The sequence below is a fragment of the Mytilus edulis genome, chromosome 9 (assembly GCF_963676685.1).
Source record: "Mytilus edulis chromosome 9, xbMytEdul2.2, whole genome shotgun sequence".
Taxonomy (NCBI): Eukaryota; Metazoa; Mollusca; class Bivalvia; order Mytilida; family Mytilidae; genus Mytilus; species Mytilus edulis.
This window is the reverse complement of record NC_092352.1, coordinates 73,724,415-73,786,451: the sequence shown is the minus strand read 5'-3', so window position 1 is coordinate 73,786,451 and position 62,037 is coordinate 73,724,415. Positions and strand designations below refer to the sequence as shown.

Sequence of the window (62,037 nt, the reverse complement as noted above, 5' to 3'; positions counted from 1 at the left end):
TGTTCATATTCACATTTATATATTTTAGTGAAAAATAGAATTTGCAATAAAAGATTAGAAAAACCAAGATTTTATCACCTAGTTTTAAATAAATTCCGACAGTTGTACAGTTGATGTATATACATGTAATAATAATTTATCCCATTTTCTGAACTAGCAAAATAGTACAGATAAAACACTATTTAATTTTTGTAAAAGTATAATTGAAAATGTTAATGTAAAAATTTGATACCTCTATCGCAGCATAAGGACATAACAAGCATATGTAACAAAGTACATCCAGCAATGGACAGACCAGACCCTTCCGGCAATGCAGCTATTTTAAAGCATATTAAATTATAAGAGTGTGTATAAATGTGTAGTTTGCCTTTTCATCTTGATGTTAACTTGGTTTATCTCCCATTGTCACAAATAGTGATTGAGAATTTTTATCATTTTTTTGTGAAATGAGTATATGTTTTATATAAATAATTATTAAAGATTATAAGAGATTCAATCTCAGGATTATTTATTTGTTGAAAAGACGTATATTATTTTTAATATTTTATTTTTACGCTATTTTAATTTGTAAATATTATGTATTTGGTATAACATAGTGTCTCGTTAGTCAGTTTTTGGCTGGATATTGGTTGTTTTATTATGTATGTATACTGTGTATGAATTATTTTTATTGCAATCAATATGTGACACTTTAACAAACAAATTATTTATTATGTTCTTAAAGTTTCGACTTCATAGACAATCTGTATCATCTTTTCCAGTAGAGTTAGTATGTTATATGTAACGACTTACATTCTGCCTCTCATAATTTGTCAACCAAATTTTGGACTTTATTTATAAATTAAACAATAATAAAGTTTCAAATAAACATTAATTACATTAAATGTAAATCGCATACTCAGATTGATTACTACTAATTAATTACATCAGTTGTATAGGCTAGCTATTTGCAAAGTAGCACATTATTTAACATACATTGTAGATAGATATTGGTAATGATATAATTATTTGGAAAAATCACAGTAAAATTTTAATCAATTTGACACTAACGATAACCGAAAATGAGCACTAGACGCCAGACTGTGCAGGGTATTCTTGTGATCCTCATAATAGCCATAATTATTTATAATGGTCCTGCATTTTCAAAGTCTTCATAAAACAATGATAACATTTTAAATCTATAGGCGAGGAACTTAATATTTGAAAATTTCAGTTAGCTATAGTTGGGCTATAGACAAATGGTAAAGATAAGTTTTAAAGGCCTGACGGTAATTTTACAAGCCTGGACTGCTGGGCTTGTGTACGTGGTTAAGCATGATAGATTGAAGATTTTTATAATGGTCTTGCATCTTAATAATAGGGCCAGGGTTTTTAATTTGTTGGTTTACGGATCCGCCGACCCTATTTTTCCAATTTGCAGAATAAAAATAAAATTCACATTTCATGCTTTTTTCTTACCGCCAACCCTAACAAATATATTATCCTTGAAAAAATAAATAAAATATTCTTTTTTATTAAATGAAATGCATTAAACACTAACAGAGATGATGAGAACACTTGAAATGTGTTTTGAAAAAATAAAACTTCATTAAAAAAAATCCGTATTCTGTACGTTTACGTATCTAAAAATAGACAAATCAATCATTTACTGACCTTGAAATGCCTATTGCGCAAATAATTTTGCGGAACGAAACCTGCATTTAAAACCCATTACACAATAAGTTCGTTTTCCGTAATTTGTCATCATTCCGTAAGATGCATTATCTCATTGAAAAATGAAAAATGTACTCGTCCAAAATGTATGAGACAACAGGTTAAAGTACTAAATCCGTAAACCAACAAATTAAAAAACCTTGGCCTAGCAAATGAACATGATGAATAGTAGTTGTTTAGATTCAAATCTTTTGCAGAAGTTGGGAAAATTGGTAGGAATAGAAATTTTATTATAAGTCAGGTTACATTAAATAAACATGATGCATGTTATATACATTCAAATGTATATAAGCTCTTAATTCATCTGAACCTTTTTCATATAAGCAGAGACTACAAGCATGATGAGTGGGACATGTACATGTACAAGTTAGTAGGCATACATTTAGCTAAGCTAAATGTCATAATATATTATTGCCAGCTGCTTGATACACAGGCCCTAGACGTTCTGTCTTTAGTAATAAAATTTGGACAATGGGAAGAAAATATTGTCCATGTACATAAAAAAAGAGCCACATGGACACTAGTTTCTTTCCATAATTGCCTATACTTTATTGACAGAATATGTATAGTCATGCTAGTGACATAGTGCCTGTGCTTAATATGAGAGTGGAGAGATTGGTGAAAAGTGGGGCGATGCCTTTCTCAGTTTCTTCTGTATGCCGTCTTCTTCTTCTGATATACAGTTTCAGCTTCATTTATAATGAAGATTATGAACTGTTGCATTCGCGGCGTATGTGATTAAAATTAGGTTGAACAAAAAATTATTTAAAATTTGTAGAATACTTGAATGGTGATATATATTTTTTACATCGAGACAACAATTATGTGATTACAAATATGAACATTGTTGTTTATAGTTTATTTATGTTGTTGAGACCTCTAAAGGTTTCAATTGTTCGACATGCTACCACAACTTGTGGTCACATGTTCCATTGGATTATTGTTTGTGGACCCCCCTTTTTTAATCCGGGTTGGGAACACACTCATCCCTTAATATTAAGGTACATATGAATTTTTTTTTCTGAGACTGGGACTATTATAGTATAATCTATAAAAGTCCCAGTCTGTGACAAGTGCCTGTGGATTTGGTACATGTTAAACCTATAATTTTGTCTCGTCAAAGCAGTTGCAGAAAGCAACACTTATATGTTTTTAGTGCTGAATCTTTGTATCAAAATGTATATATGTAACATTCCCAAACGCGTCCTTTCCCCAAACGTGTCCGTAATATACAAGTTTGCCAAAAACGTGTCTTATTTCATACATGTAACCCCCCCAAACGCGTCCGATAATTGTTATTCGCCGAAACGTGTCCACTGTTGAATGCCAAAACGTCTTTTAGCGCTATTACATGAATGTCCTAAATGACATCAATAACGTTTACGGCAATTCTAAGTGGTCATTTATTATCATTAGTTTGTTCAATGTCGGTTGTTAACGATAATCACAATGCAAGTTTATTCTGTAACATATTAATTAACTTTTGACTGAAATATGCTCATTGTCCAGTTGCAAGTATTTCATGCGAAGATATAAATAATTTTAGTACAGTTGAATTTATCGTTTACTTAAGTGAACTATTTTGTACTAATAAGCTCCAATGATGCCTTTTATAATAATCCGAATATTGCACAGCGGACTTTTAGCATAATTGATTTCCCTTTTTTTTAACAGTTCTTGTATCTAAAAGGTCTTCAAACCATAAACTGGTTATCATTTTCTTAAATAAATTTTAAGTTTCGTGCGTCACTAAATACACACGAACAAGAGACATTATGTCCAGTGCCAAATATTTCAGGTTCTATTATTATACCGGAAATTTTGGATTGGGCCTAAATTTTTACGGTTTTTCGGGATTACATGTGCACTAGATGGGATTTTCATCTAAACAATTTAAGAACGAGAAAGGACCAATTTTTTTATGACTTTAGTAAGAAACTACTTTAATCTCCGTTATGTAATAGAGGCCGTTTTAAATAAAAAAACAAATGTTGCCTTCCAAAATACAACTGATGGCACAATGAAAGAGTGAAATGCTCCACAGGTTTTTATGCGCAGAGAATAAGACAGCTGCACGAAAGAGGTATCTGATCTGATTTTTAAATACCTACAATCACAATTAAAATAAGCATAGCTGCTTACATTTACATCCAACATAGCCGAACGGACACTTTTACCAGGGTTATACTGCCTAAAGTAATTTATTTCTATTTTTTTTAATGCAATAGTAAAATGAGTATACGTTAACGAATAAACAATTACCAAATAACCGACGTATTTATAAAATGAACACGAATGATAGTTCGAGTAAAAGAAAAGAAAAGCTTGATATGGACACGTTTGGGGGATTGGACACGTTTGGGCGTTTATACAAATGACACCCTGTGGCGCCCTTTTACATTTAGACATGTTTTGCAGTTCCGTGACGTTATGTTGACACGTTTGGGGGGAAGGACACGTTTCTGAGTGTTACATATACATGTATACGAAGAAAAGTTTGACATTAAGTTTAGTATACATACACTGTATCTCAACTGGGACTATGTCAATGACAATATCATAGATATTGGTGTTTCTTGTTGATCCATTCGGAACATTCACCATTGTATGACGTGTATAGAAGTTATCCGAGATTTTCCGGATTTTGCAAGTTGAAATGCGTGGGAAATTCGAAATCATCGATGCACACTCGCATCCATGGAAGATCATGATCGCTTATACAAAGTTGGGACTATATATGTTAACCATAAAAATATAAAAGATTTATTTAGAGTCGGTTATTTATCGACAATAAAATGTATAAAATACTTGACAAAAACAACCTATCATGGGAATGTATAAACTGTGGTATGCCAAACTTTTCAACCTTTTTTTTTCAATAGCACCATACTTGAATTGTCAAATACATACTCAGAATTAGAAACAAGCATTGAATCTGACAATGAAGATATTGGTTCACCAATACATACATCATCACCAAACTAGAAAAATCAAACACAATCAAAAACAAAAAAGCAAGCTAAAAACAAAAAAATACATATCACACAGCTAAAAACTCAGAACCACTTAGAGTGCTTACAATACATTTTCAGTCAATAAAGAACAAAAAACCTGAAGTTGAACTCATCATTGACTCTTGTAAGCCCAGCATAATATTTGGTATTGAAACATACAAACAACTAAAACAAGATCAAGATATATTATATCTCGATGAACTTTGGAACACGTTCAAAACCAACATCCAAAATTCTATTACCAAGAATATTCCGACACAAAGCATTGGTAACAAATCGAAACTACCTTGGGTAAATAACCAACTTAAAAGGCTCACCAACAAGAAAAACAAACTATATGAAAAGAAAAAGAAAAATCCCAAGTATTAAAAACAATACCAAGAAATGAAAACCAAGCTCCAGAAAGAAATGAGAAACTCGTACTGGCAATATATAGAAAATATGATTTTCGTTATTGAAATAAAGGATCCAGATCAACCATGCTTCAATAATGCACTTAAAAAACTGTACACCTACATTAAAAGCCAGAAAAAAAAACGAAAACACCGGCATAGCTACTCTGCGAAGTGAAGGTACACTGCACTCAAGTCCATCTGAGAAAGCAAATATACTTAATAAACAATTTCAGTCTGCTATTACATCTGAAGCAGACACTAATTAATATACCATTCCAGACAAAGGTCCTAGTAAACACCATGTAATGGAGCCCATTAGAATATCTAGGGATGGTGTTAACAAACTTATCAAAAACATAAACCCGAATAAAGCAACTGGTCCTGACAACAACGCAGGCAAAGTACTAAAACAAAACATCGAAATATGTACAGATATCCTCACTTTAATATTTACAAGATCACTACAAACAGGCAAAGTAGCATCTGACTGGAACCATGCAAATGTGACACCTGTATTAAAAAAGGGGATAAACACAACCCAGGCAACTATAGTATAAAAGGAAGATGTAGTATGATTGCAAATGAGACAACTATCAACAAAAGACCAAAATGACACAGACATTAACAACTATAGGTCACCGTATGGCCTTCAACAATGAGCAAAGCCCATACCGCATAGTCAGCTATAAAAGGCCTATATCCTTAACATGCATAGCTTACAAATTACTCGAACATATATTTGCAAGCAGCATGATGAATCACTTAGAAACAAACAACACTTTGTATGAATTACAACATGGATTTAGGACAAAACGATTCTGTGAATTCCAAGTCATCTCACTGATACATGAATTATTCCAAAACAACGACAAGAACATACAAACAGATCTTATAATCATGGATTTTTCTAAAACTTTTGACAAGGTACCACACAAAAGATAACTATACAAAATGAAATACTTTGGCATATCAGATCAAATCATTAACTGTGTCGAATTCTTTCTTTCAAACAGAACGTAAACAGTACTTTTGGAAACACGTCATCTTCAAAAATACCTCATCAGGTGTCCCACAGGGTACAGTACTAGGACCGATACTATTCGTAATTTACATAAATTACCTCCCAGATTACATCCAACCTGACAACATCAGACTCTATGCAGATGACAGTATAATTAACCGACAAATTAAAACTCAAAACGACTGCCTCAAGCTTCAAGAAGACATAGAAGCTGCCATACAATGGGGAAAAGATTGGCTTATGTCTTTCCATCCAAACAAGTGTAACATCATGAATATAACAACAAAATGAAATCCCACCCACTTTTATTATAACATGTATGGACACATCGTCGAATCTGTAAAACATGCAAAATACTTGGGTATCACCATCTCAGCAGACCTAAAATGAAATACCCACATCCAACAAACCGCTGCAAAAGCAAATAACTTCTTAGGTTTCATCAGAAGAAACCTTAAAGTCCAATCGCAAAAAATTAAAGAAAGAGCGTACCAAACACTTTTTAAAAGACCAAAGTTAGAATACTGTTGTACTGTATGGGACCCATTTACAAACAAAAATATAAAATCACTAGAAAAGGTACAGAAACGGGCGGCAAGATACGGCTGCAATAGACACCACAACACCAGCTGTGTGTCTGAGATGCTAGACACCATGAAATGGCAAACCTTACAAGAACGCCGACTACGAACAAGGCTTATAATGTTCCACAAAATTGTAAATGAAAATATAGCCATTCAATCGCATAATGTATTACAACAGAGTCGGTCTACTACGAGATCCGCCAATAAAGAATCCTACAGACAAATTTAATGCAATAAAGACAGCTATAAATTTTCTTTTTTTCTGTCAAACCATTAAAGATTGGAACAAACTATCCTCTGAAATTTCCAAAAACACTACTACAGAAAACTTCAAGGGTGCACTCACGTGCGATGTGCTCCTTGATACTTACGCTCATCTGAAATAAACAGATACTCTTGTTTTTATCTTATACCAAAAAATAAAAATAAAAAATGTAATATTTAAAAACTAAATAAAAAATTGTAGAAATTAAAAACAAAGAAAAGATACTAAAAGGCGTAGAAGTAAATAGCTATATGTCTCACAACCTTCAACAATGATATGATTGCCTATGAGACTAATCTTCATCATGCAGACCAACTGACGTAGGACTAAGCAGCTATAGGTCACCGATCGTACGAACTTCGACAATGATATGATTGCCAATGAGACTAATATCCATCATGCAGAACTGACGTAGGACTGAGCAGCTATAGGTCACCGATCGTACGAACTTCGACAATGATATGATTGCCAATGAGACTAATATCCATCATGCAGACCAACTGACGTAGGACTGAGCAGCTATAGGTCACCGATCGTACGAACTTCGACAATGATATGATTGCCAATGAGACTAATATCCATCATGCAGAACTGACGTAGGACTGAGCCGCTATAGGTCACCGATCGTACGAACTTCGACAATGATATGATTGCCAATGAGACTAATATCCATCATGCAGAACTGACGTAGGACTGAGCAGCTATAGGTCACCGATCGTACGAACTTCGACAATGATATGATTGCCAATGAGACTAATATCCATCATGCAGAACTGACGTAGGACTGAGCAGCTATAGGTCACCGATCGTACGAACTTCGACAATGATATGATTGCCAATGAGACTAATCTCCATCATGCAGAACTGACGTAGGACTGAGCAGCTATAGGTCACCGATCGTACGAACCTCGACAGTGATTTGATTGCCAATGAGACTAATCTCCATCATGCAGACCAACTGACGTAGGACTGAGCAGCTATAGGTCACCGATCGTACGAACTTCGACAATGATATGATTGCCAATGAGACTAATATCCATCATGCAGAACTGACGTAGGACTGAGCCGCTATAGGTCACCGATCGTACGAACTTCGACAATGATATGATTGCCAATGAGACTAATATCCATCATGCAGAACTGACGTAGGACTGAGCAGCTATAGGTCACCGATCGTACGAACTTCGACAATGATATGATTGCCAATGAGACTAATATCCATCATGCAGAACTGACGTAGGACTGAGCAGCTATAGGTCACCGATCGTACGAACTTCGACAATGATATGATTGCCAATGAGACTAATCTCCATCATGCAGAACTGACGTAGGACTGGGCAGCTATAGGTCACCGATCGTACGAACCTCGACAATGATGTGATTGCCATCATGCAGACCAACTGACGTAGGACTGAGCAGCTATAGGTCACCGATCGTACGAACTTCGACAATGATATGATTGCCAATGAGACTAATATCCATCATGCAGAACTGACGTAGGACTGAGCAGCTATAGGTCACCGATCGTACGAACTTCGACAATGATATGATTGCCAATGAGACTAATCTCCATCATGCAGACCAACTGACGTAGGACTGAGCCGCTATAGGTCACCGATCGTACGAACTTCGACAATGATTTGATTGCCAATGAGACTAATATCCATCATGCAGACCAACTGACGTAGGACTGAGCAGCTATAGGTCACCGATCGTACGAACCTCGACAATGATATGATTGCCAATGAGACTAATATCCATCATGCAGACCAACTGACGTAGGACTGAGCAGCTATAGGTCACCGATCGTTCGAACCTCGACAATGATGTGATTGCCATCATGCAGACCAACTGACGTTGGACTAAGCAGCTATAGGTCACCGATCGTACGAACTTCGACAATGATATGATTGCCAATGAGACTAATATCCATCATGCAGAACTGACGTAGGACTGAGCCGCTATAGGTCACCGATCGTACGAACTTCGACAATGATATGATTGCCAATGAGACTAATCTCCATCATGCAGACCAACTGACGTAGGACTGAGCAGCTATAGGTCACCGATCGTACGAACTTCGACAATGATATGATTGCCAATGAGACTAATCTCCATCATGCAGACCAACTGACGTAGGACTGAGCAGCTATAGGTCACCGATCGTACGAACTTCGACAATGATATGATTGCCAATGAGACTAATATCCATCATGCAGACCAACTGACGTAGGACTGAGCAGCTATAGGTCACCGATCGTACGAACTTCGACAATGATATGATTGCCAATGAGACTAATCTCCATCATGCAGACCAACTGACGTAGGACTGAGCAGCTATAGGTCACCGATCGTACGAACTTCGACAATGATATGATTGCCAATGAGACTAATATCCATCATGCAGAACTGACGTAGGACTGAGCAGCTATAGGTCACCGATCGTACGAACTTCGACAATGATATGATTGCCAATGAGACTAATATCCATCATGCAGAACTGACGTAGGACTGAGCCGCTATAGGTCACCGATCGTACGAACTTCGACAATGATATGATTGCCAATGAGACTAATATCCATCATGCAGAACTGACGTAGGACTGAGCAGATATAGGTCACCGATCGTACGAACCTCGACAATGATGTGATTGCCAATGAGACTAATCTCCATCATGCAGACCAACTGACGTAGGACTGAGCCGCTATAGGTCACCGATCGTACGAACTTCGACAATGATATGATTGCCAATGAGACTAATATCCATCATGCAGAACTGACGTAGGACTGAGCAGCTATAGGTCACCGATCGTACGAACTTCGACAATGATATGATTGCCAATGAGACTAATCTCCATCATGCAGACCAACTGACGTAGGACTGAACAGCTATAGGTCACCGATCGTACGAACTTCGACAGTGATTTGATTGCCAATGAGACTAATATCCATCATGCAGACCAACTGACGTAGGACTGAGCAGCTATAGGTCACCGATCGTACGAACTTCGACAATGATGTGATTGCCAATGAGACTAATCTCCATCATGAAGACCAACTGACGTAGGACTGAGCAGCTATAGGTCACCGATCGGACGAACTTCGACAATGATATGATTGCCAATGAGACTAATCTCCATCGATCATGCAGACCAACTGACGTAGGACTGAGCAGCTATAGGTCACCGATCGTACGAACTTCGACAGTGATATGATTGCCAATGAGACTAATCTCCATCATGCAGACCAACTGACGTAGGACTGAGCAGCTATAGGTCACCGATCGTACGAACCTCGACAATGATATGATTGCCAATGAGACTAATCTCCATCATGCAGACCAACTGACGTAGGACTGAGCAGCTATATGTCACCGATCGTACGAACTTCGACAATGATATGATTGCCAATGAGACTAATCTCCATCATGCAGACCAACTGACGTAGGACTGAGCAGCTATAGTTCACCGATCGTACGAACTTCGACAATGATATGATTGCCAATGAGACTAATCTCCATCATGCAGACCAACTGACGTAGGACTGAGCAGCTATATGTCACCGATCGTACGAACTTCGACAATGATATGATTGCCAATGAGACTAATCTCCATCATGTAGACCAACTGACGTAGGACTGAGCAGCTAAATTTCACCGATCGTACGAACTTCGACAATGATGTGATTGCCAATGATACTACTCTCGATCAGAGACCAAATGCATGACTCAGAAGTAAACATCTAGAATGGTTATAAGGGGATTCTGAAATATATATGAATCAAAGAAAATGTTAGATATGAATGAACGAAACAATGACACAACAAAACAATAACTAATTAACGACACATTTTTTCTATTTATTTTTTACCTTTGATAATTAAAAACATATCACCAAGCAGACATGAAACTAAGAGAAACATACATTTGGACGTATATATACATGTAAAATCCTCACCGTGACATAATAAAACATAACTTTGGCCATATACCTGTATATGTGAAAGCAGACATATGAAAAAAAAAAACCGTAACCTTGGCTTTATGTACATGGAAAAAAAAACAGACAGAAAACAAGAATGAGTCCACAGTACACGGATGCCCCAATCGCACTATCATTTTCTATGTTCAGTGGACCGTAAAATTGGGTTACAAATCTTATGTGGCATTTTAATATGAAAGATCATATCATAGGGAGCATGTGTACTAAGTTTCAAGTTGATTGGACTTCAACTTCTTCATAATATACCATGACCAAAACTTTAAACTGAAGCAGGACAGACGGACGAACGGACGGACGGACGAACGAACGAACGAACGGACGGACGGACGAACGAACGAACGAACGAACGGACGGACGGACGAACGAACGAACGGACGGACGGACGGATGAACGGACAAACGGACATACAGACTAGAAAACATAATGCTCATAAATGGGGCATAAAAATAAAGAAAACTTAACTTTGACCTTACACATGTAAAACATTTCAATCATTCAGCGGTATATGAATTGTTAACAGATGATGTTTTATTTTTATTAAAATAACTGTGTTTTTAAATAAGTATAATTCGAATACAAATTGTTTATAGATATATTGTACTAAAATAATACATGTATGTATGTAAATATAAAATAAATATCGATTTAGATCTTATAATCTGTAGTCATTTATTTTTGTCTTCCTGTAAGATATATATATATCTCACATGTTTCCCTGAATAGTATAGTTAATTGTTACACATGAATTCTAAAACATTCATTTGAAATTAATTACTGCAAGGAATCCAATTATCAGGCTCTGAAGAACTATTCTTGTAAATGAGGGACAAGCACGCCAGGATGTGGTTTAATCTGAAACAATTTAACATAGAACAGAGCGTTGAGCTAAGCTAAGTCGATTGGTAAGTACAGCACCTTTATACTATGATATATCTACTTTTTTTAATCTATATTTATTTTGAAATAAATGGGTTATTTTTGTGCAATATGTCAATTACATGTAGCATTTTGTATTTTACTATTCGTGCTTTATGCTTATTATTTACCGTGATTCGTAAATCGGTAAAAAGCGAACATGCAAGGTATTTTGAAAAATTCTTATTCAGTCGTTCAGCGTGAAATGACCATTTGTTTCCCCTTTTTGTGCTCTTACCCCTCCATTTCAAGACGTGCATTAATATAAGATCTTACAAGTATTTACAAACGGGAAAAAAAGCTTGGCTTAATTGTATCATGCATATGGTAAAGATATCTTAAGAACTATACAAATGATGTCGTTAACAGTCATAGACAAGAAAATTACGTTTTATTAATTGTTTACTTCCGTTTTCTCATTTGGCTAATATGGTGGTTACACACACTAACGTACAAACTTGAATTGTATATATTTATACTATATTCAATTACGGATGAGGTAAATATGTTGTTTGTTGACTTTTGAAGGAAAACAAAACTTATATTCACTGAGGTAAATGACCGAATTAAGTAAATATCAGTTTTCAAGTCAATTACCGTATTTGTTATTATAGATATTCCATAGATAATTATGTATATTCAATGACAATTCAAGGTAACAGAACATGTCATTAAGTGGGATAAATATCAATTTCTTCAGGTTAACACTCTGTTAAAACTAAATGCAATTCGCAACGGAAAACATACTGAAACAATACTAATTGGTGAAGGCCGTACGGTGACCTATAGTTGCTATTTCTGTATCATCTGGTCTCTTGCGGAGAGTTGTCTCATTGGCAACCATACCACATCTTCTTTTTTTTTATAATGGTTTACTTTTACAAATTGTGACTATAGGATGAAAGTTGTCTCATTGTCACTCATAACACATCTTCTTATACGTATCTATTGAAAAATGTTTGGTGCATCTCTATAAAAATCCATAATCAGAAGAAAAGACAGGCAATGTCATATATAGTCGGGCATGGCAAAACAAACACAATTAAAACAGACAGACAGACAAACATCAATTGAGCCACTACACATATAAATAAATACTAATTTATTTTTAAAACACGATCACCATCTTATATATATATATATTGATGAACTCATAATACATAGTACTGGGATTTCATTATTATTTGTTGGATACCAATTTTCGTGGATTGCATGGGTATAGACGAAACACGGAATTAAATGTTGAACGAATGACAAACTACCTGTAGGCTCTTATGAAGACTTCAACAAATCCACGAAATTAAATGTAAACGAACATGAAAGTTTTCCTAAATCCACGATATTGGTGCCCATACAAATACATGAAACCACAGAAAACGGTTGAATAAAAGGAGACGTTAGTTTAAAGCAATGAGATAGCAACCCAACATAACATTGGAAAAATTATCTAGCTATGATTGAACTTCTTATAATGCTTTTTTTTGCAACCTCTCCTTTAAAAATCGCAAATCTGTTAATAAAAGAAACTATAAAGTCTGAATTCCCCCAAAAATACCAGATCCTCGAAAGGTGCTATTGTCCCTATAAAGTGTAGGGGGAGGGGGGATGAAAAAAAAATCTCCTTTTTTAACAAACTGATCATTAATATGAACTGTCCAATATCTTATTTATATAAAACATATGAAATCAATATAAAGTTGTTAACCCCCAATGCATTTTAATATTGAACTTGATAAAAAATAAGTACGGAATCTCGAGAAGTCATAACCATTTGTGCACTTACCAATAGGACGTTACCCTCCCCTCAGTGATCGTTCCTCATTATTATCACAATATCAGCTGATAACGTACATTTTCTCGCATACTAGACAGCTTTATTTGTCCTTATTTATCAGAAAATGCTTCGTTGGAACAGACAGTTACGATCATCTTAAGTAGAAGTTACGATCATCGTTGATAAAAATAAAAAAGAGTCACGATCATCATCGTGACTTTTTGTATCTCGATTTTCATTCTTCATGTTGCTTTTCCATCCGGTCCGAAAAAAATATTTCAATGGCAATGTTTATAAAGATGTTTCTTGACATGATACAAATCTGAAAATAAGCTGTTAAAGTGGAGAAATCAGCCTTATAAAATTTCCCTATATTTGTGTCCGCCATATTGAGATGATCGTAACTGCAGTTACGATCATCACGTTGACACCGGTGCTCACCACCATAAGATCTTCAATTTAGATGTTTTAGATGAAGTAAAGAACCACATAATATATGCTATTGAAACCCATGAACACATTAACGTACATGACTTTGAACACGAACACTATTTCGTATCTAGTAATAATATACATGTATATATATGCGCTTAATTTATTAAAAAAAAAATGAATCCGGGATACTTGTCCATGTATTTTTTAAATTGGTTATTTGATGTGTACATCTTTTTGACTAATATAGGTCCGGACACGTTTTATATAGTATGTATTCTTGTGACATATCATTTATCATCTTGTGTGTGAATATTTTTTTACCATCCAGAGGCGGATTTGGGTGCCCCCCCCCCCCCTTTATGAGAAAACAATTTGGTTGATTATATAGAGAAGCACTGAAGCGTGACGGGAGCGGCCCCCTCTTAGGCAGCCAATGGGCCCCACATTGAAATTTCTAGATCCGCCACTGCCATCAATCGATCATTATGTGCATGCATGATATTGGAGTATAGCTTTTTGTTAGATTTTCATTTGTTTCCGCATACGCTAGTTAATTGCATTCGGAACTTCATTTGAAATAAACATTTGCTTTGTCAGTTCATGACAACTTTTGTTGTCAAGAAGCGAACAAATAAATTATCAAATTGGAAATGAACAATGTTACGTCAAATACAAATCAAATATGTAATCGAAAATTACACCAAAAAGGAAATTATGCTGTTTCCAATGTCAAAACTAATATGGTATCATAACGTGTTGGTATTTGGCGGAATCTTAAATTTGCTGTGCTCACTATAAAAGATAGAATGCTTTTCGCCAGGAAATTGCTTTTCTGACAGTTGTCATAACTTGTTTAATATTTGATCTAGAAAGTGTTAGAAAGGAAATTGAACATTCAGACAAATTATATTTAGTCGAATCTCTTCGTGCGAGTCGTTTCTCTTACAACCGTAGATCAGTCACTCGGGCTTTGTCGATTGGCTTAATTGTAATTACTTGCAATCTGTCCATATACTATTAGACATTTATACATTTGAGGAACGATAATTAGTCTAAAATTACATGATTGTTTTGCTTAATATTATGCAAGCAGTTTCAATTTGCATGAGAATGTGTTATATTTCTTAATGCGGTTATAGACTGAAACTGAAGATAATGGTTAGAAAAGTTTGACCTTTGTTGAAGGCATAACTGTCACGTGACAATCATGTACAGAAATGAAAGCGCCATTACCTTGCACTATGTCTTTTTCAAGATCGCGTATAGGATTATGTTTTATAAATCATTTCTGCTGATGGTAGTTGGTAAACCTGCTAATATGCATATGCATTGATTGCTTATTGCATGCTGAAAGTCCAATGGCAAATACGTATAACATAATGAGACGAGAACAAAATAATGATGTATGCAGTTAACTTATTGAACAAACATTTCTGCTATTCGTACAAAATGTCAACGCTTTTACACCCCGAATGAGATTACAAAAAGAAACATTCATAAAACTTAAATAACAAGAAATCTATGAAAATTTAAGGTTCCGGAATAAAAACATCTGAGTAATACACAAGCCTCTCTGCGCCAAGTGTTACGATCAAGTCAACCTCCACCACTCTGGATCATACCCCCTTGGCGACCGAAGACGAGTAAGACAAGAACTGGATATATTTGATAAAATTTAGAATGGAAATGGGGAGTATGTCAAAGAGACAGCAACCCGACCAACGAACCCGTCTGAGAATTAGATCGACGCGCAGACTCAGAGTCTAAAGTGCTAGTTCACTAAGTAACTATGCGCATAATAATCCTCCTCATTATCTGTATATAATCACATTATTCCTCAATGTCACTTGTTTGGCGGATAGATTGTAAATATAGTTGTCAAGTCTATGGTTAGACAGTAGACTTGCCTCCAGCTATATAATGAATAACTAACCTAAAAGTTGCGGGAGGAAAATACCCTGTGCTGAGCTCTTATGGGGACTACAGGCTCTTGTCCTGGGACAGGTACAGTCACATTTGTTAATTACTTGTCATTAGGTTTTTGGTGAAAATTGTGCAATGATTTTATAACCTCTCCATATTTTTACATAGAGAATGTGGAGAGTTTTGTTGTCTTTGAACACTCCCCCGTCTGTATAAGCAAACTGTAAAAATCAGTTGGAAAGGTCTTGACTCATCAGAATGGTATTACGAAAACAAGACACAAAACAAATACTATAAACCAAACGATAAACCCAAAAGTACCGGTATAGATGTTTTACTTGTACTTGTGACTGAAAGCTTAATTTCATAGCCTAATTTCAATTAAAAGCACGAGAAAAGTGATGAACCTTTGTCTATGATTTCTTATGTGTGTAGTAGTTTATAATTTGAGCTTTGTTACACCTTATCATTTCTTTTTGTCATTCGTGTTTTATGAAAGCCATCATACAAAGTTTCCAATTCCTATGTTTACTGTTGTTGTGTGATATTTCTCTTGTGCTACTTCATTTCCTCACTTCCAGAGTGCCACGCTATTTTGACGTTAAGAACCCTAGTTTGAAACAACACTTTGAAGATTCCGTAGATGACATGTTGCAATGCTAAATGATGTCTGTTCCTATCCAATTTACTCACATTTTCCATTTGCAGTCCAAATCTCCCCGACCTTCATTCTTCATCGCTTCTATTGTAAGACCTACCTTATTTTAGTTACAAGTATAGAATTTATTGTACACTTGTTCTCGTCCTGAACATGAATGACATATTTGCTACTGGACGTTTAGAACCCAACAATCAATCTTCACTGTCGGACAGTTTGTTCCTTGAAATTGGTATAAAATGATAAAAAAGATGTGGTATGATTGTCAATTTAATCCACAATAGACCAAATGACACAGAAATGAACAATTGTATGTCACTTACTTGGAAAATAGAAATAAAGATAAAGAGTTCACTAATAATGAATGTTGACTCTAACATAACTCAAAAGTTCGAATTTTGTAATAATAGTAATCATCGAATGAAAATAAAATAAAATCGGATGAATACAAAATCTGCAAGCTTAGACGAATTACAAAATATTTGCTTCAATCATATAAATTACTGCGTGAAATTCTATAATAAGCGGAGTACTTTAAGTCACACGTGGCATTATCAAGAAGAATTGTGCGACAATTGTCATGGCGATTAAAAAGGATTAGTGGGTAACAATAACATGTATGCATATATATAGATATAAAAAAGATACTGCGGTCTGCGAGCATGTTATTTACCTTCTAAATGTATAAAAATTATTCACGATCAGCGGTAATATTAAACATAAACGTGACAGTGCTAGACAGAATTCGACACTGCGAGAACTTTAAACACATCTATTGTTGTGGCAATGTACACCCGATCGATGCCAGATATCTTGATACATTATCCTGCTGCTAAATAATGTAATACACGTTAAATTCGTCATGCTAGACACATACAAAAACATTTCGCTCCCGCCATGCAGTGTTTCGGACTGACATGTGCTTTAAGTAAGATTGCTTATTATAATTAGATGTAAGGGATTATCGTGACTATGAGATAAAAAAACGGCAAAACAAGCTCTGTAGCTTTGCCTTTAATATTCCAAGATCATATAGGGACTTTATACTATAAGAATAATTTATACACCAACAAGATATATTTAAAATGTATTTTCCATAAATGAATACAGAATGAAGCAGAAATTGTTAAGTCTTGTCTTCTTCAACTTTATACTTGTTTTGATCTGAGCGTCACTGATGAGTCTAATGTAGACGAAACGCGCGTCTATCGTATTAAATTATAATCCTGGTACCTTTGATAACTATTAAGGTTAAATGGATACAGTATAGACTATTTATACTAAAGATAAGTCACAATTTATCATTGTTCAACACGAACCTTTTTTGTTGTTGTTTCTTGACATTTCACAACACTGTAAAACGTGATTGGGCAATAAAACAAAAGATGTTTCCTGCTCTTTGATAATCAGGTTTCATATAAATACTTATTATATTTGGTTTGATCAATATTTCATATAAATGTGAGCAACGTCGTGATATTTAACCACGTTTTACATCGGTACTTTACCTTATTATTAGAATTAAGGAACATATAAATCAGTATCGGTTGTACTAGGTATTGAAATTACCACATTAACTGAAATATTTCTTGGTGGGGCGTATATCATTACTAGAACGGTCAACGCTCTTACAACCCTATAACATTTCTTAAGGAAGCACAATTTATGACAAAAATAAGCAAAGACCCATCGAAACAACATCTGATAAACAAATTTAATAATACTTTTAGATATTTGGATAATATTTTGGCTCTCAATAATGACTTCAGTATATATATTAAAGAAATTTATCCTGTTGAACTTACTTTAAATAAAGCTAATACTAACAATGACCACTGTCCTTTCCTCGATCTTGATATCTATATTACTAACGGAAAGCTGAATACTAAAAGTTATGATAAAAGAGATGATTTTTCATTTCCTATCGTTAATTATCCAGTTTTAGATGGTGACGTTCCCTTGTCACCATCTTGCGGTGTTTATATATCTCAACTTGTACGATTCGCTCGTGTATGTAACAATGCTTTAGATTTTAACGAGAGAAATTTATGTATTACTGAAAAATTATTACACCAGGGTTTTCGATATCACAAACTAGTCAAAACATTTACTAAATTTTATCATCGGTATAAGGACATCATTCGTAAATATAGCTCAACATGCAGACTTCTTATACGTTCAGGTATTTCACATCCAATTTTTTATGGAAATATTCTTTATAAAGCACAAAGGTGTCAGTATTCAACTCAAAAACTAACAAAACCTTTGAATAGACTTATTAAGAAGGGATATAGTTACGATACTGTTGTCAGGTCATTAAAGATTGCATATTTTGGCGTTAATATTGATTCACTTAAGGGTCTTTGCATCGGAACTAAACACATTTATTCAAAAACCAGTTGTTGGCATGACACGGGTTATGTTCTTCTCATATATGTTATGATGGTATGATACTAAACCCCAAACGGGAAGGATTGTGCCTGATGTTCATATGATGAAATCATAATCTTTCAGTCAGTTTGATTGAAGTCTGGAGCTGGCATGTCAGTTAACTGCTAGTAGTCTGTTGTTATTTATGTATTATTGTCATTTTGTTTATTTTCTTTGGTTACATCTTCTGACATCAGACTCGGACTTCTCTTGAACTGAATTTTTATGTGCGTATTGTTATGCGTTTACTTTTCTACATTGGCTAGAGGTATAGGGGAGGGTTAAGATCTCACAAACATGTTTAACCCCGCCGCATTTTTGCGCCTGTCCCAAGTCAGGAGCCTCTGGCCTTTGTTAGTCTTGTATTATTTTAATTTTAGTTTCTTGTGTACAATTTGGAAATTAGTATGGCGTTCATTATCACTGAACTAGTATATATTTGTTCAGGGGCCAGCTGAAGGACGCCTCCGGGTGCGGGAATTTCTCGCTACATTGAAGACCTGTTGGTGACCTTCTGCTGTTGTTTTTTTCTATGGTCGGGTTGTTGTCTCTTTGGCACATTCCCCATTTCCATTCTCAATTTTATTCTTATAATTACATTGTTTTGCTAGGACCATAAAAATACAATTTCAAATCAAGTTTTTCTTTTATTTACCTGTTCATTTTATTGTGTCATCATATCAAAATACATTTTGAAATAATTACATTACATTACATGTATCATGTTTCATTATAAAAGAGGGACAATCAAACTCACAGATCTAAAACTAACTGACAACGCCATGGCCAAAAATAAAAAGACAAACAGACAAACAATAGCACAGAAGACATAACATAGAAAACAAAAGACTAAGCCACAACCTAGGGGTGATTTCATTATACAAGTTACGTTATTTTGATTGGCTAACAGCAATATCGCGTCACTCTGAAATCAACCTTCATTCAAATTTTCAAAATGAATGTCACTTTTATTATGACTCGAGCGCTAGCTTTCGCAATAAAGTGCTCAGGTAAATAAAAAAAACTTTGATAGATATCATGTGTTCATGATTTTTGGCCCAAAAAATGAACTATAATTACATGCTCCTTTTAGCAGTTTCATAGGACTGGTTTGTAAAACAGTTAACCGATATAAAAAAAATACTGTAACATTGTTTTATTTATTAATATTTGTTGTGTGTTTGTTGTTTCTTCTTATTTCAGGGGGAGGGGTATCGTATCTCAAATACAAACAAAAATTAACTTTAAAAAATCGCCATCTCGCCACAAACGATGAATTATGAAAACATCTTCATATTCCGGACGCCAGTCTTTGCTCCTTTGTAATAAATCTACATACCAAAAAACAAATATGAAGCTTAGAAATGGAAAAATATTAAATACAAACTCGTTCAAAGGGTATCTACACGTCTCAATCTTCAGAATCGCTTATCTAAAAATACTACCATCGCTAACGTTTATAACAATAAAAATCGTGGTTACCCTTCTATCGATAAGTGTCATGCCAAAAAATGACTTACGTGTCCCCGTCTTTCCACCAACAATACAGTAAGGTCCACATTTAATGGTCGCACATTTTCTCTAAATTTTGAAACTGATATTACTTGAAAAACAAACAGTATTATTTATTTACTCACATGAAACAAACCGGGATGCGGTATTCAGTACGTAGGTGAAACTGGGCGATATTTATCTAAACGCACGCAAGAACACCTGTATCGTTTTAAAAGACCCAATAAATTCAAAAGTATCATTTATCAACATCTTAAAAAGCACAATCATCATATTAAATATTTAACAGTTCAACCTTTAGAAGTAGTAAATAAGCAGCCTGGTGAATCTCATTCCAAGTTTGTACGATCACGAAAAATAAATGAATTAAATTGGATTAAAAAATTACAGACAGTCTACCCTCTCGGTCTTAATGATAATATCATGGGAATTGGCAATATATCAAGAACCGATTCTGTTAACATTTTGGATATAGTTTCTAAAACTGTTCGTAAAAATCGTTCTCATGGACGCAGAAAAAATCGCAATCAAAGAAAATTTCGGACCAACCATACAAATATTTCGGACCTAATTTCCATTTCAAAAAACAACGGCAGACATTATCTGTTAACCAAGCTTTGTTCTTTACCTATAAATAAATTAAATAAAATTTTAGAGGATTGCAACACAATTTCATATTACAGTCCTAAGTATGAAATTGTCCAAATTATAATGGCATATTGTTATTCTAAACTGTTTCCAAAAATTGATCGCCCTGAAGATCATAAAAAACATTTTATTAAAATAAAGTATGTCAATAAAGGTTTTGATTTTTTAAATATTGCCGGTATTTTTAACGACCATTCTGTTAAAGACCAAATTCCTGGATATTTTGATAATACTGAACTCCCTCTCATTTGTTATATTTACAAGAAATCTACCCGAAAATATGTGTTTAATTATAGCCAATTGTGTAAAGATGTAAATATCACTGAAAATACACCTATGTCGTGTAATTGCAGTAATTCAGAATACACCTATGGACCAATTTCCCATGTTATAACAGGAGACCTTAACATCGTTCGCGACCGAGAGTTAAAATCATTCCTCAGTAAAGGACCTAAATATCGTCCCCCGTCAACTATTAACTGGAATGAGTGTCGTAATATCATCAACGACTCACTCCGCGCCTACTGTTTGAAATGGGTAAAACGGGAAAAAGCTGACAAAAAATCTTTGGACTCTTTTTTTAATTCAGTAATGAAGATAGTTGATATTCGAATACAACATTTTAAAGAACATTTTACCCTCAACAAAAACTATAAAAACCCTATTTCGCGTATCAAAAATAAACTAACAGAACTAGCCAAGGAATTTGTTTTTGTCCCGGCTGATAAAGCTGCTAATAATATCATTATTGTTTGACGTAAATTTTATATAGAGGTTCTGCAAAAGGAAATCACGAATTCACCAACATTCCAACTGACTTCATTTTCAGAAAACGACATCTGTAACAAACATAAACTTTTAGCTACTTCTTTACAAGCAGAACCAAACACAATGAAAGTCCCAACTATGTACTGGCTTCCGAAGCTGCACAAAAAACCTTACAAATATAGATTTATTTCATCTTCTAGCCATTGTTCAACTACTAAATTGTCTGTTTTACTTACTAGTACACTTGGTACAATAAAAAACCTGATAATAAATTGTTCAAATAAGGCCTTTGAAAATAGTGGAATTAATTACTTTTGGAGTGTCAAAAACTCGTTGGAAGTACTTGATAAATTGCATGCATATATTGGTGATTTTGAATCTGTTCAAAGTTTTGATTTTTCTACCCTATATACCACTTTGCCTCATATTCTTATTAAGAAAAAATTCACATCCCTAATTAACTGGGCATTTAAAAAGTCGGAATGCGAGTACATATGTTCAAACTCTTTTAGATCATTTTTTAGTAGCAATAAACAAAAGAACTATGTCAATTGGACATGCTTTGATACTATTTATGCACTTGAATTTTTACTTGATAACATTTTTGTTCGCTTTGGAGATTCCGTATATCGTCAAGTTATTGGAATTCCAATGGGGACTAACTGTGCACCACTTATTGCGGACCTATTTTTGTATTGTTATGAGTTACAATTTATGACTAAAATTAGCAAAGACCCATCAAAACAACATTTGATACAAAAATTTAACAATACTTTTAGATATTTGGATGATATATTGGCTCTAAATAATGACGACTTTAGTATGTATACTAAAGAAATTTATCCTGTAGAACTTACTTTAAATAAAGCTAATGATAACAATGACCACTGCCCTTTCCTCGATCTTGATATCTATATCATAAACGGGAAGCTTAATACAAAAATTTATGATAAAAGAGATGATTTTTCATTTCCTATTGTTAATTATCCATTTTTAGATGGTGACGTTCCCTTGTCACCATCTTATGGTGTTTATATATCTCAACTTGTACGATTCGCTCGTGTATGTAACAATGTATTAGATTTTAGCGAGAGAAATTTATGTATTACTGAAAAATTATTACACCAGGGTTTTCGATATCACAAACTGGTCAAAACATTTACTAAATTTTATCACCGGTATAAGGAAATAATTCGTAAATATAACTCAACATGCAGACATCTTATACGTTCAGGTATTTCACATCCAAAATTTTATGGAAATATTCTTTATAAAGCACAAAAATGTCAGTATTCTCCTCAGAAACTAACAAAACCTTTAAATAGACTTATTAAAAGGGGATATAGTTACGATACTGTTGTCAGGTCATTAAAGATTGCATATTTTGGCTTTAACATTGATTCACTGATAGGGTCTTTGCATCGGAACTAAACACATTTATTTCTTAAAAAAACAGTTGTTGGCATGACACGGGTTATGTTCTTCTCATATATTTTATGATAGTATGATACTAAACCCCTAACGGGAGGGATTGTACCTGATATTCATATGATGAAGACATAATCTTTCAATCAGTTTAATTGAGGTCTGGAGCTGGCATGTCAGTTAACTGCTAGTAGTCTGTTGTTATTTATGTATTATTGTCATTTTATTTATTTTCTTTTGTTACATCTTTTGACATCAGACTCGGACTTCTCTTGAACTGAATTTTAATGTGCGTATTGTTATTCTTTTACTTTTCTACATTGGCTAGAGGTATAGGGGGAGGGTTGAGATCTCATAAACATGTTTAACCCCGCCGCAATTTTGCGCCTGTCCCAAGTCAGGAGCCTCTGGCCTTTGTTAGTCTTGTATGATTTTAAATTTTAGTTTCTTGTGTATAATTCGGAGTTTAGTATGACGTCCATTATCACTGTACTATTATGCATATTTTAGGGGCCAGCTGAAGGACACCTACGGGTGCGGGAATTCTCGCTACATTGAAGACCCATTGGTTGCCTTCGGCTGTTGTTTGCTCTATGGTCGGTTGGTTGTCGCTTTGACATATTCACCATTTCCTTTCTCAATTTTATCTGTATTAAACTATACAAGTAAAACCTAGCGCTTTCCACTTGTCGATTAACTATATTTGTTCAATCAATGCAAGCTAGAATTTCATCTATCACCTGTGTGTAATAAAAACAATAATTAATACCTTGTAGATTCATTTTAATAAACTTAATTAACAGTTCTAACCGCTTTTTATACCTCAAAAGGAAAAATATATTATAGATTTATCAATATGAAGTAATTATCCATATCAATAACCAATTTGTTGGTTAATTGTATTACAGTTACAAGATATTGAACAATTTACGGACAGCAACTTATATACTCAACCTCACATATAACACACCACTTCTTCCAATAAAAAGTAATTTGATATAATTTTGTTTTGTTTTTGCGAAACAATTTCAAAATAAACCTTTGGTATACAGAATAATTTTCGTTTTAGTGGTGAAAATGAATAAGGTAATACATGCATGTACTTTTAGTTCAGCCGAAGAAGTCAAAATCAAAAGTCCAAGATTAGTTTATTTCAAATTTATTACGGCCGATTTCAATGAGTGTGTATGGAAAGGTAGAATCCTTGGTTAGCTTGCTTGTAAGCTGAACCGTGAAGTCATTATTATGTAAGGTATACTACCCTGCTTTCGAAGTAGTCTAGTCTTGAAGACAAATAGATTGGTTATATGTCAAACTAGTCTACTTTTAACTTTAGTTAATAGTGACTTCACGGTTCAGCTAACAAGCAAGCTAACCAAAGATATTACCATTAGCTACATACTGACTGAAATCTGCTGTAACCCTGATTGTTATAAAAACGAATTATTTATCAAAACATCTATTGTTATTTGCAAGTGGGAATAGAAGGAATAGTATTTTTAAAAAGTGGGAATAGGAGGAAGACACCCACAGAATGTATAATTGCTAATTACTATACACACATTGTGTGCAATTGTTGGTTTTATTTTATCTCTAGCCAAAAGTTTACCGGATGCAATGGGAATTTTTACGCAAGGACATTACTAAAAATGTTGTGTTCCGTTTAAAAATGTTGAGTATATTCGAGTCTTATGAAACATAGAATGCATGGATTAAGGCTGTATACAGTATTTAGAAAATGAATGTAAGTTGAGACGGTTCTGATATTTAATAACTTTCATATTGATCAGAAACTGAGATTGAATAGATTTTTTGTAGCAATTAGGATTTTATAAGTGTCATGAGAGTTCAAGAGTATCGTAAAATGTATATATTGAAGTAAAGTGTTTAGAACGAGTTCGAAGTTGTTTTTTGTTCAGTAAGGAATGTAGCAATTACAAGTAATTGTTAACTAAGTAAACGTGTTTTTATTACATACTTATTATTCTATCAAGGTAAGTCTACACACACCAAATACATGAATTTTTACTAAAAAAAAAATAAAAATTGTATATATAGTTCTTCCGACATTTCCGTGGGTGAATAAGGAATAAGACTAAATACTGATAGGGAAACAGTTAAAACATTTTGTCCGAGTCGGTGAGTACGCCTCCCTGTGAAAGTTACCATGTGATCTATAATGTTGAATAAACAACTCAGCGTGTGTGGTTCTAATTAACGTCCTGTTTTCGTTTGGATTAGTAGAAAATGAAATATTTGCCGTTGAACTTTATACGCATTAATAATTAATCTACCTAGGGCTTTTTTCTAAGCATGTAGTCTTATAAACTTTTGTGTGTAGACTGTTAGTCTTTCGTGACAGAGTCAGCATAGTAGACAATGTTTTGTATCGGCGTTTTTACTTTGTAATGATGGGCGGTTATAGCGTTGACCTTTGCCAATGCCTGTTGGGGAAAACATGAAGTTAATACGATGCATTTAAATGAGGCTATACAACAAAGATGTAAAGAAGACCGAGATTTAATAATTGAAATAAAAGAAGTCCTGCGACATTATGAAATGAGGGTCTGGATGGGGGTCTGTTATTCTGTAAACATTTAATTTTCACCCCTTTTTTCTCTAATCTTAAAAAAAAATAACCCCTTTTTTCTCTAATCTTCGAAAAATTAGACCACGCATTTCTCTAATCTTCATTTTTTTTGCACGTTATTCTCTAATCTTCATTTTTTAGGGCATTATTCTTTAATCATTTAACCCCATTCAAACCCTCATGACATACTGACTTGCCCTTTTGCAGTCGAGGGAAGTATACGTGTAAACATGTACATACGACTCTTGGTTAATTCAAAGAAGCACAACTCTACGTTGGCGACAATGAACACCACCCTGAGTATGATTAATGGCTGACTTTCTGTTTGTACTTCCTGTTAACGTAACTTTTCTTAGATCTCTAATCTGTAACAGTTAATAACGATTTAAAATTGTAGTTGAAATCGATCAATCAGTTTTGTGAATTTTGATTATTCGAAAAGGAATAATAAAAAAAAGAAATATATTATGATGGTTAGCAAACTGAAAAGCTATTAATTCATTGCAAAAATATGCATTTGATTTATAAGGGCCTATTACCTTTAGACTAATGTTTAATGTCACAATGGGTACAACTGCCTTTTAAATGTTTTTGTATGTATAGCTAGAAGACGAGAACGACTGTGTCCAACTTATTAATGCAGGAAAGTCTCCAGTAAGACTCGTAATACATGTATGTTATTGTTTTTCATGCATTTTTGGTATTGCTTCTCTTTTTCTAAATCTCACCAAAATAAATTTTAAAATTTTTAAATTTACATTTCATAATTCTAATAAGAACGTTAACAAGGGTCTTGCAATTTTAATATTTTTTCTTCCAGTGAAATGATAAAAACAAATGTTTGGCAATATATAAATTTTAAAAACCCAGTAGGGTACTAAACTGATTTGATTCTCGGTTTAAAAAATTCTAAGGTCACAGGTACTTTCAAAAGAGACATCAGGTCGCAAGGTGATCAACCAACCTATTTCAAAGCTTTGTATCATTGCTGTTATAGTTTAATACACAAACAACCTTGTCAGCCTCATTCCTGTTTAAACTCATATCAGACCCAGTCATATAAAGTTTAATTAATTTTGTCCTTAATTTACATGAAATACTTGTCACTGGACGTTATCAGACAATATTCAGGCAAAAACGAGCCACCCACCTTTTCAAGGAAATTTATAATTCACTGATTTTTTTTCTCGACATCAAATTACCTGTTTAAAAAGTCCATAATGGATATAAGAAGAAAAGAAAAACAATAGCCGCGCGAAAAGAGGGACGAAAGATACCAAAGGGACAGTCAAACTCATAAATCTAAAACAAACTGACAACACCATGGATAAAAATGAAAAAGACAAACAGAAAAACAATAGTACACATGACACAACATAGAAAACTAAAGAATAAACAACACGAACCCCACCAAAAACTAGGGATGATCTCAGGTGCTCCGGAAGGGTAAGCAGATCCTGCTCCACATGTGTTATGCATACATATAAGAAACGAAATGGAAAGCACAAGTGCTTGATACTTTAGAACTGATTAGTCCGATATTTATATTCACTCTTATTTAAATAATAGAACTTAACCTCAAAGGAAAAAAAAAGGAAACCATCTGTTGTGTAAATTACAAAATACATTTGAGTGTTATTTACTTTGCTCTTACTACTAAACGGTTGTATTGAACACTTTTGTTCCAGTCTATTGATAATGCATCAAACTTCAATAAATAGTGTTTATCTTTTAAACATAGATAAAAGTAATGTATTATCCTATAAATATATGTGTTCGTTCTTCAGGTCCAAACAGAATTTTAGATGCGATCATTTGAAATTGATAGTGTTTTTGTATTTGCAAATATCAATTTTCGTAGATATGAGAATTGAAGAAGAAAAAAACCACAATTATATATTTTTTTTATTTTTACATGCATTGGATACTTGTTTCATTTGCTAGTCTTAAGGCATTACATGTAAATGATCAACAGCACTGATAATACCGTATATAGAATTCTCTCACCTAAAGCTTATTGCAATATCATAACATAGATATGAACTATATTATATTTTGTTTTTCCAGGAAAATTGAGTCGTTAAACATTATTGATTAACTTCATGGTATACGAAGCTAAACGCACAAATCATCTTCAAAGAGAAAGAGGCTTTGTCTCAACAGTGGTTTATATTTTCAGAATAATTTGATATTTCACCGCGGAATTATATTATATGTTACTTACCGTTTTTATACTCGACCATGAGTTAAAAAAAGTGATTTTTTATTCAATCACTATCTGCACGATTATAAAAAAGAGAATAAGAATAAAGTAAAGAGATCAAATTATGGAATTAGTACGTGAATGTGAATGTGTTGTACGGACCCGGGACGTCTGTGATGACCACATGTTAAAGTAAAACTAATTACTGAAAACAATAGACAATATCTGTGATTTCAACGATTCAGTATTATTGGTTATTAGAACAATACGTGTTCAAAACTACAATGTACCTGTCTCCTTTAAATATTTTCTACACCAACGTCGAACATCTGTCGGAGGATTTACTCACAGAGACGGATTTAGAAAGAAAAGTTAAAAGTTACAAGGATAAAGAACAGATTCCAAAATTACAAGTATTTTATAAATGTGGACGTTATTTTACGCTAAACAATGCAGAACTCCGAGTGTGTCGAAAATTACAAAATGACGGTTTTTGTCATAGAATCAAAGTGGAAAAAGTACCGGTGAAACGAATTCCGAAAGGTATTTTGGATACGATGGAGGTACCAGAAACAGACTGTCCCATCACTAGGGGTAAGTTCATTTATATCGTTTAGAAGGTTAGATTGTCATAACAGACAATATTTTGGTTCGTTTTATTTTTAATTACAGTGTATCTACGGGGCGCCGAATGGGACTTGGGTGGTTTTGTACAAAATTCAATTCTGTCATAACAAAATCATTTTTGTCTTACAAAACTATGTGATATAGACTTGTTTTATGAGAACTTCAATTTTGTGATGACAAAATTCATTTTTGTAGACAAAATTCATTTTTGTAGACAAAATTCATTTTTTGTCATGACAAAATTCATTTTTGTCATGACGAAAGTCAATTTTGTCAAAAAGGTATGCAAATATAAACTGATTTGCATACAAAATTGACTTTTGTTACCTGAAATGGAAATTAAAGCACAAAAGTCAATTGTGTGAGACAAGATTCAATTTTGTGAGACAAAATTGACTTTTGTGAGACAAAATTCATTTTTTTTTAGACAGAATCAAATTTTGTCAATTTTGTCTCACAAGAGTTAATTTTGTATGCAAATAAGTTTATATTTGCATATCACAAAAATGAATTTTGTCATCACAAAATTGAAGTTGCCACAAAACAAGTCTGTATCGCATAGTTTTGTAAGACACAAATGATTTTGTTATAACAGAATTGAATTTTGTACAAAACCACAAGAGTCTCATTCGGCGCCCCGTAGCACAGGGCTATTCGTCCCTATCCCTATACCGGGATTGTGTTAATACAGTTTAATATGAGATCATACACAACTTATCGATTCTTTCTGTTAGTTGCACGTTATAAACCATATAGGGAATGTCATGCTCTGTACACAAATGGTGCCCTTTCAGCATCAGTTGTTAAGAGTGGGCTTATTTTTTGTAGCCACAGAACAAAGTTTACTCTAATTTACCCCTTGTTGCATTAACCCCCCCCCCCTTTACTGTGTTTCTCACTGTCTGTCCGTTTCTTATCTATTTCTGTTTTATGTTCATCGCCAATATAACTATATGACTTGGGTTTATGTCTTTGTAAGCGAAATATTCTTCTGTTTAAGAGTAAACTTACCTATATACTTTTCTTGAAGGAGGAACACACAAATATTTTGTTTATCATTTTAATTGGGCAAATTCAAGAATACTTGGGTCGAAACGCTCTATATGAAGGCAAATGAATATATGCCGTTCCCATATGCATAAACACACTATGATATTGATATAAAAGAATGAGACTAGTGGCATGCTTAAACTATTTACAATAAAGTATTTAAGATGAATTTAAAAAAATTTATTGTTTAATATGTAAACACCAGGATGATAACGCATGTTATCATCGTTTGTTTATGTTTTTGATAAGATTATGCTACGATAAGGAAGACAATACTACGCTGCCATTACGCGCTTGTCGTCCTCATTATCACCTCACGACATCGTCTTCAGTATAACCCCACGACGATTCTACTACGTCCTAGCCACCATACTAGTAATTGCACAACATCTCTGTTTGACTTGTATCACCACTTTGTGATACATTTAGAGGTATGATTTCCAGCTGGTGTGTACAATAGATGAATCAAGCTATTTATAGGAACAAAGAGCGTAGTGACAACGTAGTTGAATCGTAATGGAGTTGTAGTTCGATCGTATATTAAACTCGTATGAAGATCGTAAAGCAGTCTTGGTAGAATCGTACAGAGGTCGTGCAAGTCGTGGCAAGGTCTTATTATACGTAGCAAGAGCGTGACAAGATTGTCAGCGAAATCGCAGCAGAGTCTTAACAGTGAAAACTATGAAATATTGAATATTCAAGCGGACCATACCACGATCTCAACTCCATGTTATCTTTTTATAAATGGTTGTGAAATCTGCATGGTCTTTGTCTAGTGTGACGGGGGCTGAAAATATCTTAACAAAATATTTCAAGTTGGTAAAACCATGAACTAATTTTGCACTAACCTAGTCTAATGGCGTTTTCAGTTTATTTTCGATCTATGAGTTTGAATGTCCGCTCTGGTATCTTTCACCCTTCTTCTATGTGTGGCGAGAAAATTATCTTCCACCCTTCTTCTATATGTGGCGAGAAAATTAAACTCCTTTGAATAAGAGAAGCATTTTCAGTGTGGGCGAGTGAAAAGATTCGGGAATAACATTCAATTTTGTGTTTCAAAATTTTTCAATTAATCATTTCAATGACGTTCCTCTTTTATTCCACTGACTGTCGTATCTCAAAATATGAGACAATAGTTTTTAGGTAAAGGACTGGATACTTTGGAATTGAGTTGCTCCAAATTCCCTAATTGTAAAGTATACGATTATGTTATGTTTAAATCATTGCGTTGAAATATTACTTTTTGTTGTATTACGCAATTTAGATTGATGTTTAACTTACATAAACTAGACATAATTGTCAGATTCCGATATTCGATTACAGGTTTATTAGCAAGGATCTGAATAAATAATCTTCTTTGCCTTTTAAAGCAATTAACTTTTTTTGTTCTGAAGAATATGCTTTAAACATTTATCTATCTTTGAAATACTACATTCTCAGTCTAAAATGTTCTAAAATCTTAGAAAGTGATGGTCGAGAGTCTCTTAAAGAATCTCGCTTGTCATGTTTTGGAAATTTTGTCAGATTTTCGGAATCCTCTGGTTTTATCCATTTGAAAGCCTTAACAATTTTTGCCCGGTGACCCGCATGATTTTTTATAATTGTTTTACATGTATAATGATAAGCTGTCAGTTAAAGTGTTATAAAATTTTAATTATTTTTTAATGGTTTTTGAGAACTTAAACTTAAACCTAAATATTGTTTTTGCTCTTTTGATTCCTTTATTAATCCCCTATCAATATATGCTAGTGTTTTGAAACTGAAAAGCCAACTCCCTTTACGTTAGACACAGAAGTCATCTGCTTTCGTGTTATTTCCCTTGACGATATGCTAGAATTATATCTGGTTGTTTCTTATAGTTGATTGTTTGGTTGATTGATTGGTGTTTCATGTCATTTTGAACTTTGTTGTGATCTTTCGTGGCAGTCAGTTTTTATTGTTGGAGGAAGCCGGAGTGCTCGGATAGAACCACCGACCATCGGTAGGAAAACCAACAATCCTAATTAGGTAAGCCTACCGGCCACGTCTGGTTTCGAACTCACAATCTCAGTGTTGACATGCTAGTGGTACAGTTGTTCGACTATCTAGACCAATAAGCCACCAAATTGAAATCTGTGGTGCAATCAAGTCTCACAAGAGATCATTGCCTATTATATCGCAGTGATGTACTAAGCAAGTCTTCAAAACATAATTTTTTTTCAGAAACCAACCATTTCTAAAGTCTAACGGGCAGTATGCCGATGACATGTTGATGTTAGCTGATGTTTTAGCACACTTTTAACATAGATGGAAGATGCAGGTCAAAAAGTCGTGTTCAAGTCGTGTTCAAGTCGCGTCAATCTAAAATTATCTATTTGGACTTTATGATCAACAAATGAAAGTGCTCGATCATTGTAACAGTAACACTTTTTTCTATTGTATTTGATTTCGCAAAATTTGAACTGAGTTGAAAACCAATGCCAGATGATGCTTGCATTCTAGGAGAAGTCTGCTCTTTCTAAATCGGGTTTGCTCCATTTGGACGTGATGCAATTCCTTCTTTTGTATTAACTGAAATTTGATATACTGCTGTCAAGCAACATTCGTCAATACAAATACTTTAACTACTACTTTCATGTTATCATAAAGTCATTTGTAACTCTAATATCAAACTTACACGCACATTTGTTCCTTTAATATGTTATTAATAAGTCACTCTCATATCGCTAGCAATTTTATTGACTAATCTAAATGATTTATAATTGATTTATGATGAAACATTACATTGTTTCGATAGTGAGTATCTGAACGTACGATATCATATTTTGTGTATTGGTTGTATCTGTTAGTATTTGATCTTTCCCGTGACTACGTTGTCGTATCTTTATGAAGATATTATGTCATATCGAAGATAGCGTGTTATTGTTCAGAGAGTGTGTCATAATGAAGAAATGGCAGTCGTTATCGTATAGTTCGTTTCAGTCTGTGTTTGTTACGTTGTGTTTTTTTCTTGCACTTCAGTGTTTCTGTTGTTTCTTTGTCTACTTCTTACCGTTGATGTATTTCCCTAGGTTTAATTTGTAACCTGGATTTGTTTTCTCTCAATCGACTTCTGACTTTCGAACAGCGGTATAATACTGTCACTGTTATGTATAGATATGAGAAGATGTGATATGAGTGCCAATGAGACAACTCTCCACCAAGTCACAAATTATATAAGTACAACATTTACGTGGAAAGAAAAAAAACTACACGGATTTAATAAAGCCCCGCTCTTTTTCCTTCTTGTAATTTGTTTTCGGGATGTCGTTTTTTTGTGTACTAGTACTATATTAATCTAGTGAAAAAACTCAATTGATTTACGTAGTAACTACAATAAAAAAAAAAACAAAAGTGGTTTTGATGAAAAGAAAAAAACATGTTGATGAATTAGTGAAGATTTACTGTAGGTATATGCTTCCGGAATTTATTTTCTCTTTGCAATAGCCATTTCTGAAGTTGAATAACTATGCATGATTATAAAAACTGTCAAATAGATCCGGTTGACATGAGAGGAAATCCAGACAAGTCAGAACATAATCATTTCTGAATTATTCATGTAAATAAGAAAGAAAAAAATTCGGAAACAGTGTATTAAATTGACCATGAGCTTTTGCAATAAACCAAAGGGCCAGCAACCAACGACCAAAAAACAAAAAGTATCCACAGAAAACGTCACTACATGGTTATCAGTAAAAGACAGATATATAGATAATATGTTTGTCTCCAGATCTTGTTATATTCAAATCCACAAATATCTAAGACCAACAATACAATTGCAAATTATATTCATAGCTTTTTTACGTGTGCACAAGCCTTGAACAAAACATTTTAATACCAAGTGTCTGAAGTATCCGGACATTATTTTACTTAAATAGATAATCAGAAACCAAGAGTAATTTTCAACGGAATTATATTGCAGAATGGAATTAAATGTAGCTTCGGGGAGTTTCAAGTCAAATATAATTGTCACTGAAGAAACAAAGAGCCTTGATATACAGTTGGGATATATAAACTAGACATTTTGTCGATTGAAATTCAATTACATTGTTTTGGTTTGTTATGAAATTGTATCTTCATTTCACTACACGCCACATCTATATACCGTCTCTGGAGATATGAGTTTTATATAAGATTTATAAAATGGATCTCTATCAATAAGGTTAAAATATACTTTGTCAAGCCATTTTTTGTGGTAATAGATTGTTTATTGCACGTCTAAATTATGACCTTTTTGATAAAAACGTAAATTGCGCTTTGTAACATTTTGAGAGGTGATTGTTGGGGTATTTATAAACTAAACGAGATTTGAAGCTCTTACATGTGTCTACAAACAAGGTCAACAGCGAACTAATAAATGAAGTTAAAAATATTACAATTATGAAAATAAACATCATTTTGACTGTAACCCAATTATTACATTGCATTTTATGACAAGGAAAATAAATTTGTTCAAGTGTTTTAATCTTGTTATGAAAATGTTTGCATTCTTTCTATGTTAATATGAAACTTGAAATGAAAAACAAAATAACCAAAAAACCTGAACTCCTAGGAAAATTCAAAACGGAAAGTCCCTATAAAACCAGGTTCAATCCACCATTTTCTACATTTGAAAATGCCTGTACCAAGTCAGGAATATGGCAGTTGTTGTCCATTCGTTTGATGTGTTTTGTCATTTTATTTTGCCATGTGATTAGAGACGTTCCGATTGAACTTTCCTCGGAGTTCAGTATTTTTGTGATTTTACTATTCCCTAATCGATTGTCAAAATCAAAAGCTTAAACGCGTCAAACGAATGGACAACGACTGTCATATTTCTGACTCGGTACATACATACAGTTTTGTTAAATACCGTTACTTTTTACGTTTATTGTAACACTACTTTTTAAATTAGTTTACTTTGAAGGCAAGGCTAAAATACAATCATGAAAAGGCTGCAAGTTTCCACAAGGATGTAAAATTAATTGAATTGATAATAAATGTCATCCAATAAACTTTTAAACAAAAAAGATACTTATATCAGTTATGTTTTGTTCTGATAACTAGATTCTACCTTAAAAGCAATTATAAACGAATGAGTAAAACAATAGTTGTTTGATAAAATGCAAGTTTTTCATTTTAATTAATCATCATGATGGATACCAGAACAAAAAATTATAACTAGATAACTGTTAAAAATGGATAATTTAATTTTTCTGATTATCTGATAAAAATTTAAGGGAAACTTTGGATTTTGTTTATTTTTCAGTGTACTTTAATCGGACCTGTTTTAATTTTACCGCCATTTATGAGTATTACGGATACGACACTCTCGTCTGATGAAATAACTTATAATTAGTTATCAAAGGTACCAGGATTATAATTTTGTACGCCAGACGTGCGTTTCGTCTACATAAGACTCATCAGTGACGCTCATATCAAAATATTTATAAAGCCAAACAAGTACAAAGTTGAAGAGCATTTAGGATCCAAAATTCCAAAAAGTTGTGCCAAATACGGCTAGGTAATCTATGCCTGGAATAAGAAAATCCTTAGTTTTTTCAAAAATTTAAAGTTTGGGAAACAGGAAATTTATAAAACAAAAAACACATTATTGATATTCATGTCAACACCGAAGTGTTGACTACTGGGCTGGTGATACCCTCGGGGACGAAACGTCCACCAGCAGTGGCATCGACCCAGTGTTGTAAATAGTTATCAAAGGTACCAGGATTATAATTTTGTACGCCAGACGCGCGTTTCGTCCACATAAGACTCATCAGTGACGTTCATATCAAAATATTTATAAAGCCAAACAAGTACAAAGTTAAAGAGCATTGAGGATCCAAAATTTCAAAAAGTTGTGCCAAATACGGCTAAGGTAATCTATGCCTGGAATAAGAAAATCCTTAGTTTTTTTCAAAAATTTAAGGTTTGGGAAACAGGAAATTTATAAAAAAGACCACATTATTGATATTCATGTCAAGCCTTGTATCCTTGATAAGTTTTTAGAATCACTGGGTCACCTCATTCGCAAGTGTATCACCAGCCAATATGTCAGAACATCTGAGTTGATATAAAATATCATTGGTACGATAATTTTGTTTATTTAGAATGAATAAACTCGAGATATTGTACCACAGTCATAGATTTCGTTAGTCGTTTGTTTTAATTTTGTTTTGAAATTTGACGTGCACAAAACACCTGCTGGACTTCATTTCCATCGGTAGCATTTATACTGTCTTCTGTACTATTAATTGTATATTTTTTTAGCCATGGCGTTGTCTGTTTTTTTCGATATATGAGTTTGACTCTCCCGTTGGTATCAGAACCCACATTAATAGAAAGCGATTGTGGAAGGGGCTAACAAAGCGATTGCCATATATTTATAATAAAATTTCAAAAGAAAACATTTTTTTTTAATATCAACGTGTAGAACATCATGTTTTGTCTACATGCAGTCGATACACGATGTAGGCCTTGTGTAGATTAATTGTACACAAAACTAGGCATTTAAAACATAGGTTTCACCGTGTATATTTAAGAAAGAAACAATTTTTGAATAACATTGATATTTATAACAATTATTAATAAAGTTCTTTACAGAAATATTTGTCTAAACTTGATAATTTTATATTTATTTGTTTTTTTTAGAAAAAAAACTTAACGTAGCTTTATTAACCCCTTATCAAGAATCAAAGCAGCATAATTGCCGAACACATAATTCATATAAAATTTCAAATTAAGGTCTTTCCGAATCGACTTGACTTACACAGAAATATTTGCCACTGGTCTTTACCCAAACAACGATTCACTCATAAATGCATTACTTAAAAAGTGTGAGGTAAATGTTTTGTTTGTCTAGTATCTCTGTTCCGTTAAATTACACTTAAAAATAAAAAAATAAAAACCATTACCCCCTCCCTTTGCCAAATACTCTTTGGAGGAGAAATACAATTTGAAACAAACAGAAAAGATAGAAATATTGTGATCAATCCTACTTCTTCGTCTGTAAGCACGCTGCTGCAGCCTACGTTTTCTAATGCTTAATCGAGACATCTTAAGTATCTTTAAACTACTGCAAATCATCAATATGGCTTTTATAAAGAAGCAACCACTTAACTTCCAAGAGGGGGGGGGGGGGGGGTATTTTGTTTATTTATAGGAGTCAGATTTTTTTTTCTCGCACAAACGCTTTATTTCATTTTTTTTCGATGCTGGTAATTTTTTTTCAATATTTAACACTATAATGTATGGGAAAAATCTTGATTCAGATTTTTTTTTTATCATCAGTAGGACCAGAATGTTTTGTATCCAATTGTGGTTGGGACTATTACCATCCCCTCCCCCCATTTGAAGTCAACTGTTCGTTCCCTTACCGCTAGAAAAGTTGTTCGAAAAATTTGCATTCGGTTCTACGTAATGAACATTTAAATGACATAGAGTTTACAAGTGTGAACAAATCTTATGTACAGGTATTAAACAAGGTGTATAGATGTGAACAAATGTAATGTGAAACCAATGTCCAGTACATTAAACTAATTGTAAACAAGTTTACTGTACATGGAGTTTGGTGTGAAAACGGCCTTAAATAGATCATAGTAAGATATTGAGATGATTTAAACGTAGCATAAAGAATGGCATTAGAGAAATATTTAGTAATTTTAAAACATTTTTTTCCTACTACAACCAAGCGTCGGGACGTATATATAAGGACAGGCTAAAACAACAATATGCATACAAATTTAAAGATATGATGTGTATACCAATATAAAAACAATCCGATATTGAAACCAAAAGACGTCTAAAGGTCATCATGCAATCTTCAAAAATAGACAATTATCTATACAATATCTAAAGTTAATAATAAAAGTTATTATATTTATAAATGAAAAAGAATAAAACTATTAGCATCGATGACATTCTTATTTGCATAGTCATCTGCTGCAGCAAGTTTCCATGTTTACAACCTACTTTCTAAAATACTGTTAATAACTTATATTGAAATTTTTATCTGATCGTCTGGAAAAATCCAGATAAAATTTCATCTTCTTAACTTGCATGTCTGAGCTCCTTTTTACCGATTGCACCCTTACCAGGTAAGACATGACATTATTAAACTGATATTTAAAAGAGGTGACTTAAAGGGCAACGTTAAATATTTTATTCTTGGAAAACAATGTGATAACAAAATTCCAAACTCACATTTGATTCAAAGATATATCATAAAATATCCTTGAAGAAATATATATGGCGATACTACATTGTAGCCTTGATAAATAGCACTGAATATATCAACATGACAATGTGTCGATGAGATTATATTCCATTGTTTTAGTTTATTGAGAAATTATTTCATTTTCTATCTGAAAGCCATGGCTAATAAAGTCTTCGCAAGGGGTCTTAAATTAATTGGATTTTTTTATAAATATCATTTGATAAGATAAAAGCATACTAATATCAGTGACTAATCTAAGCTATATTTTATTTTGATTTCGACCCAATTTTGTAGGAATGACTTAAAACACCAAATGTTGCTTAATAAAGCACGTTACTTGCATTTAAATGGAACATCACGAAGTATATACAACATGATTTGGTTGCATTTCGAATTCTGTAAATATATACATTGCAACTTCCTTTGCGGCTAAAATTGTGACACTTTTACTATGAAGTTTCGTGGAAAATTATATCATAGAATTGAAAGTTGATATGTACTACTATTTCATTCAAAACATAGTGCTGTGCAGCATATTTTTAACGTTTATATACCTTGAACTTCAAATCAAAATCAAAATGTATTAATTTCGGACTAAAACCACCATTCTTCCGAGGCATAACTTAACATATAATAGTCATTTGCCAAACTTAATATTTTGTTTTGATATAAAGCGTACCGCATACATTTTTAGTTAAAACTGACATAAGTTGCAAACATATCCGGAATGGGTCTAGCAAGATAGAAGCGAATGAAAACAACATAAATTCATGTTTGAAAAATCCTGCCTTTGTGTCCGTGCTCCTGACAATGTTCCTAATCGTTCAAATTTTTAATTGTGTTAATCATGACATAGTCAAATGGATGGGTTCCAACTGACATTTCTAAAAAAACTCAACTGCCCTATGCTTCTGAGTCATTCTTCAAAGGCAAATGGATTTTTCCTTGGTGTCATTATGAATTTACAGAATTATGCAAATGAAGCTGTTACTAAAAAATAGATACGATTCTGGGAAAATAAAGTGGTCTAATTCTTTAATTTTATGTCAAGGATTAAGATGATGTATAACACTTTTTCAAGTTGTGATTGTCGATTTGGACGATTTTCTTAATATTGCATGGTTTTCAGGCGGATTGGCTCTTAAATTTGATGTATAATAGACTTCATTTGATACAATGATAATACTCAATATAAAGATATTGACAAATAAATTACGGAATTGTTAAACGTAGCTTAATGAATGGCATGAACGAATTTCTTTTCCTAATTTTAAAACCTTTGTTTTTTTTATATACAACCAAACGTTATGATGTATTTATAAGTGCAAGCTAAAACCGCAATATGAATAAAAATCAAAAGATGTGATGCGTGCGTCAATAAAAAAGACCTACTTAATATAGATAACCATGAGACGTTTAGAGGTCATCAAACAATCTTCAACATAACCATGTATCTATACATTTATGATAGAATATAACTATTGGCATCGATGACATTCTTATTTTCATATTCATCTGCTGCAGCATGTCTCTATGTTCATGATGTTTGCAACTTAAGTTCTAAAATACTGCAACTAACTAATATAACTTATATTGAAACTGTTATCTGATTGTCTTGAAAAATCCAGATAAAATTTCATCTTCTTAACTTGCATGTCTGAGCTCATTTACCGATTGCACCCATTCAAGGTAAGAAATGACATTATTGAACTGAGTTTTTAAAGAGGTGACTTGAAAGGTAACGTAAAATATTTTATTCTTGGAAAACAATGTAATAACAAAATTATCGACCTCACATTTGATTCAAAGATATATCATAAACAAACCTTGCAGAAATATGTAAAGCGATACTAGCCTTGATATATACCACTGAATAAAACAACATGACATTTTGTCGATAAGATTCTATTCCATTGTTTTAGTTTATTCAGAAACTAATTCATTTTCTATCTGAAAGCCATAATTAATAAAGCCTACTCAGGGGTTATTAAATTAATTGGATTTATTATTAATTGCATTTGATAAGATAAAAGCATACTAATATCAGTGACTAATCTAAGCTATATTTTGTGTTAATGAATATATTTTGATTTCAAAGCAGTTTTGAAGGAATGACTAAAAATATCAATTGTCGCTTAATAAAACACGTTACTTGCATTTAAATTGAGCATCACGGAGTATATAAAACATGATTTAGGTTGCAGTTCTGTAAATATATACATTGTACATTGCAATTTATCATGGGAACTTCCGTTGTGGGTAATACTTTTACTATGAAGTTTCGTGAAAAATTATATCATAAAATGGAAAGTTGGTTTGTACTACTATTTCATTCAAAAGATAGGGATGTGCAGCATATCTTTAACATGTATATGCCCTGATATGTTAAAATTTATACTAAAATTTTGTACTACCCCTACCATCACTTTTTGCCTACTTCAGAATTTATTTTATACCGCAAAAGTTTGATTTTATACTGGTAACAGTCCCAAGTGTTGTCTCTATGAGATGAAACATAGAGATCATATCTTGGAACCAGTATGTCAACAAATCAAATTATCTATGAATATTATATATCTTCCCAAAAGAGGCGTGGTTTGAGAAGAAAACTGTATTTACAAAGTGCAATCTATAACAATATAATGAAAGAGATGATGCATTGTTGACCGCAAGAACGCTGTTGATAAGAGAAGAACGGAAAATAATGTAGCCCTTAGACTTCAATTAGTGTATATCAAAAGTTTATTATATTTAAATACGAAAGATAAATTGTGTGACTTGTGACTACGGATATTTTGCACCTTTCGTTACAACGATCGAGAAAGCAATATGACAGTTATGTTCACATCGTTTGGATGGTTGATAGAAATGTTTGATTATGTCAGGTTGTATGGACTTTATTTAAGGATTAGTGATTAACGTCAGGTTGTATGGACTTTATTCAAGGATTAGTGATTAACGTGAGGTTCTATGGACTTTATTCAAGAATTAGTGATTAAAGTCAGGTTGTATGGACTTTATTTAAGGATTAGTGATTAACGTCAGGTTGTATGGACTTTATTCGAGGATAAGTGATTAACGTCAGGTTGTATGGACTTTATTCGAGGATTAGTGATTAACATGAGGTTGCAAAAAAAAGACACCATAAATTATAAGTTTAAAAAGAGGGACGAAAGATACTAGAGGGACAGTCAAAATCATAGATTGAAAATAAACTGACGACGCCGTGGCTAAAAATAATAAGACAAACAGACAAATAATAGTACAGAAGACAAAACATAGAAAAATAAAGACTAATCAACACGAGCCCCACCAAAACGGGAGAAGGGGGGGGGGTGATCTCATGTGCTCCAGAAGAGTAAGCAGATCCTACTCCACATGCGACGTTAAAAGGTTACAGATCTTTCACGCAAAATTGACCTATCAGTCTTCCTAAGACTGGAACGTTTTATTAGTTCGGCTCAAGTCAATTGAATACTACTTTAACTCTTTAACGCAATTGCAATGCCTTCCTTGATTCTATTCTTTTGACATTTTTGAACGAACATAATAAATGTTCATTTTTTCAGACATTGAGATATTTAGGATTTTCACGATAACTTCTTTATTTGTTCAAAAATACTCTTCATGTAGACACACCTTGTTATCTTAATTGATTTTTTTTAGATTTTGTGTTAGATACAAAACTATTAATTTTGGGAAATATCATGGTCAAAATTTCTATTAAAATATAAAAAAAAAATCTCGTACCTTCATAATACTTTATAGATACTGATACGGAACATCACCATTCTTGAACTCATCACAGAATTATATGACGTTTTCCTTTTTTGTCTCAAATTTTATCAATCTCGGCTATTACAGAAACAGGACCTGAATAAGTATAACGTATCATCTGTTAATATTTACCACAAATACTAGGCTTGCATTAATTCCAAGTTAGTGATCATATTTAAAAACTCTTTTTTTATTTTCCCCTCAACAGATTAAGATATTATTAAGGAGATACTTATTGTGTAATGTTGTTATATCAACATTACATCATGATATGTATAAGTCAAATGGAAACATTACGAAATAGCCACTTGGGATATGTAGATAAGGAACTGAATACATGGCTAACTACTGACTGCATTAAGCTGAAACATATACGAATTAGTGTGTCATCAATTATCGTTTAGGGAAAACGGTAGTATTTAATTTTCCCAGCATTAGGTTGGCCTTTTGTGTACCCAAGGCAGGTGAAGGAAGTCAAATTAGGAGCGCTGTGATTGGATGTAAGGGTACAATATATTTTTTATTTATCTATGAATAACTGCAGTGTGTATATTTACAATATAAATTTTAAAACCTATTGAAATATTTTCTAGAGAATTATTCGAAAAGACTTGCAAAATTTCATAAATTTGGTGCAAAATGATGGTGGGCATGGATAACATAAACAAGCTCCGTTGGAAGTTGGTCATGATACTATTTGGCTTTAATTTTTAAAACAGAGTAATAAAGTACTAACACAACATATAACTGTTTTATCCAGGTTTTTATCTTAAAAAGTGGTAAATTTAGAAAATGTTAACATTGTCGCCTATGGCAGAATAAATAGTACCGTTTTCCCTATAGTGTATGTAAAGCTGTCAATAAAAATACAGAAAATATGATGTAGACTTGTCCTGTATCATACATGCACGGTTTATAATTGATTTTTGTATTTTACGTCTTGGATTTACTCTTGTTAACTTGACAACTTTATTGAATAGAATGCTAGGTGATTACAAAATACGCGTACTCTATTGACACAAGTTGCCTCGCTCCTTTAAGAGTCATACCATTTCTTCTATTTCTGGTTTCTTATTTTGATTTGTATCTTCTATTTGTTGAGTTTTCATAGTGATTGAGATGATATCACAAGATTAACTGTTGTACCCCTGTTTTTGACATTTTTACGTATTATATCTGTTTGTTGTGTTCACGCAACGTTGTCAAGATAATGGAATTTGGTGCGACTGTCATATGTCAAGATAATGGAATTTGGTGCGACTGTCATACATGTACAAGTGAGAGGTTTAGCTAGCTATTGAACCAGGATCCACCATTTTCTGTAGAAGAAATGCGTGTACCAAGTCAGGAATATAACAGTTGTTATCCATTTGCTTGACGTGTTTGAGCTATTTGATTAGGAACTTTCACTTTTGAATTTTCCTCAGGGTTCAGTATTTTTGTAATTTTACTTTTTTAAAATAAGATAAAAATCTGTCTCTAATTTAGTCTCGTGGAATAGTAAATCGCTTTTCAAACGTTGGAAGTTGAAAACAAAACTAGTAGAAGGATCTTGTTTTTTTAGTATTTCCCTACTGGTCTTCATGAAATTATAGAAAAAAAATCCGCATAAATGGAGTAGATTATTTTGTATATCATCATGACGATATATAATTTGTAAACTCTTTGTATAAGTTTATAAACACAAGGAGGTGTGGTATGATTGCCAGTGAGACAAATATGCATCAAAGTTCAAATGAAGCAGAAGGAAGAAATAATGAGCAACAGTACAGTCAACCTCATGGGAAAAAAACCTACAGTTAGTCGGCTATGAAAGGTCCCAACATGAAAAATTTAGAGCAATATAATAAAGAAAACTAACGGCCATATTCATAAAAAAACATTTTTTTTCTGAATCAACAATGTTTAATGATTCATAAGTCAAAACGTTCATATGATCATTTTACTATTGCAAGTATGTTCCAAAGACGACTGATCTTCTTCCTTAGGAAATTGCTTTGCACACTAATATTGCCTACTTATATCCATACACAATACCTATAGGAAATTAAGGTTTACCAGAAAGCTCTAGTATCATCATAAACAAGATACAATAGAAGTTAGTAGAAATGCAATTATTGTCTTTGACTTTGTTCTGATATCGATTAAACAATTAGGAAATGATGATGGAACTAATCTATATTACAGAGTATAATAAAAAAATCTACGTTCAAATTGAGATATTGAATATCGTCTTGATAATAACGATATGAGGGACTGAAGATCAGGGGAAAAGAGTTACGACACTAAGACTAACACAACAATGTTTTTCATCAATTTAAAGAACTGCTTTGCTATGTCACCGAGAGAGGATACAAGAGTGAGAATAACAAAAAAAAATGTCGGAAAACAACACAACACGCCACTGAACAGACGGAACAGTCTTGCGAAAACAAAGTAGAAAATTCAAAATTGAGCAACACAAAAACCTGTTCGAATTAAAAAAAATTTGAAGTGTTAGCAATTTCCGCTATGCAAGTGACATCTGTTGCTTTTTGCATAGAAAGAAAGTATGGTAATGAATCGCAGTAGTTGAAAACATGTACAAAGGAAAAGGTTGTGTCTTTGATGTATTGCACATGCATTGTCACATGGGACTTAAATGCTACATTGAAGTAAACCTCATTCATTCTATCGATATAAGGTTGTCTGTTTTTTTTCCCTGATATTTGAGGAAGAGAAATAAGCATCTTTCTGTAAAGTTCCATGGACAAAAAACCATGACAAAGAATCATCTTTGTAATAAGGACTGCCGTTTTATCATTTTCGCCAACCAATTCTGTTTTTCATTTAAATGTTATAAATATTTCTTATCCCGGTAAAATCATTAGTCAATATGATCTAAATCAACCATTTTTTCTGAACTACTGTATTTAATTCTACCATTCTTAAATGATTCCAATTAATTGGATGTATAAATAACTGAAACCTTGCCAACTCCAAAAAAGTCTTAAAAAAGTTAAAGATCACAAGATTACACTGTTTACACTCGTTCCTTTGTGACAAGTTTGTTTTATGTTTATTTCTCTTTGATGAACCTTACGTTTCCTCATTGATGTAGGTGGATGATGGAGATCTACAGACAACTTTCTTATCGGCCCAAAAAAACATGTTCAGGGATCTCCATGGATGTAAATTGAACGATGGAGGAACTTTCACCATTACAAACCGTGTCTACGCTGTACAGTGTAGCACGATCGGAAGTATTTTATCCCTCCATACAAGGAATAGTGAACATGCTAAATCATTGGTTATTTAAATTATATTTATTTGGATTTTCATTATAAATATAGAATAAGAAGTATCAATATTTTCATTTATTGTCGTTTTTAACCATTCAAATACCAAGTCTTCATGGTCCCCCCTTAGTCGAGAATGACCAAAAGCTGTCATGAAGGTCCTCATTAAGATTTCTTGTATTTTTGGTAATTGTTCATGGGTTTGTACCTAGACTTGTGCAGGTAATCAGCAAACTACAAAACACAATTTCAGACTATAAGCAATGCGACCATCACAAAAAAAATTGCTAGCAGATCCTACCCCGCAAATAGCACCGATTGTGTTATAAGTGATTAAAGTAAAAAAAAAAAAAAATTAACCCGATACATGTATTTTTACACCACGTATCATTTCGTTTAAGTTATTTGGAGCGTAGAAAATAGTTAAAGAAAATGAAAAAATGATATGAATTGTATAGCAAGTCTGTTCGTGGTAACATAAAGGCGGAAGACACCAAACGTTATGCAAACTGGCAATGACATTGGTAATTTCGAGAAGACAAAACAATGACCACAACAGACAAGTTCAGATTGCTACGCGAACCCCATCAAAACGGGTAATGATAACAGATTCTGCTTCATGGTTGAAACCTGTCAAATTACTCATGATGTAATGAAACAAAAAGAAAATGCAATAAATTTCACATGTTTTAACTGTACACAAGCAACTGTACGTTGAGTTCGTGTTCACGCAACTCATACAAAATGTAGATGAATACATACTATTGCTGCAGTCGAAATTAACTAGTTAAATCTGGTCTCATATATACTTAATTCAATAACAAAACTTTATGCATTTAATGTTGCTCTGAAAATGCTATCATTATTTCTAATGTAAACATGTAATGCATTTCAAAAAGGGTAATTACTATATTTTAATTGTTTTAGTTTCAACATATAAAAGAACACTTCGTTTTAAAAGGCCAATGTCTTGATTATCCTTCACAATGCAAACGCTTCTTTGGAAACTGCTCCTTGACAGGTTCATTTTCATCATTTGTCAACTTTAAAGCAAGTAATTAACAAGGAACAGTATTAAGTAGAAGTTCCATTAGCAATGGTCGATTTATTTATTGATTTGTGGGTGTCAAATTAAGTATGCACCTCTTGACATTTGTAATTTTAAAAGTTCATTGGTAAAAAAACTGTCATATGTTGAGAATGTTTTACAACTTTTACATTAAATCAGAAAGTACAAATGTATCTCTGAACTCTCATATAGGTACATTTGATTGCTTGAAACATCAGTCATTTATATATAAAATGATCAGAAGAAATTTTGTGCATTGGCGATACAAATATTAAAGTAACAGTAATTTTCAAAAGAACCCATAATTTTTCATTTGTTGAAGAGACTAACAATTTTATTTAAATTTAATCCAAATCGAAATAAATTTGTCCATTACAAAATAGGACAGTATTTTTCTTCCCCTTACTCAATGTTGTTCCCTTTTATTGCTTGTCAAGAGATATACATGTATTGGTCGTCCCATTGTCTGTATCGCTCTGCTAAGCTCGTAATAAAAATGCACATGACGGCTTTGTGATGTCAAATGCGATGACCCGGCCTAAATTACTCTGACCCGGATATAAATGGCGTCATTATTTTTGAACAAACGTTGATAAGACTTATCTCATCTTTCGGTTTGCTATTGAAACAAAGAAAACACTTTCAACAGACGCAAACACAGCCCGGTAAATCGATTATTAGGTTATCTACAGAATAATATTGTAAAATATCAGCTGCTCAACACAATAGAAAGGCTCTTTTTTTTTTATCTCGTTCGCTGCGCTCGGTCGACAAAAAGATTCATATTGTGACTCGCAGCTGATATTTTACAATATCAATATGCAGACAACCTGATAAACGATACTTATTCGTGTCAGTGACAATCTTTATAGAAATAAACCAGTCATCGTCCTATTGACCTTCTAAAAAAATGTAATATTTTATTCATTTTAGTACTGAATATGTTCTAAATATATAACTTGTAGTTTCTCAACAAACTTTCAAATTGTGCTACGAGACGTCTCTTTATCTCCTTTAGAGTATAAATGAGTGTCTAATCCGTTTTAATGAGGACTAAAAATTCGAACCCTACTGCTATGATGATAACCCACTCACTGCACGTAAACAATAAGTGAATGAACAAATGCCTCTGTAGGTTAAATTCTGTACGGAACTAAGTTTAATTTCATACTGATACGGCCAAGTTGTTTGATTATTTTTTTTTAAAACAAACGTTTAATATCTTACTTTATTATCAGGGCAAACTATTTTCGTAATTTATAGTCTAGTGGATATTCACAATGCATAATACTACTTTATGTCCCTTATATTAAATTCTTTGATAGTCATCCAGAGATGATAATCTTTATGTAGAAAATTAACTTTTAGAAAGAAAAAAATCTCCAAATAATCAAAACAAATGAATAACCAGAACAAAACAAAAAAGTAAAATAAAATAGACACAATTATATAACTTCAGTTACACACTTGCAAGATGTGTATTGACGACTGATGTTGTGGGATGTGCATTTTATATCGGTAATCGACTTTTTTGTTTTGTTTTCGAACTTGATATTTAAATTAAAGGTGGTGGATCCGCCAAAGAGGACTGAGTCTTAATTATGAACTATCTGAAGTACAATCCTATATATTCTTAGACAGCACTTATATAATAATTTCAGCATTATATATTATATCGTAATGTCAATCATTGACGATATTTCTTATGTCATTAGATTTATACACTACTATAAAGAAAGAAGATGTGGTATGATTGCCAATGAGACAACTTTCCACAAAAGACCAAAATGACACAGACATAAACAACTATAGGTCACCGTACGGCCTTCAACAATGAGCAAAGCCCATACCGCATAGTCAACTATAATAGGCCCCGATAAGACAATGTAAAACAATTCAAACGAAAAAACTAACGACCTTATTTATGTAAAAAAAAACCATTAACATTGAGTACATTAACAGCTGGTAATATAGTCACCTAAAACGTGTTCCGTCTAGATTAAACTCATCATTGAAGCTCCTATCAACAATTTTGAAGGCAATTTCATTGCATAATTCAAGTAAAATGTAGGCTATTCGTTTTAGTTCTTGTGGTGGCCATATAAGTCTATCATGAGCGAAGTACGTATTTTCTGATCTGAATTGTTAAAATCTGAGCGTTCTTAACAACGGTTAAATATAGACAAACATTTGGGACGCATGAAATGAAGTGTAATATCCATTTACAAAATATTAAAAACCAAAATATCTAAAACATTATTCAAATCATGAGTTGAGTGTAGCTGATTGCGATTAATTAAGTAATTGTTTGTAAGACAGTGCGAAAATCTAAAATTACACCAAAGCACAGCAAAATAGTTTCACAAATATAGCTTTTTTAAGTCATCTGTATTCTTCAATGACTAAGATTTACAGCAGTCTTAAAATTTACACATCACGTGCGAAAGATAGCTGATGCATGCATTATACTAAAGGGTCTTATACTACGCGCTATATTTGCGCTCCAAAGTGGAACAGCTTTTCATGCGCTACATAACCATTCTTAATTTGCTAATTATTATATATTTATATTGTAGATACAACTAAAAGATCAAAAACAGGCTATCGACAACTTACAGTGGCTAGTATATCAAAAGACCCGGATTTCAACGACAAAGCGGAACAAACAGACGACAGTTTATCATCCTGTACTTTAGATTCCTCAGACGACGGAGGTTTGTATAGAATAATAATTCAAGAAGATTTAATGACAATTTTATATTATATTTAGAATATCGAAAAATATTCAACTATTGATCGAACATTAAATAAGTAAAGAGTAGTATACTGCTGTTCAAAATTCATAAATCGATAAAGAAAAAAACAACTCCGGGTTACAAACTAAAACTGAGGGAAAGGTATCAAATATAAGGGAACTACGACACAACAGAGACACAACATTAAAATGTAACACACACAGAAACGAATTATAATATAACAATGGCCATTTTCCTGACTTGGAACAGGACATTTTAAGAATGAAAAATGGGGGGTTGAACCTGGTTTTGTGGCATGCCAAACTTCCCGCTTTAATGGCAATGTTTATCATAACATTAAAATGACAACATTACATGACAGGACTACAATACAAAAAAAATTGGAAAAATATAGGACAGAGAAACAAACGAATAAAAAGCCAACAAAATGTACAAGGTTAAATATTTAATACGCCAGACGCGTGACACGTCTACACAAGACTAACCAACGATGCACAGATGAAAAAAGTTTGAAAGCCAAAACAAGAACAAAGTTGAAGATTATCGAGGACAAAAGTTCCAAAAAGTTTTGACCAATAAGGCTGGTGTTATCCGCCTGTGACAAGAACATCCTTACTATTTAGAATAATTCATCTTTTGCAAACAGTAAATGTTATAAAATGACTATATAATAGATATACAAGATTTAACTAAAGAGGTGACTAGCTACATAGTAAAAATGGATGCATTACAAAAATACAAAGCCGTGTTATACAAAGCCAGTGCAACGCACAAAGTGACGTCACATTTGAATTTTAAAACGAGTTCCCAAAATTAAGAAAGAATTTGGATGTAATTTAAGATTCGATTTGTATGACTCAATAACATTTATTAATTACAGTGAAAATAACAATACTAATTGATATCAAATTGTAGTAGTAATTAGATGATTAATTGTATTATCTAGCTATGTCGGTGTTTCTTCTGAATTAAACTGTAAACCAAATATGTCGTGTTAATTTCGTTGATCCAAACTTAAATCTAATAAATAAACTGGATGTGTAATTCTCTTTACCATAACACACGAATACAAAAGAAAAAAATAAGATTTACAACAACAAACGTCAAGACATGTAACTTAATCCGATGACAATAACAAATATAACATCAAAACTAAATAAATGAATTTGAGATGGAAAAGTACCGGGAAACATTTGTTATAAATATTCGTTGCAATTGAGTGAATTTTACCAATTATGTCCTTATGTTATGTTTATCGGTATTATTTGAATTCTTGAAGTAGTTTTTGATATCATTAGTGTTAGATATCAATGATAATCATTATGATCAAGAGTCGAATTTCAAGCAACTATCTCTGTGTATAATTGTTCTGCATTTGTTTAGCGAAGATGTCGGTGAAAAGGTCTATGCAACACATATTGTTGTATGACGTCAACTAAAAAAAAATATAAAATATATTTCAAATGTTCAATGTAGGTTAGTTTGACAGGATAGTCACGATATCTACTTGCAATTAATGTAATAATGGTTATAACCCATGGCATAAAGTTTATTACCCGTCGGTTTGAACGGAAACATAAGCGCTCTAAACTAGACAAGTATGATATAAGCACTACGTGAGGAAACAAAATATATTTGTAAGTGTTTGGTTTGACCTGCGAATTTGAGCGTCAGAACTATTTTGATACTGTGTTAACTAATAAACTCGTTGTTTCATATTTACTAAAACAAAAGTACTTTATATTGTTTACTATTAATATTATGAATTATTTTACAGCTAATTTGTAATAGCCTAATGCTAAACAAAACTCCGTCTCTTATTTCATTTGTTGTTGTTGAAATAACAGATACCCTGCATCACAAGTTTAAGTTTTAATCACATGAGAATTAATGTCCCGACTTGATTAAAATGCAAACTGATGTTATGAAAATATAAACTCATCGGTCAGATGGAAAGCATCGAAATATATCATGGTAAGAAAACACTAGTAATCGTTTAATTTCATGTATCTTGTTGACTAGTTGATTCTTGTATTTCTATCCGGGGTTTTCGATAAAAGTTTTGGGGATCTTTTTTTCTATCTATTTTTTGTCCATAATTCTCTGTTCACAAGATTTAACATCCTGTATCTGTGTATAACTAACAGTTTTGACATTGGTCTCTTTATTAGTTTTTTCTCTAACCTTTTCCATACTTTAAATCAAAACAAAACCATACATGGAAATGTAAAAAAAAAAACATCTATTGCTTTTTATAGAATAATCGTAAACAGAAATTCTGTAATTAGATCTTCACAAAACTCAAACAAATAAATTTCTTTTTTTGCCAATCACATTAGTCATAGTTTGCGTTGAACTTGACATTTGTCATGTTTGTGTTATATTTATTTTCTCCAATTAATGACTTTAAAATGTTTAAACTCATTATCATTTCTATAACTCTATCATCTATTGTATTTACAAAATAATTCAAGACAATGTATCGTATCGAGGCAATTATCCTTTGCCTTTGACATTACCAAAGGATATATGCAACGGATTAAGCATGTAAAGAGAGCAACGGTATTGTTGAATGTTTTGACGTTAATTTAAATTCTCGGAAATTCACATCACACTTTTAAATGTGCTTTACAATAGGAGTTAATCTGAACTACTGCCGCACGATATGTTAAAAAGCAAACTTATCTAATCCTTTCTTATTTTTTCGTATCCATATGAGTAAGATTAACGGGTTGTAAAACTTGTTAATTAGGAATAAAAAAAGATTAAATACCAATACTTTTAAAGAAATATTTTTGCAAAGATAATTGGTCGGTACAAAAAATTATATGCGGTCTTCGTGATATTCTTAGTAATTTTACAATTTATTGATGTCCCATTAGGACCTTCAGAATATTCTTTTTGGTAAAATGTTACGTTAAGTTTTAACAATTCTATTACCAGTAAAAGTTGAATAGTGTACTTTTTTCAATAAGGTTTTTCCGTAATTGGGATTAAAGGTACAAGATTTATAAAAAGTATTCCGGATGTGTGAATGTTAAATTTATTGGGAAAATATTGGGATACATTGTATTGTAGGACTCGTCTGAAGTGATAGAGTGAAAAAACAAAAAGCAAAAAAAAATAAAGAGGTTGATGAAAATTTAAAATCAACCCCTACAAATTAAAAAAGAAACAACATAAATTGGAACCTATTATATTATTTTATGAAACCTGCATTTGTACTATTACATTTTTTTCTCGTGAAATGTATGAGAAGAAAAGAATATAAAATAGATTAAAGTAAATAGCAGAAAGTACATTAATTAATTGATTTATTATTTGAAGGTGAAAAATGATTGATCCAAAGCATTATAAATATATCTTACATGGTGATTGTGTTTATTGGTTTTCGGGAAAAAACCTTGTTGTTAGAAAATGGCGAGGAAAAGTTGGAAATACATTATTATGTGTATTGATTATTCCTGTTTTGAGAAATCGATAGTGCTACACGATTATATATAATTACAACTTACCAAAATCGTATACATGACAACGTGTATAGTACTGTATATATAGTATATGTCTGATTAAGTATTAAAACTGAAAGTACAGATGCTTGTTATGTATTTGGTTTTGATGTTATATTTGTTATTCTCATAGGATTTTGTCTAATGCTTAGTCCGTTTCTGTGTGTATTACATTTAAATGTTGTGTCGTTGTTCTCCTCTTATATTTAATGCGTTTCCCTCAGTTTTAATTTGTTACCCCGATTTGGTTTTTTGTCCATGGATTCATGAGTTTTGAACAGCGGTATACTACTGTTGCCTTTATTTGTTACAATCGTGATTGATTTCTTAAGACAGTAAGGATACTATAATTTAATGACAATATTTTACCACGTAAAGAACAAATGTTATATAGGTTAATAATTTCCAATAATTTTACATTATGATTTGATTAAAAAGAAACAAGCGTGTTGGCAGTTAAAAAGTAAAATCACAAAAATAATGAACTCCGAGGAAAATTCAAAACGGAAAATCCGTAATCAAATGGCAATATCAATTGATAAAACACATCAAACGAATGGACAACAATTGTTATATTCCTGACTTGGTACAGGCATTTTCAAATGTAGGAAATGGTGTATAGAACCTGTTTTAAAGCACTAAACCTCTCACTTGTATGGCAGTCGCATCAAATTCCTTTATATTTACAACGATGCGTGAACAAAAGAGACATAATAGGCAAAATTGTCAAAATAAGGGTAAAGCAGTCATCACTGTGTCACAATCTCAATTAGAACAAAAACAAACAAATATTGAACAAAGAAGCACAAAAAGCAGTTAGATGTTTTGAATATAACAACCACATATATTGCTCTTATATGTACAGAGAGTATTATCTCGTTTAGTTTCAGAAGATGGCAAACAAGATGAACTGGACACAGATGATTGGGTCAGTTCAAGTGATCATAGCACGGAGTCAGAAGTTGAAGAGGAAGAAGAAAGTTTTTTGTAATTTAATCAAGAAAATGAACTTTATATGTCAAAATGTCTAAAGTTATCGTCAGAGATGTACAGAATGTAATTCGTATACAGTTCTGATATACAAATATAAAATAATATGTCATTGTTCATGTGTTGTTCAAAATCCTCTCTTTACCGGAAAGAATTTTTATTGCAATCATTTTGGTAAGTACACATGTCCGTAAGTATAAGTCTTTGAATCCTAATTATGCAAGCTTTTTTTAGCCTTACAAATAAGCACTGTCCCTTTTTCTTTATTATCAAATGCATTTGTTTACAATTCAAAACACAATACCCTTCTTATCCTTATTTGATAATTACAATCAAAATTATTTGAATATAGGCAAAGTTCTGAAAGACAATAGCAATCAAAACCAAGGAGTAAACAACGACTCACAAAATCTGAAAGTTTGCTCGTGATAGTGTTACCTAACAACACAATCATATGATCGATTTATGAATGTCATCAAGTAAATTGATTCTTGGTTGATAATTTAGGTCAGGAGTTGACAAATTCTTGAATTTGAAAAATGTGAAGTGAATCGTCGAGGTGCCATTTAATAAGGAATGCTACTGCACAAATCTACACTCCGCTATTGCAGTGGTTTCTCGTAGCAAATATGACTGCAGCAAAGTTGAATTGATTCACAACACAAGGTTGTAAAATGCACAAATTAAACAAGAGTGATGAAATAGTTTTCATCAACATTATAGATATTAAAATTGTTTTTTTGTTTACAAACATTAGTGCAGAACAATATATTTGTTTAAAGAAATATAGGGTGTTTGTTACATTTTCATTCATTATCAGTATATAGTTATCAAAGGTACCAGGATTATAATTTAGTATGCCAGACGCGCGGTTCGTCTACATAAGACTCATCAGTGACGCTCATATCAAGATATTTATAAAGCCAAACCAGTACAAAGTTGTTTTTTTACAAATATGGTTTTATCATTTAAGAACAATTGCAGTGTTCTATGGCAACTGTTCCATTAGTATGAATATTTTGGGTAGTAAGTTAGTATCTAGCAACATCTAAGAACCTTAGTCTAATTTTATTGTCATGAGTAAAACTAGAGGAGCTTTCATGATGTCATGTTTAGTATTGAAGGACTACACGATATCTAGGAATTTCTTGATTTGTTATTTGTTAATGAAAATAAAATAAAATATTGTTGAATTCTTAATTGATTTGTTCATTCCGTGAAGGCAATTATGTGGATATGAACAATGATGAAATGATGAATTATAAGAAAAGCAGCTCATTAACGCACAATGACTGATTACAAATATATCGAATTACAAGTATTAGACAAATGTTAGATACAAAAAGAAATTAATATATAATACACAATATTGTATAATGGAAAATTGCATTGGTCTAATCCCTTTGCATGATAAATGGGGCAACACAAGGGCAAAATTTGCAAAACACCTCATTTCAATTAAAGATACAAGTTAAACGAATTTTTTATAACTCTAGTGAAATCAATTTAAATTAACAAATGGAGTAAAAATAATTGAAGGTATCGCATGATTGTCAATGACATCGATACAATGTACGTGGACGAGGTACATGTACACTTTTATATAAAAGTTGAGATGTGGTATGACTGTCAAAGAGACAACAAGCACCAACATTATATGGATGTATAACACAAACAAAGGCAACCGTACGGCATTCAACAACGAAAAACCCCAAACCATATAAACACATGTACTCAGCTATAAAAGGCCCTGAAATGGAAAATATAAAACACTTTAATTGAGAAAAATGACGGACTTCTTGTTTATAACAAACAAATTTACGAAAAACAATAATGACAGACATGAAACATCGACAACCACTGAATTACAAGCTTCTAAATTGGAACATGGGACAGGCCAATATAGAATGTGGCGTTATTAAACATTTTTGAAGGCTGAAACATTCCCTGGACTTGCACGCATTGTCATCATTCGAATTAGAATTTTGATAACACAAGCTAAATGTACATATCCAACTTGTAAGTCAGGAACCTCTGATTTAAAGGTTGTCGTTTGTTGATTCATATCAAATTTGGTTTTCCTTTAGGGCTTTTTACATACATTAGGTCATTGACAATATATATGAAGTTAAATACACAGAACTGAATTTGTCTATAGACACCAGTATGAATGAGGCGAACTTAAAAGATTGTGTATGAGTGATGAATTTTAAGCTCGGGCGGGTACATGTAGGAAGTTGGGACGATTTCGTGGAAAAAATAATAATTGTTTTTTTTAAGAGTTTTCTGTGATTTTCTTTGTTTTTATGTTTCTTGCTTCAATTCCTTATATACTGGCTTATATATTTTCAATACTGTGGATTCAACTATTTTCGTTGGTACCAATTTTCGTTTTCATATCAATCATGTAAATGGCTTTCCTAATTAATTCAATGAAATGTCGTTCTTCAAATCTAAGACAATGATTTTAAGGTAAATAACTGGATGCTTTAGAATTCATTTGCTTTTTGTTTGTTTTTTAAATCTTCAATTTATATATTATTAGCAATTGTTACACAATGTAAAACATTTAATTTTTGCGTCAATAGATTATTTGTGATTGTATTACGCAATTTAGATTGATTTTTAACGTACATAAACAGATTCCGATATCCGATTACCTTTATTATTAAAGATATGAATCAATCATCTTCTTTTCTTGTCATCATCTATTTTACGTTGTCTGCTTTTTTGTTTAAAAGCAACTTTTTTTTCCCTGAAGAATATTTTGGAAACATTTATCATGTTTCCTTCTAAATTTTAATAGAAGAGAAAAGTTGGAATATTAGTAAGAGATGGTCGGGATTCTTTTACTGTTAAAGATAGTACAATGTATTTTGGTATGACATCATCTGATGTTGAGTTATTTCCCTTTGACGTCATGCTGGATGTGCAATAGGTTCTTTTTCTTTTCTAGTTGATTAATATTTAATGCCACTTTCAAAACTATTGAGATATTTTATGGCAATCAAGTTTTATTGGTGAAGGCAGTCGGAGTGCCCAATGAGAACCAGCGATCTAAGGTAGAAAACTAAAATCAAAGTCAAGTAAAATTTTGGTCCACCTGCAACATGCAGATTCGAACTCACAACATGAGTGTTGACAGGCTAGTTGTAATGCTGTTTCGACTATTCATACCAATAGGCCACCCTTTTCAATATTGACTTATCAAATTAAAACGTGTGTAACACCAGTCTGAAAAGAGATCCTTATTAGATTGCAGACATGATTTATGTGAAGCTTAAAGACATAACAATCGTTCAGGTATTGACTTATTTAACAATGATTAATTAAGAATGATTGACTATTACGTTATTTCCATAATGAAAAATCTGAAAGTACAATTTCACAGTTTGTTTACTGATTGTGACAGTATCTAATCTCTTTTTGGCATTGTAGTATCTTTTGAAGATACTATACAATAGTAAAATGATTTCATAATGAAGCCAGATTACTTAGAAAAAAAATGTTTTGTTTTAATACAATTTCAGTGATAATCAGATTATGAGTACACGCATCGTTCACATGGATATGACGATGCTCTGCTCGTTTTTCCTGTTCAGAAAATCTTGCTCAAAATTTTAAATTCAACAGGTTTTCATAATCTTATTTTCTCTTGGCACTGACCATATCGAAAGTTAAATGACTGCATGATTATAGAAACATGAAGGATAAATCTATCTAGATTGACATGAGAGGAAATCCGATCAAGACACAACGGAATTATCTCTGGATTATTAGTGTAATAAAAAATACCCCAACACGCAAGAAATGAACATAAACTTTGAAATACACAAATGGTCAATCAACCAAACGAGTAAAGAACCAAAGACAATCTACGGAGAACGTCAATGTACGGTCTTTAACAATTAACAGATGTTCAGACACTATGGTTGTCTCACGATCTGCTTCTAATTATATTTAAAACCACAAGTATTTACGACCCAAAATACAATTGCAAATTATATATATGTCTTTAACAAACCTATTTAATACCGAGTGATTTAAGTATCCTGCGTGCTCAAATTCTTTTCCTGAGGTAGATAATTGGAATCACGAGTAGTTTTCAACGGAATTGTATTGCGGAATGGAATTAAATGTATCTTTGGGTATTTTCAAGTCAGAAATAATTGTCACTGAAGAAACAAAGAGCATTGTTAATAAGTTTGGGATATATAAACTAGACATTTTGTCGATCGAATTCAATTACATTGTTTTAGTTTATTATGAAATTGTATCTTCTTTTCACTAAACGCCACATCTAATATGACGTCTCTGGAGATATGATTTAAATTAGATTTTAAAAAATGAATCTCTACTAATACTGTTAAAACAGACCATTTTAAGCAATGTATTGTCGTGATAAATTTGTTTTATCCTTTTAGATATGCACCTTTTGATGAAACGAAAATGACGCATGGTTACATGTTGAAAGATCATTTTGTAGTTTTTAAACACAAACGGAATTTAAAGCGTGTATACTTGTCTATTAGCGAGGTCAACGACAAACTAACAAATATACTGAAGTTAGAATATTTCCATTAAGAAAAAACTCTTGCTCAATTCGTATATTACATTTTATGGCAAGAAGAATAAATCTTAAAATTGTCTCTAGTGTTTTAATCTGGTTATGGAATTGTGTTATCAAAATTGCACGTAAAATGCATTTTTTCTAGATAATTCAAATCATAGTATATATTGAAAATATCGATACAGAAATGCGTTATTCAGAAAAAGTATTCTCTTGTTCGCTCAAAAATTAGAAAAACTTTATTTTGTTCGTGGCACTGTTAACCTAGCGGGGAAATTTATGAAATACTACGTTCACAAAGGAGATGAAACAAATGTTTACATGATTACACAATGGTATTGCTATATGTTTGATAAATGTAATAACAAAGAATAGAAATTCCAATACTTTTATGACGTTTGATATATAAGTCCAGGGATAATAACACATCAATTATTCTAAACTAGTGAGAAGGATATATTAGTTACACAAGAGCACATTTGATGGTAACAAAATTGATTCTGAAAGGGGTGTACTGTGCTTTCAAATTTTAAAAGGCAATCACAGTTTCCTGATGTTAGGACAATGAGTCAAGTTAAAAAAACATATACGAGGGGAAACATCAGCTCTAAAAGAAGCTACATCTTTTAAAAATGTTCAAAATCTATAATAATTTTATCACAAGTAGATTTGGATTTTTCAAAAATTGTTTACCATTTTTTTAACCTTATAAAACGATTAAGAAGAGATATCAAGGTTACAAAATTAAAAAAGAAGTTTTCAGTACAATTGGTTTGGCTTTACGCCTATTTTAATTCTCACGCAGACGAAACTTGCGTATTGGGAAACAAATATTACTTATAGAAAAAAAATCAGAACACATACTAAAAGAAGACGATTATGAAATTGATGGCAGAAACAAAAGTGATTGAAAGAGTTAAAATTTATGTTGGAATTTGAACCTTATTTCACATAACATTTGTACATGACATAAAGAATATGTATGACTTTAAGAGATCATAGTTAAGTATTGTATAATGAATTATGAGTGTTGATTAATGCCGTTGGCTAAGGGTTGGAATAAATAACATGATTTTTGTTAATTGCAGCTCTGTAGCGTTGTTTTGATGAATTGGAAAACGTTATGTTTGTGTTGCTTAGTCTTTAGTTTTCTATGTTGTGTCTTGTGTACTTTAATTTGTCTTTTTGTCTTATTCTTTTTTAGCCATGGCATTGTCAGTTTATTTTCGATCTATTAGTTTGACTGTCCCTCTGTTATCTGTCGCCCCTTTTTAAATAGGAAACTTGAAATAAAGGGTAAAATAACCAAGAAGCCGAACAACTTCAAAACGGAATTTGTTAATAAAATGTCAAAATCAAAAGCTTAAACGTCAAACGAATGGATAATAACTGTCATATTCCTGACTAGATACAGACATACAGTGTTGTTGTAACATGTCATTCCTTTTTAAGTTTATTGTGAACCTTCGTTAGCTTACAATGAAGGCAAGACTAAATGCAATTATGAAAAGGCTACAAGTCTCCACGAGGTTTTTAAAATAATTGGATTGATGATAAATGTTATCCGATAAAACAAAAAGGATATTCATATCAGTTATGTTTTGTGCTGATAACTAGCTTTTACTTTAAAAGCAATTATACAGGAATGATAAAAATAGCTTTTGTTTGATACATTTCGTGCCTTTCATTTAAATAAAGAGTCAGGACAGATATCAGCACAGACAGTGATAAAAATGATAAATAAAATGAAAAAATCAATAAATGCTGTTTTATTCCTTATCATCAATTATTAACATAGATTCAAATTTACAACTCAGTGTTTAAAATATTGCTTACAATAAGAACGGAAAATTTATTTGTATGTTATGAAAAATCTTGGAATTTGTTTGTTTTCAGTGCAATTGATTTGGCTTTACACTTGTCTTTCGGAGACGAAACCTGTGTATGCAGAAACAAATTATAATCTTTGATCTTCGATAAATTTTTAACATTTCAACATCATTTGATCACTTCTATTGCATGTACATCACCAGCTAGGTCATCAGAACAATTGTGTTGACATCACTGATACGATCATTTTGATAATTTAATATGAAGAAACTCGGAATATTCTACTACAGGCAAGATTACCTAAGTTTTATTTTACAATTTTGTTTTGAAATTTGATGAGCTTGAAGAAGCGCCTGTCTTACTTAACTATCATCGGTATCACACATTAATATAAAGGGATTATAAAAGATGTTAACAGCGACAAAAAAGATTGTAAGAGTCATACATTAACATGATTTATGCTGAAATTTGATAAAAAAAAATACATTTTTACATAAATTTTTGTTCATGATGTAGAATATGAATGACTTAAACAGATCATAGCAATGATATATGAGTGTTGATATAATCCGTTGCCTACGGGTTCTGAAGAAATAACATGATGCGTGGTAATCGCAGCTCACATTGTTTTAATGAATTGCAAAACTATTTAAATGTATGTAAAAGCAAAGGATAATTGTCCCATTGAAGGGATATTGAATTAATTTTACGTACAATACATTTCATAGGATAAATTGATACTAGTAATGCTCTGTATAACAATAGTGCCAAATACAATACTAGAAAAATGGTATTAAAGAAATATATCTTAATTTTGAAACATTTTTTTTATTACAACCAAGCGTCATAACGTACATAAAAAGGGCAGACTTAACAACAAATGTGAAGTGCGCATTATATCAATACCCAAAAAATCCAATATTGATAGCTAAAGGACGTCTAGAGGTCAATTTAGCCTTCAAAAATAGAAAGTTATCGATACAATATCTGAAGTTAACCACAAAAAGTTATTATATTTATAAACGAAATAAGGAACATGTGTAGAATAAACTATAGATATCGATGACAAGTCATTGTTATTTCCATGACTATCTGTTGGAGCACTTTTCATGTTTACCATTAATTTTATCTAAATTATTTCTAATAACTAATATGGAATATTTTATGTGATTCATTTGCATAATCGGAATGAACATTTCACCTTCTAAACTTGCATGTCTAAGCTGTTTTCTTTTCAACGATTGCACCGACAGTAGGTACGAAATGTCAACATGGAATTGAAAAAGCAAAAAAGATATTTTAGAGAGGTGACTTACAAGATAACAGGTCATTGTACGATGACCTATAGTTTTTAATTTCTGTGTCATTTGGTCTCTTGTGAAGAGTTGTCTCATTGAAAATCATACCACATCTTCTTTTTAATATATAAAAGAATTATATGTCTTTGTTAAAATTTGAAAATTAGAAATTAAATGTATTCCTAATTTCCAGTACAGAAATATACCTGTTCTTTATTTATTCTAGAATAATGTCAGAACAAAAACACCTAACTCCATACTAGATCCAAACATATATCATACACAATCCTGTCATAAATATGTATATCCTTGATATATAGCACTGAATATATCAAAATCAAAATTTGTCGATAAAATTATATTCCACTGTTTTAGTTTATTAAGAAATTATTTTAATTTCTAACTGAAAGCCATAGCTAAATAAAGTATCCCCAAGGGGTATTGAATTAATTGGATTTATAATAAATTGTATCTGATAAGATGAAATCATACTAATATATGCCATGTGTTGTGTTGGTGAATGTTGTTACTTTCGAAGCAATGACAAAACAAACCAATTGCTGCTTAATGAAACACGTTTCTTGCATTTAAATGATGCGTCGTGACGTTTATAAAAACAATCTATAACTGGAATTCAGTGGTTGTTGTTTGTTTATGTGTTATATATTTGTTTTTTGTTTATTTGTTTAAGGTAGATTTATGGTATACCGCCATCTTGGATTATACAATCACAGTAAAATATCGGTCTAGTTATTTGCCCAAATCAGCAAATTTGGAAACAGATTTGCAATTTA

At 32.4% G+C, this 62,037-nt stretch overlaps 1 protein-coding gene across 2 annotated transcripts; it reads left to right on the top strand.

Moving 5' to 3' along the window:
• The first annotated feature begins 11,665 nt into the window (after nt 1–11,665).
• Nucleotides 11,666–54,745, top strand: LOC139488993 (uncharacterized). Of its 2 annotated transcripts, none has more exons than XM_071275011.1 (4): nt 11,666–11,895; nt 28,139–28,868; nt 48,867–49,004; nt 53,440–54,745. In XM_071275011.1, exons 2-4 carry the CDS (start codon nt 28,559–28,561, stop codon nt 53,544–53,546), a joined length of 555 nt encoding a protein of 184 aa, XP_071131112.1. In that variant the 5' UTR covers nt 11,666–11,895; nt 28,139–28,558; the 3' UTR covers nt 53,547–54,745. The 2 variants fall into 2 exon arrangements, with proteins under 2 accessions (XP_071131112.1, XP_071131113.1); XM_071275012.1 differs by lacking the exon at nt 11,666–11,895 and adding an exon at nt 25,382–25,475.
• Nucleotides 54,746–62,037: the final 7,292 nt, after the last annotated feature.

What these genes read in the sequence shown, in the direction of transcription:
- LOC139488993 (XM_071275011.1), top strand. Translation starts at nt 28,559, where the DNA reads ATGTACCTGTCTCCTTTAAATATTTTCTACACCAACGTCGAACATCTG. An exon ending in AGACTGTCCCATCACTAGGG is followed by an intron (nt 28,869 to 48,866) that starts GTAAGTTCATTT and finishes TTTATATTGTAG; the next exon opens with ATACAACTAAAAGATCAAAA. An exon ending in AGATTCCTCAGACGACGGAG is followed by an intron (nt 49,005 to 53,439) that starts GTTTGTATAGAA and finishes TATCTCGTTTAG; the next exon opens with TTTCAGAAGATGGCAAACAA.